The sequence below is a fragment of the Heterodontus francisci genome, unplaced genomic scaffold (assembly GCF_036365525.1).
Source record: "Heterodontus francisci isolate sHetFra1 unplaced genomic scaffold, sHetFra1.hap1 HAP1_SCAFFOLD_319, whole genome shotgun sequence".
Lineage (NCBI taxonomy): Eukaryota > Metazoa > Chordata > Chondrichthyes > Heterodontiformes > Heterodontidae > Heterodontus > Heterodontus francisci.
In genome coordinates, this window is record NW_027142010.1 from 388,269 (window position 1) to 460,357 (window position 72,089).

Genomic DNA, 72,089 nt, shown 5'->3' on the forward strand with positions numbered 1-72,089 from the left:
TTTATTCCTACTCTCTGTTTTCTGTCTGTTAACCAATTCTTAATCCATTCCATGACATTACCACTTATTCCATGTACTTTAATTTTGCTAACCAATGTCCTATGGGGGACCTTAACGAATCCCTTTATTAATTCTGTTAGCAGCATCCTCAAAAATCGTCAAACATGATTTCCCATTGATAAATCCATGTTGACTATGCTAAATCAGGTCGTTATTATTCAAGTATCCATTTATCATATCCTTCAGAATAGAGTCTAACATTTCCCTACTACTGATGTAAGGCTAACAGATCTATAGTTCGCCGTTTTCTCTCGCCCTCCTTTCTTTAATAGTAGGGTGACATTTGCAGCTTTCCAATCTACAGGAACCGCTCCAGAATCTATGGAAGTTTGGAAGATGATCACCAATGTTTCCTCTATTTCCATAGCTACCTTTTTCAACACTCTGGGATGTAGAATATCAGGTCCTGGGGACTTATCAACGTTCTGCCCACTTACTTTCTACAATGCAACCTTCTTACTAACGCTAAAGTACTTTAATTCCTCTTTCTCCCTCATCACTTGGATTTCTAAGTCTGGGAGATTCCTTGTTTCTTACTCGGTGAAGACAGACACAAAGTAATCATTTAGCTTCTCTGCATTTTCTCTATTCCCGATTGTAGATTCTCCTGACTCTACCTGCACTTGACCCACATTTGTCTTCGCCAAACGTTTCCTTTTTCTGTACCTATAGAAGGTTTTACAGTCCGTTTTTAAGTTTCTTGTGCTAGTTTACATTCATATTCTATTCCTCTTTTCTTTATCAGTTTCTTGGTCTTGCTTTTCTGTATTCTCAAATCCTCCCAATCCTGAGGTTTACTATTATTTCTGGCAACGTTATATTTTCTTTATTTGCAGACAATCCTTAACCTCCTTTGTTCTTCACGTTGACTGCCTTACTCTTGTGGTTCTTGTGCCTTGATGGAATGTATAGTTGCTTTCAGCAATGCAATACTTATTTGCAGATTATCCATTGCCTATGTACTGTCATCCATTTTAATCTATTTTCCCAATCCACCTCAGACAATTTGCTCCTCATACCTTCAAAATTTCCTTTGTTCAAATTTAACACCCTGGCTCGTGCTTGAACTACTTCATTTTCATACATAATGTAAAATTCTATCATATCATATTCACTCATCCCTAACGGTTCTTTTATGACAGGAATATTAATCAGCCATTTCTCATGAAATAATACTAGATCTAAAATAGCCTGCTCCCTAGTCCGTTTCTCAACATAATGCTCTAGAAAACCGTCCCTAGCACACTCCAGAGACTCGTGGTACATCATTAGTGCTTATTCGTGTTACCCAGTCCATGTGCAAATTGAAATCACCCATGCTTACTGTATTACCCAAGCTATATGTTTCCCTAATCTCCTGATTAATACCATACCCCACAGTACTACTACTTTTTGTTTTCCTATAAACAACTCCCACCAATGTTTGCTGCCCATTGCTGTTTCTTAGCTCAACCCAAACAGATTCCACAGATTTTGCTTACGATCTGAATTCCTCTCTTACGAATGTACTGACCCCATCTCTCACTATCAGTGCAAATCCACCTCCTTTTCTTTTTTTGGCTGTCCTTCCTAAATGTCAAGTATACTTGAATCTTCAGTTCCTAGTCTTGGTCAACCTGTAGCCACATTTCCGTAATGGCAATCACATCTTACTCATTTACCTCTATTTGTGCCTTTAAATCATCTACCTTGTTGCGAATGCTGCATACATTCATGTACTATGCCTTAAGCTTGCCTTCTTGCTATTATTCTGCATTCTAAACCTAGTTGTTGCGTGCTTTTGTCTTCCACTTGCTACTTTTCTACCATCGGCTACATGCTTTAATTCAATCCAGTTTGAGCGATGCTTCAGGTTCCCTTGCCTCTGAAAAGCTTGTTTGAACCCTCCCCCACAGGCTGGCCAATCTCTCTGCGAGGATATTAGTTCTGCTTCTGTTGAGCTGTCGCCCATACATGTTGCAGAGGTCCCACCTGCCGCAGAACCAGTCCGAATGCCGAAGAGATTTGAGGCCTTCCTCCTGCACCTATTCTACAGCCTCGGGCTTAATCGATCAATCCTCCTATTCCTGGGCTCTATATCACGTGGCACTGGGAGTAATCCTGAGATTACTTCTCTTGCGGCCATGCTTTTTAATTTCTTTCCTTACTTCATAGAATCTGCTTTCAGGACCTCATCCCTCTTCCTAGCTATGTTATTGCTATAAATGTGAACCACGACCTCTGGCTGTTCACCTTCCCCCAGAAGGATGTCATGCAGCCGCTCCATTACATTCTTGGCTTTGGCACCAGGGAGGCAAAGTACTAATTTGGAGTCAAATTAACTGCCGCAGAAACGCCTGTTTGATCCCCGACTATCGAATCCCCTATCACTATTGCTCTTCCACTCTTCTTTTCCCCCTCCTGTGCAGCTGAGTCATGGACGTTGCTCTCGCTGCATTCCCTGAGGAGACATCGCCCTCACCAATGTCCAAAAGGGAATACCGATTAGCAAGCAAGATAAATTCAGGGAACTCCTGGACTGCCTACGTGGTTCTCTTTGACTGCCTGGCGATCACTTATTCCTTCTCCGCCCGCCTGCGATGTGATCACCTCAGTAAACGTGCTATTGATGGAGTCCTCCACCTCGTGGATGGACAACAGTGATGCAAGCCACCGCTCGAGTTCCGAAAGCCAGAGCTCAATCTTCTGCAGCTTGCGACAACTCTTGCAGATGTGTTAGTTGAGGATACGTGCCTCATCCATGGCTTCCCACAAACCACACAATGTACATTCCCCTTGGATGAGCTGACGTGCCACAATAGATTGTGCAAACCAAATTTGCAATAATACTGTAGAGGAGAAATTCCTGCAGTGCGTACGTGATGTTTTTTTGGACCAATACATTGAGGAACCAACGAGAGGACAGGCCATCCTGGACTGGGTATTGTGTAATGAGAAAGGGTTAGTTAAGAAAGTAGTTGTGGGGGCACCCTTGGGGAAGAGCGACCATAACATGATAGAATTCTTCATTAAGATGGAGAGTGAGAGAGTTGATTCCGAGACTCGGGTCCTGAAACTAAATAAAGGAAACTATGAAGGCATGAGGCACGATTTGGCTATGTTAGACTGGGGAGCGTTACTTAAGGGGAAGACATTGGATAGTCTATGGCTAGCATTTAAAGGTTGCATGGATGAATTGCAACAATTGATCATTCATGTGGCTCAACCGTGGCTTAAAAAAGAAATTAGGGATAGTATTAGATCCAAGGAGGAGAAATATAAAATGGCCAGAGCAAGCAGCAATTCTGAGAATTGGGAGCAGTTTGGAATTCTGCAAATGAGGAAAAAATAATTGAATAAGAAGGGGGGGGTAAGTAGATTATGAAGGTAGACTTGCAGAGAACATAAAAACTGACGGTAAAAGCTTCTATAGATATGTAAATATAAAACGATTACGGCAAACAAATGTGGGTCCCTTACAGTCGGAAACGGGGGAATTTATAATGTGGAACAAAGACATGGCAGACCAATTAAATACATACTTTGGTTCTGTCTTCACAAAGGAGGACATAGATTAGCTCCCAGAAATGTTGGGGAACATAGGATCTAGTGAGAAGGAGGAACTGTATGAAAACAGTATTAGTAGGTAAATGGTGTTAGGCAACTTGATGGGATTGAAGGCTGATAAACCCCCGGGAATGATAATCTACATCCCAGAGTAGTTAAGGAAGTGGCCCTTGAAATGGTAGATGATTTGCTGGTCATTTTTTCGAAATCCTATGACCCTGAAACAGTTCCAACGGATTGGAGGAGAGCTAATGTAACCCCACTATTTCAAAAAGGAGGTATAGAGAAAACAGGGAATTATAGACAGGTTAGACTGACTCAGTAGTGGGGAAAATGCTAGAGTCCATTATAAAAGATGCAACAGCAGAGCACTTGGGAAACAGTGACAGGATCAGACAAAGTCAACATGGATTTACGAAAGGGAAATCATGCTTGACAAATCCACTGGATATTTTTGAGGATTGAACTAGTAGAATAGATCAGGGGGTGCTTTCAGAAGGCTATCGATAATGTCCACCATAAGAGATTAACGTGTACAATGAAAGCACATGGGACTGGCGGTAAGGTAATGACATGGATAGAGAACTGGTTGGCAGACAGGTAACAAAGAGTAGGAATAAACGGGCCTTTTTCCGAGTGGCAGGCAGTGACTGGTGGAGTAGTGCAGGGATCAGTGCTGGGACCCCAGCTATTCACAACATATATTAATGCTATAGATGAGGGAATTAAATGTAATATATCCAAGTTTGCAGACGACACAAAGCTGCGTGGGAGTGTGAGCTGTGAGGAGGATGCAATGAAGCTCCAGCATGATTTGGACAGGTTGAGTGAGTGGGCAAATACATGGCAGATGCGGTATAATGTGGATAAATGTAATGTTTTCCAATTTGGTGGCAATAACCGAAAGGCAGATTATTATATGAAAGGTGATACATTGGGAAAGGGGGAGGTGCAGCTAGACCTGGGTGTCCTTATGCACCAGTTGCTGAAAGTAAGCATGCAGGTGCAGCAGGCAATTAAGAAGGCAAATGGTGTGTCGGCCTTCAGAAGTACAGGATTCGAGTACAGGAGCAAGGATGTCTTGCTGCAATTATACAAGGTCTTGGTGAGACCACATCTGGAGCATTGCGTGCAGTTTTCGTCTCCTTGTCTGAGGAAGGATGTTCTTGCTATGGAGGGAGTGCAGCAAAGGTTCACCAGACTGATTCCTGGGATGGCAGGACTGGAGTATGAAGAGAAGTTTGGTTGATTAGGCTTCTATTCTCCAGAGTTTAGAAGAATGAGAGGGGATCTCATAGACACTTACAAGATTCCAACTGGATTGGACAGACTAGATGCAGGAAGGATGTTCCCGATGGCGGGGGATCTCCAGGACAAGGGGGTCATAGTCTAAGGATAAGGGGTAAGCCATTTATGACCGAGATGAGGAGACATTTATTCACCCAGAGGGTGGTGAACCTGGGGAACTATCTACCACGGAAAGCAGTTGAGGCCAAATAAGTAAATATATTTAAGAAAGAATTAAATATCTTTCTTAGGGCTAAAGGGATCAAGGGATAGGGGGAGAAAGTGGGAACAAGGTATTGAGTTTTGATGATCAGCCATGATCGTATTGAATGGTGGTGCTGGCTCGAAGGTCCGAATGGCCTACTCCTGCTCCAATTTTTCTATGTTTCTAATGGAACTTTAAAAACTTGTTATTACAATGAGAAGTAAAATAACTTACCAGTTCCTCACCGATCAACTACTTCCCCGGTACCGAAGAGAGAGGCAGCTGATGGAAGCTGCAATAAGGTAGAAACAGAAAGAAAAGAGCACGTCACTCACTCACCTCCCTCATGCACCAAACGCCCACGTCATAATCTGCTCACTCAAATTAGATCTCTATGCAGGCAAATTTATAATGTCTCAACATCCTTGCTGGGAGGTTTTCTGGTGCTGTTGGGTCGTGGGGGGACGGGGGTTAAAATAATTTGGCAGAGGGAATGGATACAAAGTGCAGGTACTGTTGGGGATAATGCACAGACAAATTAGAAGAGAAACTGTGTCAGTCTGGAAGGCAGAGCAAATATAGACTTGTTAAGGTACAAGTAAAAGATGCAAGGTTGAATTGCATTTATTTTAGTGCAAGAAGTCTAACTAGTAAGGCAGATGAATTGATGGCGTTGATTAGCACATGAGAATATATAATTGCCAGCACAGAGACATGGTTGAGGGAAGGGCAGGACTGGCAGCTTAACATCCCAAACTATAGAATCTTCAGACGTGATAGGGGAGGGGGTAAAAGAGGAGGTGGCATTGATCTGTCGATAAAGGAGTCAATTACTGCAGTCAGGAGGGATGATATCCTAGAAGGTTCCTCGAATGAGGCCATATGGGTAGATCTTAAAAAAAAAGGGGTCAATCACTTAGCTGGGGGTGTACTACAGGCCTGCAATCTGTCAGGCAGTAGTAGATGAGCAGATATGTAAACAAATCTCTGAGAGGTGCAAAAATATTAGGATAATAATAGGGGATTTAAACTTCCCCAATATTGGAGGGGACAGCATTAACGCAAAAAGCTTAAAGGGGCGGAATTCTTCGAGTGCTTTCAAGAGAGCTTTTTGAGCCAGTATGTGGTGAGTCCTACAAGAGTAGGGGCAGTACTGGACCTAATTCTAGGCAATGCGGCCGGAGAACTGGCAGAAGTAGCAGTGAGGGAGCATTTCTGGGATAATGACCATAACTCTGTAAGATTTAAGGTTGTTATGGGCAAGGACGTAGAGGGACCGGAAATAAGGGTACTGAATTGGGGGAAGGCAGATTTCAACATGATAAAACAGGATCTGGCCAACGTGAACTGGGAGCAGCTTCTTAAATGAAAGTCTACATCAGACCAGTTGGAGTCATTTAGAAAGGGAATTGTGAGGATTCAGGTGCAGCATGTTCCCATAAAGATGAAGAGTCGGACCAACAGGTCAAGGGAACCCTGGATGTCAAGGGATATAGAGGATGGATCACGGGAAAAAAAGGAAGCATATGGCAGAATCAGAGTGCTGCAAAGGGCGGAGGCCCTAGAGGAGTATAGAAAGTGCAGAGGAGTACTTAAGAAAGTAATTAGGAGAGCGGAGAGAGGGCATGGAAAATCACTGGCAGACAAGACAAAGGAAAATCCCAAGGCGTTTTATAAGTATGTTAGGGCCGACAGGATAAAGAGGGAAAAGTTGGGGCCCGTTAGGGATCAGAGAGGCAATCTGTGTGTGGGGCCAGAGGACATCGGGGAGGTTTTGAATGAATACTTTTCATCTGTGTTCACTATGGAGAGGGACGATGTAGATGTAGTAATTAGGGAGGGGGATTGTGATAGACTTGATCAAAGTAGCATTGTAAAAGAGGAAGTATTGACTATATTAGCGGGATTAAAGGTTGATAAATCCCCGGGCCCAGATGAGCCCTATCCCAGGCTGTTGTGTGAGGCAAGGGAGGAGATAGCGGGGGCTCTGACACAAATTTTCAGATCCTCTCTGGCCTCAGGAGAGGTACCAGAGGATTGGAGGACAGCGAATGTGATGCCATTATTGAAGAGGGCAGTAGGGATAAATCAGGTAATTACAGGCCGGTGAGTCAGACATCAGTGATAAGGAAAGTATTGGAAAAAATTCTGAGAGACAGGATTTCTATCCACTTGGAGAGGGAAGGATTAATCAGGGATAGTTAGCATGGCTTTGTCAGGGGGAGATCGTGTCTAACAAATTTGATTGAATTTTTCGAGGTGGTAACTAGATGTGTAGATGAGGGTAAAGCAGTTGATGTAGTCTACATGGACTTCAGTGAGTCTTTTGATAAGGTCCCTCATGGGAGATTGGTTAAAAAAAGTAAAAGCCCATGGGATCCAGGGCAATTTGGCAAATTGGATTCAAAATTGGCTCAGTGGAAGGAGGCAGAGTGCGATGGTGGAGGGTTGTTTTTGTGAATGGAAGCCTGTGACCAGTGGGGTACCACAGGGATCGTTACTGGAATCCTTAATGTTTGTTGTGTACATTAAGGATTTACTCGTGAATACAGGAGGTATGATCAGTATATTCGTAGGTGACACGAAAATTGGTGATGTTGTAAATAGTGAGGAGGAAAGCCTTAGACTACAGGGCGATATAGATGGGCTGGTAAGATGGGCAGAGCAGTGGCAAATGGAGGTTAATCCTGAGAAGTATGAGTTGATGCACTTTGTGAGGTCTAACATTGCAAGGGAATATATAATGGATGGTCGGACCCTCGGGAGTACAAAGGGTCAGAGGGACCTTGGGTGCTTGTCCATAGATCACTGAAGGCAGCAGCACAAGCAAATACGGTTGTTAGGAAGGCATACGGGATACTTGCTTTTATTAGTCCAGGCACAAAATATAAGAGCAGGGAGGTTATGTTGGAGCTGTATAAAATGCTGGTTATGCCACCGTCGGAGTACTGTGTGCAGTTCTGGTCAATGGAGAGGGTGCAGAGGAGATTCAGCACGATGTTGCCTGGGCTGTAGAATTTCAGTTATTAAGGCAGACTGGATAGGCTTGGGTTGTTTTTCTTGGAGCGGAGAAGGCTGAGGGGGGACCTGTTTGAAGTATACAAATTTATGAGGGGCATTGATCGGATGGATAGGAAGAAACTTTTTCCCTTCGTGGAGAGCTCAATAACTAGGGGGCATAGACTTAAGGTAAGGTGCACAAGGTTTAGAGGGGAGTTGTGGAGACTTTGTTTTCACCCAGAGGGTGGTTGGAATCTGGAACACGCTGCCTGAAGGGGTGATAGAGGCAGGAACCCTCATAACATTTAAGAAGTATTCAGATGAGCACTTGAAACGCCATAGCATATAAGGCCATGGGCCACGTGCGGGAAAATGGGATTTGTTAGGACGGGTGCTCGATGGTTGGCGCAGACGGGTCGAAGGGCCTGTTTCTGTACTGTAAAACTCTATGACTCTATGACAACACGTGATGGAATCTCCTGGACATTGGGAGAGGAGCAAACGCAGATTGGGTGATTGCATTGAAGGACTCCTCCGTTCAGTCTGAAAGCGTGACCCTGAGCTTCCAGTCAATTATCACTTTAGATCTACATCACACTCCCACTCTGACCTCGCTATCCTCAGCCTCCTACACTATTCCACTGAAGCTCAATGACCAACAGTGCTGAATTTATCGATTAGGTGTTTTAAAGCCTATTGGGTTCTCCACAGAGATTACAATATTCAGATAATAAACACTGCACCCACTTTCTCGGCCAGCCTGTGCTGTTACTGATGGATGGCTAAAAAACAAGGATGTCTGCGATTTTATTCTTCACCATGTCCAGAGTCACTCAGAGTGGAGGTACTGTGGGCTGTTGTTTGGGGTGGGAATTCCCTATGGGTAGTCGGTAGGCTGATCCACATCCATGGGGTCTCCCCACCATTCTCTGTCACTTTTCCAGGCCACTGAATCTTTCTCGTCTTTGCCAAATTTTCCACGTTCCCCTCTTCCTCTGTTACTCTGCTGGAACCATTTGTATCCCCACTGAAACCATCCGTTCTTTTTTCTTTGACCCATTCACAATAATTCCATTTGTCATTGTATCACTCCCGCGCCCCCACCTGATCACAGATCTTCCCCTTTGTTCGTTCCTCCCCCATACCCCAATTTTCACTGACTTTGTCATTGTTTTAAAAGTGTAAATCTCTAACATCGCCCAGTATTTGCGAACGCCTATCAGACAGAAACGGTAACTCCCTTTCTGTGACAATATATGTTGCCCGACCGACAGATAGTTTTATTTTATTTCATTCTTCCACGGGATGTGTGTGTCGCTGGTAAAGCCAGTATTTGTTGCCCATTCCTAATTGCTCTCGACAGCTGAACATCTTTCAAGACCATTTCAGAGGGCAGTTCAGAGTCAACCACATTGCTCTTCGTCAGGAGTCACATGTAAGCCAGACCAGGTAAGGAAGGCAGATTTTCTTCCTGAAAGGACACTTGTGAAGCTAATGTTTTCACAATTGATGATAGTTTCATTGCACCATTACTGAGACTAGCTTAAAATTCCAGATTTTTTATTAATCAGCTGGTTTTATTACTTAATTGAATTTAATTTCTGCCAGCTGCCGTGGTGGGATTTAAACCTGTGTCCCCAGGGCATTAGCATGAACTCTTGAATATTGGTTCCGTGACAATAGCACGACAACACATTTTCCTTCTTCGAAATTGTCTTTTTTATCATATTAACAGCAGTGTCAGTATTTTGTATTTACTCCAATACTTCGACCTGAATATTCACAGACTTGTGGCCTAGGTGATGCTTGGAGTTTCAGAGTTTTATCTCTACACTGACTGTTTTACCCTCGACAGGCTCCCCGTCCTGATGTCAGACTGAAAGACAGGATTTGCTTCCAATCGTACAGGAAGGAGTCTGGAGCAAACCTTCGGACCAGGGCAGTCCGAATGCTGACCGCGGGGTGTGGGAGGCGCTGAATGTGATCGGGGTGTCTAATTGTACACTCTAGAAGGGGAGAGAGTGATGAAACGTCCGATAACTGGGCTGCCAATCCCCAACATCGGGGTGCGATTTCACCTCCTGAAATGTGATCTCAGTCCAGGGAGGAATGGGACCTGGGGAATGTGTGATCCAGGAGACGATGTATGGTCTGATACTGGGAGAGAGATTCCCTCCTGGAGGAAATTCTGATCCTGGAAGGGCGGACCCCAGGGTGTGGGGTCCAATCTCACGGTTGGGGTCCATTTCTTGTGGGGAGGACGGATCTAATAGCCAATATCGTGTTTTATTCTATCTGTTGTGAGTTATAGTTTGTGATAAACCCTGCCGTTACTGTCTGGAGAATGTTTACCAGTAATTTCCTGTCATTATTCTCTTCTCTCTCTTATAGTTAATTTACTGACGATTGTGATCCTTTATCGGGGAAAGTGCGGCCTCTCCACCTGCACCACTCGCTACCTGTTGGCCATGGGCACGGCAGATCTGTTCGTTATTGTCACTGAGGTCATACTGTTGCGGATCAGTGCTCATTATTTCCCGGGTACTTTCCTGAAAATCACCACTGTGTGTAGTGTTAACATCGTACTGTTTTGTGCAGCCACAGACTGTTCTGTCTGGTTCACCATCACTTTCACCTTTGATCGATTTGTGGCTATTTGTTGCCAGAATCTGAAAACAAAATATTGCACTGAGAAAACAGCGGCTGTGGTTCTAGCAACAACCTGCATACTCCTCTGTTTTGAAAACATCCCTTACTTCTTTACTTTTGAACCTGCTTGGATAATAGACAATGTACCGTGGTTCTGTGTTATGAAGTCAAGCTATTATACTGAGCTTGGATGGATGGGATTAGACTGGTTTGACACTGTTTTAACCCCATTTCTCCCATTTGTTTTAATTCTGTTGCTCAATACTCTGACAGTCAGACACATTTTTGTGACTAGTCAAGTCCGTAAGGGACTGAAGGGGCAGAACAAGGGAGAGAATCGCAGTGACTCCGAAATGGAGAGCAGAAGGAAGTCTGTGATTTTACTCTTCACCATATCCGGAAGCTTCATACTTTTGTGGTTTGTGGATGTTGTGCATTTCTTATATTATAACATCACAGTATCTGATCCCAGGGACTACGACTATTCTGAATCTATATTTCAACAAGTCGGATGGATGCTGCGGATTTTAAATAGCTGCACAAACACATTTATCTATGGGGTGACTCAGTCCAAATTCAGAGAGCAGCTCAAGAGTCTGGTGAAATATCCCGTTGCATCAGTTATTCAACTAATGAATAAACAAAACAACTGAGAGCAGCCCAGAGGCGAATCCCAGTGCTTCCAGTCCATGAATATAATATTTATCCCCAACGGGCATGAGAGCACTGACAGCTGGATGACCCAAAATAAATTGATGGGTCGGGGTGGGGCAGACACATATGCCGAAGAGCAGTAGAGCAGGAGAGAAGAGGTGACCGACAGCTGGATGACTGGAATGCCACTGGTGTGCCAGCTGTCACACATACCAAAGCGTAGCTGGGTGGCGTGCAAGAGGTGACCAACAGTTGAATGACTGTAAAAACACTGTATGGGTTTGGTGAGGTGGCTTGTTGCACAATGCAAAGAACAATGTGTCGGTGGGCAAGAGTTAACCTTTTTAATCGCAAGAATAAAGGGGGCAGATGAGATTCATAGTGTCACCTGCAGGATAGGAGGGGAAGCAGCAATCACAATCTCCCCTCAAACTCCACTGTTTCATTCTTAGTTCATCAGTCCACTTTAGCAAAGAAAACATGTTCAAAGACAAGCAAAATTTTGCAGATTGTGCAAATCTACTCATGTCAGTTGATTAATATTATTTGTGTCATTTCTGGAGACACTTTATTGAGTGGGTCTCCCTTCCATTCCCCAACCTGTTCATTGCTGTCTCTCTCTCTCTCTTTCTTTCTGGGTGAGACTGTGGTGTTGTTGGGGGCGTTATTGGGTATGCTCTCGATGACAAAGAGGAGAGCAAAGGTCTCGGAGCGTTGCAGGGGATGGAAGAGCTGGCATAGAGAGGTAGTCTTGCAGTAGATCGTGTCGTAAATAGAGATTGTGACAGTTGTAGGGTCTGTGAATGTTAAATAGACAGGGAAGGCTGTATCGGCCTGCGGTGATTACAGAGATAGGGCGGATTGTAGGTCTGGAGGAGGGTGCAGAGATAGGACGGGTTGGTGGCCTAGAGCAGGTTTCAGCGATAGAGATGGAAGTAGGGGCTGCAGGGAGTGACAGAGATGGGGAGTCTTGTGACTTGAGGAGGTTACAGATAGAGGAAGGGTTGTTGGGGCTGAAGAGGTTACTGAGATGGGAATGAGGTCATGGAAAGGATGAGTTTTTATTTTAAAATGACGTTGTTGGACCACGGTTTAAGTTGGTTAGCGAACACAGGCAGATGGGTGAATGGGACATTATGCGAGTTAAGACATGGGACAGAAGAACGTTGGATGAGTTGAAGTTGATGAAGAGTGGAAAATAGGAGATCTTCTTCAACTCTGAAGATAACAAAGGCATGGCTGAGGATTTCCATTGCAGATGAAGTGAGACTGGGGTGGAGACAGACATTATTCATCTAACCGTTCATATTCAGTGGCACTGTGAGATTGAGATCGCACATGAACTAATTCATAAACCACACGTACTTACTCACAGACCATGAATACATACTGCAGGGTCACCACCCCCACCTACGCCCCCTCCCCTGCCTCCCTCCCCCACTCACCAATGTCTGTGACAGTGCAAATATCTGTCATATCTTTCCAAAATATTTTCGCTGTATAGATTGATTCACAGGATGTGCTTGCCATTGTCAACAGTGACATTAATTTCCCAGCCTTAGCTGCCACTTGAGAAGGTGGTTTCCGGCCTTCTATTGAATAATAAAATCTTAGAAAGTTTAAAGAACATCAGTAGACTACCTGGCACATCGTGTCCATGCCGGCCAAAAAGAGATAACCTAATCTAATCCCACTTTATATGCTGAACTAGCTCCTATCCCTTCTGGCGATGGAGTTCCCACAGTGGCTGCTATGGAGAGAGTTCCAGGATCTGGTTCAGTTGCGCAGACTGCCATGGCCGACAAACAATCCCTGTCTGTTTTTGCAGGTGAAGACTGGACCACTTGAATGAGGCAAGCTAATGAATTGCCAGAAAGAAAAGGAACATATTTTCTTTGATATCTATTTTAAACAAAAATGTAATCTGCTTGCTGCAGCTACATACCACAAGTGTCTTCTGGCGCTATTGGAGGAAACAGATAAGCTTGGTTCAGTCTTGTCTCCACCCGGATCCTCTTCGGCAACAATGATGACTATGGCCTGTCCCGTTGCCCCTCAGTGGCCAGCATCTTTGTGAGAGGAAAAGACAAAAAAGAATCAACAAAGAATGTTCCAAAAGGGCTTGGTGAAGAGACGGAGGATTCCCAATGAAATAAAGACAATTGATAGTTTGAAATGCAGGGAAGTTTTTAGGGGCCAGACACATTAATACTTTAACCCCAACCCCGCTCAACGTAATTTTCGACCATGGGGGCGGGGTGCAGTGTGAGGGAAACACAATTATGGAGTTTGCTTCCTCTTCTCCTTCTTGGAAATGATGGCCCACCGTGTGGTTGCATCTCCCCCTCTCCACGTGTTATCCGCTCGGTGGATGTGGTTCCCCCTCACGAGACGTTACTCGCTGTGTAAATGTGGCTTCCCTTCAACACGTGTTAACCACTGTACACATGCAGCTCCCCTATCCTCTTGCAACAGGTGATATGTGCCCCAAACAGTATCAGGTGGACCTCTCGCTTAGAGAAATTCATCGAATCACGATCCACTGAACGGGAAATCAGCCTGGTGTAGAAATTCACTATTCTCTGGGAAAAGAACCATCTCATTACATCCAAACTAGACGAGGCATGGACTACTTAAAATTCTGAGCGAGGGTCCTCGTGAACTTATTTTCTTGGAACAAGCTCAACGGGAACACAACCTATTTCCATCATCATCTTGTGAATGTGGGTCAGATCACCCCTTAATGTACCCATCTCTGAAATTGAGAATCCCAATCCTTCAGCATAACTTGATAACAAAGATGCATTAAAGTGGAAATCAGTCTCTTGTCAATATTTATTACACTGCCTGCTTTAATCACCATTGGCCTATTTTAAAATTTCCAACATTGGCAGCCAAGCCTTCACACATCTCCGTCTCTCTCCATCTCTTTCTCTCTCGCTCTCTCTCTCTTTCGCTTCATTTAAGACTTGTAAGCCTCCACTGCACCTTCTCCCAGGTCTTGACATTTTTCCTAAAGTTTTGTAACGAGAATCGTACACTTTGTTCCAGTTGAAACAAAACTAACGATTTGAATGAGGCATTTCATTTTAATTCCTTAATTTTTTTCCAGAAATCATCATTCGCTGTTCCAGACAGGCTGATGATTTTTGCTCTATGATCATATCATTCGTAATTTTTGTGCACTACTGGAACAAATCCGTCAGTTTTGTGGTCTCATAGTTGGTTGTTATGAACTCCTACTGGCAAAGGAAAAGAATAGGATGTAGTAAAATAATGGAGCTCCATTAGTGAGTACTTTGAGGCGGGTAACGCTCCAGAGTCCTCTTACTTTATCTGTGCTGAGACGGATGATTACAGAGAGACCAGAGGGATGCAACTAAACACACAATTACACACATACGCACACACAGACTCACATTGACACACACACACACACACACACACACTCACACACAAGAATACGACACACTCACACATGCATGCTTACACACAGACACACACACAACCCACACACACAGACACTCACTTAAATACAAGCACAAGAACACGACACAAAAATAGGAGCAGGAGTAGGCAATTCATCCCCTTTGAACCTGCTCCAATATTCGATAACATCATAGCTGAGCTGATTGTGGACCCAACTCATGTGCCCTGCCTGTCTCCCATAACATTTGACTTGCGTGTCGATCAAAAACCTATCTAACTTGGCCTTGACTATACCCAATGACTCAGCCTGCACTGCTCTCTGGGGAAGAAAATTCCAGAGACTAACGACCCTCTGAGAGAAAAGAAAAAGCTCTTCATCTCCATCTTTCACGATGGAATGATAGACACCCAGCTTGTCAACTGTTCCTCCTAGTTGTAGAACGGGGAAACATCTTCTTTGTATCCACGTTGTCCAGCCAGCGCCCCCACCTGCCCCCTACCCCGCCCCCTACTGCACCCAGGATTTTATATTTCAATTAGATCTGCTCTCATTTGTCTGAACACCAATACGTGCTGGCCCAATCTGCACAACCATTGCTCATAGCATAACACTTTCATCCCAGGAATCAGTCGACTGAAGCTTCCCCGAACTGCTTCTAATGCAATGATACATTTCTTAAGTAAGGAGACCAAAACTGACCTCCATATGAGGTCTAAGGTCCTTTACAGCTGTAGCAGAACTTCTGTCCGTTTATACTCGATTCCCCTTGCATTAAAGCCTAAACTTCCATTGCCTTCCGGATCACTTGCTGTACCTGCATAGTGACGTCTTGTGATTAATGTACCGGGACATCTAGGTCCATCTGCATGGTAGAGTTCTTCAGTCTCTCCTCTCAAATGAGATACAGTTTGTTCTTTTCTTCCCGCTAACGTGGTAAATTCGCATTTTCCCACATTATAATCCATGAGCTAAATTTTTTCTCACTCACTTAACCTATCCAAATTCCTCGTTCCGTCCATTGACACCATACCTTCCTACCGTTAGGAACCAAACATTCGGTCCTTGTAAATCATTGATATTTTTTTCTATTCATTCATGGGATATGGGCGTCACTGGCTATGTCAGCATTTATTGCCCATCACTAATTGCCCTTGAGAAGGTGGTGGTGAGCTGCCTTCTTGAACCACTGTAGTCCATTTGGGGTAGGTAGACCCACAATGCTGTTTGAAATGGAGATGTTTGATTTTGAACCAGCGACAGTGAAGGAACGGTGAGATAGTTCCAAGTCAGGATGGTGTGTGACATGAAGGGGAACTTGCAGGTGGTGGCGTTCCCATGCATTTGCTGCCCTTGCCCTTCTAGTTGGTAGAGGTAACGGATTTGGAAGGTGCTGTCTAAGGAGCCTTGGTGCGTTGCTGCAGTGCATCTTGTAGATGGTACACACTTCTGCCACTGTGCGTCGGTGGTGAAGGCAGTGAATGTTTGTGGATAGTGTGCCAATCAAGTGGGCTGCTTTGCCCTGGATGAAGTCGAGCTTCTTGAGCGTTGTTGGAGCTGCACCCATCCAGGCAAGTGGAGAGTATTGCATCACATTCCTGACTTGTTCCTTGTAGTTGGTTGACAGGCTTTGGGGAGTCAGGAGGTGAGTTACTCGCCTCAGGATTCCTAGCCTCTGCCATGCCCTTGTAGCCACGGTATTTATATGGCTACTCCAGTTTAGTTTCTGGTCAATGGTAGCCCCTAGGATGTTGATAGTGGGGGATTCAGCGATGGTAATGCCATTGAATGTCAAGGGGAGATGGGTAGATTCTCTCTTGTTGGAGATGGTCATTGCCTGGCACTTGTGTGGCGCGAATGTTACTTGCCACTTGTCAGCCCAAGCCTGGATATTGTCCAGGTCTTGCTGCATTTATACACAGATTGCTTCAGTGAATGGTGCTGAACATTGTGCAATCATCACCGAACATCCCACTTCTGACCTTATGATTGAAGGAAGGTCATTGATGAAGCAGCTGGAGATGGTTGGGCCTAGGACACTACCCTGAGGTACTCCTGCAGTGATGTCCTGGAGCCCAGATGATTGACCTCCAACAACCACAGCCATCTTCCTTTGCGCTAGGTAAGACTCCAGCCAGTGGAGGGTTTTGCACCTGATTCCCATTGACCTCAGTTTTGCTGGGGCTCCTTGCTGCCATACTCGGTCAAATGCTGCCTTGATGTCGAGGGCAGTCACTCTCACCTCACCCCTTGAGTTCAGCTCTTTTGTCCATCTTTGAATCAAGTCTGTAATGAGGTCCGGAGCTGAGTGGCCCTGGCGGAACCTAAACTGAGCGTCACTGAGCAGGCTATTGCTAAGCAAGTGCTGCTTGATAGCACTGTTGATGACACCTTCCATCACTTTACTGATGATTGAGAGTAGGCTGATGGGGCAGTAATTGGCCGGGTTGGACTTGCCCTGCTTTTTGTGTACAGGACATACCTGGGCAATTTTCCACATTGCAGGGTAGATGCCACTGTTGTAGCTGTACTGGGACAGCTTGGCTAGGGGCGCGGCAAGTTCTGGAGCACAGGTCTTCAGTACTATTGCCGGAATATTGTCAGGGCCCATAGCCTTTGCAGTATCCTGTGCCTTCAGTCATTTCTTGATATCACGTGGAGTTAATCGAATTGGCTGAAGTCTGGCATCTGTGATGCTGGGGATTTCAGGAGGAGGCCGAGATGGATCATCAACTCGGCACTTCTGGCAGAAGATTGTTGCAAATGCTTCACCCTTATCTTTCGCACTGATCTGCTTGGCTCCCCCATCATTGAGGATTGGGATATTAGTCGAGCCACCTCCTCCAGTTAGTTTTTTAATTGTCCACCACCATTCATGGCTAGATGTGGCAGGACTGCAGAGCTTAGATCTGATCCGTTGGTTATGGGATTGCTTTGCTCTGTCTATCGCATGCTGCTTACGCAGTTTGGCATGCAAGTAGTCCTGGGAATAGCTTCACCAGGTTGACACCTCATTTTGACGTATGCTTGGTGCTGCTCCTGGCATGCCCTCCTGCACTCTTCATTGGACCAGGGTTGATCTCCTGGCTTGATGGTAATGGTAGAGTGGGGGATATGCCGGGCCATGAGGTTACAGATTGTGGTTGAGTACAATTCTGCTGCTGCTGATGGCCCACAGCGCCTCATGCATGCCCAGTTTTGCATTGCTAGATCTGTTCGAAATCTAACCCATTTAGCACAGTGACAGTGCCACACATCACGATGGACGATATCCTTAATGTGAAGGCGGTACTTCGTCTCCACAAGTACTGTGCGGTGGTCAGTCCTACCAATACTGTCATGGACAGATGCATCTGCGGCAGGCAGATTGGTGAGGACGAGGTCAAGAATGTTCTTCCCTCGTGTGGGCGGCACAGTGACGCAATGGTTAGCACCGCAGCCTCACAGCTCCAGCGACCCGGGTTCAATTCTGGGTACTGCCTGTGTGGAGTTTGAAAGTTCTCCCTGTGTCTGCGTGGGTTTTCTCCGGGTGCTCCGGTTTCATCCCACAAGTCAATAGACTTGCATGTTGGTAGGTAAATTGGCCATGATAAATTGCCCCTAGTATAGGTAGGTGGTAGGGAAATATAGGGACAGGTGGGGATGTGGTAGGAATATGGGATTAGTGTAGGATTAGTATAAATGGGTGGTTGATGGTCGGCACAGACTCGGTGGGCCGAAGGGCCTGTTTCAGTGCTATATCTCTTAAAAAAATAGACACCTGCCGCAGAACCAGTCTAGCAGCCATGTCCTTTAGTACTCGGCCAGCTCGGTCAGTTGTGGTGCTACCGAGCCACTCTTGGTGATGGACATTGAAGTCCCCCACTCAGAGTACATTTTGTGCCCTTGCCACCCCAGTGCTTCCTCCAAGTGGTTTGAAACGTGGAGGAGTACTGAGTCATCAGCTAACGGAGGGCGGTAGATGGTAATCAGTAGTAGGTTACCTTGCCCATGTTTGACCTGATGCCATGAGACCTCATGGGGTCCGGAGTCAATGTTGAGGACCCCCAGGGCGACTCCCTCCCTACTGTATACCACTGTGCCACCACCTCTGGTGGGTGTGTCCTGCCGGTGGGACAAGACATACCCGGGGATGGTGTTGGCATTGTCTGGGACATTGTCTGTTCGGTATGATTCCGTGAGTATGACTATGTCAGGTTGTTGCTTGACTAGTCTGTGGGACAGCTCTCCCAACTTTGGCATAAGGCCCCAGATGTTAGTAAGGAGGACTTTGCAGGGTCGACAGGGCTGGGTTTGCCTTTGTCATTTCCGGTGCCTAGGTCGCTGTCGGGTGTTCGGTCCGGTTTCATTCCTTTTTATAGACTTTGTGGTGGTTTGATACAACTGAGTGTCTTGCTAGGTCATTTCAGAGGGCATGTAAGAGTTAACCACATCGCTGTGGATCTGGAGTCAAATGCAGGCCAGACCAGGTCAGGAGGGCAGATTTCATTCCCTAAAGGACATTAGTGAACCAGATCGGTTTTTACAAAAATCGACAATGGTTTCATTGCCATCATTAGATAAGCTTTTAATTCCAGATTTATTAATTGAATTCAAATTGCACCTTCTCATGTGGTGGGATTCGGACCCATGTCCCCAGAGGAATACCCTGGGTCTCTGGGTTACTAGTCCAGTGATACTACCACTACGCCACCGCCTACCACACTGTCGAAGGTTCGGTACTGAGGGAGCACAGCAGTGTCATAAGGTCAGTACTGAAGGAGCACAGCACTGTCGGAGGGTCAGTACTGAGGGAGCACAGCAATGTCAAAGGGTCAGTACTGAAGGAACACTGCACTGTCGGAGGGTCAGCACTGACAGAGTGCCGTACTGTCGGCGGGTCAGTACTGGGGGAGCTCTGCACTGTCGGAGGGTCAGTACTGAGGGAGCACAGCAGTGTCGTGGGGTCAGTGCAGAGGGAGTGCTGCACTGACAGAGGGTCAGTAATGATGGAGCACTGCACTGTCCGAGAGTCAGTACTGAGGGAGCACTGCACTGTCCGAGAGTCAGTACTGAGGGTGTGCTGCACTGTCAGAGGGTGAGTACTGAGGGGATGCCGCACTCTCAGCGGGTCAGTAATGAGGGAGTGGTGCATTGTCGGTGGGTCAGTACTGAGGGCGTGCCACACTATCAGAGGGTCACGACTGAGAGAGTGCCGCCCTGTCAGCGGATCAGTACTGAGGGAGTGCCGCACTGTCGGAGGGTCAGTACTGAGGGAGGGCCGCACTGTTGGAGGGTCAGTACTGAGGGAGTGCTGCACTGTCACTGGATCAGTACTGAGGGAGTGCCGCACTGTCGGATGGTGAGTACTGAGGGAGGGCCGCACAATCAGACTTGTGTTGTATAGAATATAAAAAACAAATATTGAACCAAATTTTCAGACGTTTCGGCTACACATTCAGAGAAATCTCCCTCTGCCCATCAGCTCAATGGAGGACAAACATGTTGTTTAGTTTCATCATTAATAGGACAGCTGGACATTTGGCCAATGATTCTGAATAGATTGACAATTAGAAAGAGGAACAGTGAATCCAGGAAAGGTGTAGCTTACAATGGTCTCTATAAATTCGTGAACAAAACAACTGAGAGCAGACCAGAGGTGGGTACCAGTGTTTCCAGTGTATGAAAAGCTCTCTGTGTTTATAAACACTTCAGTATATTTCACTGTGTCCCACACTGTGAGGCCTCCCCTGGTCTGTGAGCTCTCTGTGTTTATAAACTCTGCAGTGTATTTCACTGTGACTACCACTGTGAGACCTCCCCTGGTCTGTCAGGTCTCTGTGTTTACAAACGCTTCAGTGTATTTCACTGTGACTAACACTGTGAGGCCTCCCCTGGTCCGCCAGCTCTCTGTGTTTCTAAACTCTGCAGTGTATTTCACTGTGACTAACACTGTGAGGCCACCCCGGTCTGTCAGCTGTCTGTGTTTATAAACTCTGCAGTGTATTTCACTATGACTAACACTGTGAGGCCTCCCCTGGTCTGTTAGCTGTCTGTGTTTATAAACACTGCAGTGTATTTCAGTAACTAACACTATGAGGCCTATCCTGGTCTGTCAGCTCAATTTGTTTATAAACTCTGCAGTATATTTCATTGTGACGAACACTGCGAGGCCTCTCCTGGTCTGTCAGCTCTCTGTGTTTATAAACTCTGCAGTGTATTTCACTGTGACTAACACTGTGAGGCCACCCCTGGTCTGTCAGCTGTCTGTGTGTATAAACTCTGCAGTATATCTCACTGTGACTAACACTGTGAGGCCTCTCCTGGGATGTCAGCTCTGTGTTTATAAACTCTTCAGTGTATTTTACTGTGACGAACACTGTGAGGCCTCTCCTGGTCTGTCAGCTCTGTGTTTATAAACTCTGCAGTGTATTTCACTGTGACTAACACTGTGAGGCCTCCCCTGGTCTGTCAGCTCTCTGTGTGTATAAACTCTGCAGTATATCTCACTGTGACGAACACTGCGAGTCCTCTCCTGGTCTGTCAGCTCTGTGTTTATAAACTCTACAGTGTATTTCACTGTGACTAACACTGTGAGGCCTCTCCTGGTCTGTCAGCTCTGTGTTTATAAACTCTTCAGTGTATTTTACTGTGACGAACACTGTGAGGCTTATTGAACATAGAACCTATGTGAGGCCTATAACAGTACAGGCCCTTCGGCCCTCGATGTTGTGCCGAACCTATTAACCTACTCTAAGATTAAACTAACTACCTACCCTTCATTCTATATTCATCCATGTACCTATCCAAGAGTCGCTTAAACGTCCCTAATGTATCTGCTTCTACTACCACCGCTGGCAGCGCATTCCACGCACCCACCACTCACTGTGTAAAGAACCCACCTATGACATCTCCCCGAAACCTTCCTCCAATCACCTTAAAATTATGCCCCCTGGTGATAGCCCTTTCCGCCCTGGGAAAAAGTCTCTGGCTATCCACTCTATCTATGCCTCTCATCATCTTATACCCCTCTATCAAGGCACCTCTCATCCTTCTTCGCTCCAATGGGAAAAGCCCAAGCTCCCTCAATCTTTCTTCGTAGGACATGCCCTCCAGTCCAGGCAGCATTCTGGTAAATCTCCTCTGCACCCTCTCTAAAGCTTCCACATCCTTCCGAATGAGGAGACCAGAACTGAACACAATCTTCCAAGTGTGGTCTAAAAGGGGTTTATAAAGCTGCAGCATAACCTCGCGGCTCTTAAACTCAATCCCCCTGTTAATGAAAGCGAACACACTATACGCCTTCTTAGCAACCCTATTAAATTGGGTGGCAACCTTGAGCGATCTATGGACATGGACCCCAAGATCCCTCTGTTCTTCAACACGACCAAGAATCCTGTGTTTAAGCCTGTATTGCACATTCAAATTCGACCTTCCAAAATGAATCACTGCACACTTTTCCAGGTTGAACTCCATCTTCCACTTCTCAGCCCAGCTCTGCATCCTGTCAATGTCTCGTTGCAACCTACAACAGCCTTCCACACCATCCACAACTCCAGCAACCTTCGTGTCATCGGTAAACTTGCTCACCCAGCCTTCCACTTCCTCATCCAAGTCATTTATAAAAATCACAAAGAGCAGAAGTCCCAGAACAGATGCTTGTGGAACACCACTGGTCACCGAGCTCCAGGCTGAATACTTTCCATCCACTACCACCGTCTGTCTTCTATGGGCCAGCCAATTCTGGATCCAGACAGCCAACTTTCCCTGAATCCCATGCCTCCTTACTTTCTGAAGGAGCTTACCATGGGAACCTTATCAAACGCCTTGCTAAAATCCATATACACCACATCCACTGCTCTTCCTTCTTCAATGTGTTTTGTCACATCTTCAAAGAATTCAATAAGGCTTGTGAGGCATGACCTGCCCCTCACAATGCCATGCTGACTGTCTCTAATCAAACCATGCTTTTCCAAATAATCATAAGTCCTGTCTCTCAGAATCCTCTCCAATAATTTGCCCACTACCGACAAAAGACTGACTGGTCTGTAATTCCCAGGGTTATCCCTATTCCCTTTCTTGAACAAGGGAAAAACATTTGCCACCCTCCAATCATCCTGTACTACTCCAGTGGACAGTGGGACGCAAAGATCGTCGCCAAAGGCGACAGGTTGGGTATATCCCGTCTGGCCCCGGGGACGTATCTGTCCTCATATCATTCAAAATTTCCAGCACATCCTGCCTCTTAACCTCAACCTGTTCGAGCATATCAGCCTGTTCCACGCTGCCCTCACAAATGACCAGGTCCCTCTCACTAGTGAATACTGAACCAAAGTGTTCATTTCGGACTTCCCCTCCATCCTCCGACTCCAGTCACAAGTTCGCTCCACTATCTCTGATCGGCCCTACCCTCACTCTGACCATCCTCCTGTTCATCACACAAGTGTAGAACGCCTTGGGACTTTCCTTCATCCTCCTCGTCAAGACTTTTTCATGTCCCCTTCGCGCTCTCCGAAGTCCATTCTTCATTTCTTTCCTGGCTACCCTGTAACCCTCCAGAGCCCTGTCTGATTCTTGCTTCCTCAACCTTAAGTAAGCTTCCTTCTTCCTCTTGACTAGCTGTTCCACATCTCGTCATCCAAGGTTCCTTCACCCTACCATCCCTTCCCTGCCTCATCGGGACAGACCTATCCAGCAGTCGCAGCAAGTGCTCCCTAAACAACCTTCACATTTCTGTCGTGCATTTCCCTGAGAACATCTGTTCCCAATTTATGCTCCCCAGTTCCTGCCTAATAGCATTGTAATTTCCCCTCCCCCAATTAAATATTTCCCATCCCGTCTTCTCCTGTCCCTCTCCATGACCACAGTAAAGGTCAGGGAGTTGTGATCACTATAACCAAAATGCTCTCCCACCGAGAGATCTACCACCTGGCCTGGTTCGTTGCCAAGCACCAAGTCCAACATAGTCTCCCCTCGAGTCGGCCGATCTACATATTGAGTCAGGAAACCTTCCTGGACACACCTGACAAAAACTCCATCGAAACTATTTGCACTAAGGAGGTTCCAACTAATATTAGGGAAGTTGAAGTCACCCATGAAAACAACCCTGTTACTTCTGCACTTTTCCAAAATCTGCCTCCCAATCTGTTCCTCCATGTCTCTGTTGCTATTGGGGGGTCTACAGAAAACTCCCAATAAAGTGACTGCTCCTTTCCTGTTTCTGACTTCCACCCATAGTGACTCAGTAGACAATCCCTCCTCGACGACCTCCCTTTCTGCAGCTGTGATACTATCCCTGATTAGCAATGCCACTCCTCCACCTCTTTTCCCTCCCTCCCTATTCCGTTTGCAACATCTAAACCCCGGAACATCCAACATCCATTCCTGCCCCTGTGATATCCACGTCTCCGTTATGGCCACAACACCGTAGCTCCAAGTACTGATCCATGCTCTAAGTTCATCACCCTTATTCCTGACACTTCTTGCGTTACAATAGACACACTTCAACCCATCACACCGGCTGCAAATTTGTCGTGTCGATTGTCTAACCTTCCTCACAGACTCTCTGCACTCTGTATCTGCCTGTTCAACAGCTACCCCATCCACTGATACGGAGCTCCGGTTCCCGTCCCCCTGCCAAACTAGTTTAAATCCTACCGAAGAGCTCTAGCAAACCTCCCGCCCAGGATATTGGTGCCCCTCCAGCTCAGATGCAACCCGTCCATCTTGTACAGGTCCCACCTTCCCCAGAAGGTATCCCCATGATCCACATATCAGAAACCCTCCCTCCTACACCAGTTCGGCAGCCACGTGTTCAGCTGCACTCGCTCCCTGTTTCTATCCTCGCTGGCACGTGGCACCGGTATCAATCCTGAGGTTGCTACTCTGCTCGTCCTGCCTTTTAGCTTCCAACCTAACTCCCTATAATTGTTTTTCAGGTCCTCATCTCTTTTCGTAGCTATGTAATTGGTACCGATGTGTACCACAACCTCTGGCTGCTCTCCCACCCCTTTCAGAATCCTGTCGACTCGATTCGAGACATCCCTGACCCTGGCATCCGGAAGGCAACATCCCATCTGGCAGTCTCGGTCGCGACCACAGAATCTCCTGTCTGTTCCTCTTACCATTGGATCTCCTGTCACTATCGCTCTCCTATTCTCCCCCCATCCCTTCTGAACCACTGAGCCAGGCTCAGTGCCAGAGACCTGGCCGCTGTGGCTTTCCCCTGGTAGGTCGTTCCCCCCGACCGTATCCAAAACGGTATACTTATTATTGAGGGGAACGGCCACAGGCGATCCCTGCACTGTGCACCTATTCCCTTCCCCTCCCCTGACGGTCACCCAGCTACCTTTATCCTGTAACTTAGGTGTCACTACTTCCCTATAACTGCTCTCTATCACCCCCTCAGCCTCCTGAATGATCCAAAGTTCATCCAGGTCCAGCTCCAGTTCCCGAACACGGTCTGTGAGGAGCTGGAGTTGGGTGTACTTCTCACCGGTGAAGTCAGCAGGGACACAAGTGACCCTTACCTCCCACATCCTGCAAGAGGAGCATGCAACTGCCCTTGCATCCATCCCCTCTGCACTCAATTCCTATGGGAGTTTGACAGTCTTTCTGCAAATTATGATCAATTCTTTTCGATTATCGGATCTATCTTACACTGAAGATCATTGAACACATTTAGTATCCCATCCTTGCTATTATCGGTGTCCCTGGTAAGTCTCTCTATCCAGGTATTAATGTTTTCAACCAAGTTTAACAACATTACTGTTCTTGTAATTTACTATGCCCTCCTTTTTGTTTTTTTCTTATCCCTGGCAAAACTCTATCTCCAGCTATGAGCTCTGTAAACCATTGCTACTTGTATTAGAGTTCATGTAATTTACTCTACCAACTTTTCTGCTGTTGCTGCCCCAGTTGAGTCCCTATTTCCCGCTATGTGAACTATAAATCCTGTTTGACTGAAATAATGTTCTTGCAATTTTAATTTTGGGAAGAGTGCTGCTCGTGTCACCGGTCTCCATAGGAAATTCTGTCCCCTATCCATGAACCACGTACCCCTCACTGGCTAATGTCTGAGGTTGAACCAGTTTGCATCCTCTGCGTTCTAGTTAACCCTGAGCTGAGTTCTTACTCCTTATTCATCCATCACCAAACCTGCCTAATGCCAGCTCTGTAATATCACCCGTCAGCCTCAGCTCATCTGCGGCATAAACCCTCATCTGTGCCTTTGTTGACATAGGAAGATAGAAAATAGGAGCAGGAGTCAGCCATTCGGCCCCTCGAGCCTGCTCCACCATTCATTATGATCATGGCTGATCATCCAATTCAATAACCTTTCCTGCTTTCCCCATATCCTTTGATCTATTTCACCCCAAGAGGTATATCTAACTCCTTCTTGAAAACATACAATGTTTTGACCTCAACTGCTTTCTGTGGCAGCGAATTCCACAGGCTCATCACTCTCTGGGTGAAGAAATTGCTCCTCATCTCAGTCCTGAATGGTGTAACCCGTATCCTTGGACTATGACTCCTGGTTCTGGACTCCTTCACCATCGGAGACATCCGTCCTTCTTCTGCCCTGTCAAGTCCTGTTAGAATTTTATTGCTCCCCCTCATTCTTCTGAACTCCAGCGAATATAATCCTAACCGACTCAACATCTCCTCATATGTCAGTCCCGCCATCTCAGCAATCAGTCTGGTAAACCTTCGCTGCAGTCCCTCCATAGCAATATCATCCTTCCTCAGATAAGGAGACCAAAACTGCACAGAATATTCCAGATGTGACTTCAACAAGGCCCTGTATAATTGCAACAAGTCATCGCTACTCCTGCACTCGAATCGTCTCGCTATGAAGGCCAACATACCATTTGCCTTCTTTACTCCCTGTTGTACCTGCATGCTTACCTTCAGTGACTGGTGTACGAGAACACCGAGGTCTCGTTGCATATTTCCCTCTCTCAGTTTATAGCCATTCAGATAATAATCTGCCTTCATGTTTTTGCTGCCAAAGTGGATAACCTCACATTTATCCACAATATACTGCATATGCCAAGCATTAGCCCACTCACTCAACTTGTCCAAATCACCCTGAAGCCTCTCTGCATCCTCCTCAAAACCCACTCTCCCACACAGTTTTGAGTCATCTGCAAATTTGGAAATATTACATTTAGCTCCCTCATCTAAATCATTAAAGTATATTGTGAATAGCTGGGGTCCGAACAGCGATCTCGGCGGTACCCCGCTACTCACAGCCTGCCATTTGGAAAGAAAGACCCATTTATTCCTACGCATTGTTTCCTGTCTGCCAACCAGTTTTCTATCCATTGCAATACACTACTCCCCAATCCCATGCTTTAATTGTATACGCTAAGCGCTTATGTGGGACTTTGTCGAAAGCCTTCTGAAAGTCCATATAAACCACATCCACTAGTTCCCCCTCAACAACTCTACTAGTTACATCCTCGGAGAATTCTCGTAGATTTTTCAAGAATGATTTCCCTTTCGTAAATCCATGTTGACTCTGCTCGATTCTACCACTGTTCTCCAAGTGCTCTGCGATAAAATCTTTGCTAATGGACGCTAGAAATTTCCCTGCTCCTGACGTCAGGCTGACTGGTCTATAATTCCCTGCTTTCTCTCTATCTCCCTCTTTGAATGATGGAATTTGATTTGCTACCCTAACCAGTCTGTAGGAACTGTTCCAGACTCTATAGAACCTTGAAAGATGGCCACCAGTGCATCCATTATTTCTTGGGCCACTTCCTTATGTACTCTGCGATGTCGATTATCATGCCCTGGGAATGTATCGGCCTTCAATCCCATCAATTTCCCCAACAGCATTTCTCTACGAATGCCGATTTCTTTCAGTTCCTCTCTCTCTCACTAAGCCCTGTGTTCCCCAACATTTCTAGTATGATACCTGTATCCTCCTTTGTGAAGACAGAACCGAAGTATGCAATTAGTTGGTCAGCCATTTCTTTGTTCGCCAGTATAAGTTCCCCTGTTTCTGACTATAAGGGACCTACATTTGTCTTCACCAATCTTTAAAATTTAAATCTACGCTTGACTCTTCCAATTCTATCCTGGTCACCCTACCAGTTATAAACCTCCATCAACCACAGCCCATCCAGAACTCTGCTGCCTGTATTCTAACTCACACCAAATCCCGATCACCTATCACCCCTGTGCTCAATGATCTACATTGGCTCCCGGTCTGGCAGCACATTAATGTTAATATTTTCATTCTTGTGTTTAAATCTCTCCATGGCATCACCCTTCCAATTAGTCCCATTCCCCTGCCCATTTCCATATTCCTGCAAATCTTTTGCCTTCAAGTCTTTTCTTCAATTCCCATTTAAAGAAGATTTCTTTCCCTCTGTATCTGTGTTGGCCACTATTTTCAGCTCGACAGTGTCACTGGGCCCAACGTCATTGAAGCGTGGATCCAAAAATTGTTTGAGCTGAGCTGCCGGTCACTTCCAGTGCTCCATGCTGAAGAGGGCTCTCGTCCTGGTTCACCAAGTATGTGATGGTAGTGTACAGAGCGATCTGAACTGACATCAGTCAGCCATTCCGGCATCTTTGATATACGTCTTTGAAACTGAGTGATGAGGGAGTGGTACATTGAGCAGTGTGGTGTTGGGTGTAGGAGATGACATGTGGAGATGAATTCACTGACATTGACCACCCGTGTCAGCTCATTATACTTCTTCTGGCACTGCTGCCAGATCCACGTGGACAGACGTCTTGCATTGACCTCTCTGGCCACCTGCTCCCCTTCCCTTTGTAGGACGTTCCTTGAGGGTCTCCACCCCATCCCAAAGAAACATGGCCTCTCTCCTCCTGTCACCCTCCATGACTAAGGCCTCTAGCACCATATCCGTGAACTGCAGAGCCCGTTCTCTGTCCTTGTATTCCATTTACCTTGTCTCCAATTGCAGCATTCACAGTCAGTAGCAGGCTTCTTTGGTTCAGTGCAGCTTCCCTTTAAGAGGGACAGACTGCCTTTGAAAGCTGAATGCTGACTGAAAGTTGAACCAGCCTCACACACAGTTCGGCCCTGTTAAGCGTGCAGACAGACAGCAGCGCGGGTCACCCTGGGCAGCGCGTAGAATTCATGGAAATGAGGAGGCAGCAGGAAGCTTGTGTGCCACCTGCCTCAACAGGAATGGGCACAGGCAGATCATGAATCGCAATCCCTACCCCTGAAAACTGGTACAAACTTCTCTTTCACTCTTGTCTCTATTTTCCTTCTTCTCTTTCACCCTTTCTCCCTCTCTCTCTGTGTCTCTTGTTCATATAATCAGAGATTGATGCAGCACAGAAGGAGGCTATTCGGTCCATTGTGTCAGTGCTGTCTCTTTGAAAGAGCTATTTAATTGTTCCACTTCCCTCCTCTTTCCCCAGACTCCTGTTTATTTTTCCTATTTAAGTATTTGTTAAATTCCCTTTTGAAAGATAATATTGTATCTGCTTCCACCATGTTTTCAGGCTGTAAATTCCAGATTCCAAGCACAGAACGGTAGGACCAACGATCCTTGGAAAGGTTGTGGCAGAGAAGGAGGCCATTCAGCCCATCGTGTCTGTGCTGGCTGAAAAACTCTAGCCGCCCAATCTGATCCCACCTTCCAGCCGCTGGTCGATAGCCTTGCAACTTACAGCAATTCAGGTACATGTCCAGGTGCCTCTTAAAAGAATTGAGGGTTTCTGCCTCCACCACTGTTCCTGGCAGTGAATTCCAGACATCCACCATCCTCTGGATGAAAAGGCTTTTCCTCATTTCCCCTCTAATCCACCTCCCAAGCACCTTAAAGCTGTGCCCATTGGTAATTGACCACTCGGCTAGGGGAAACAGGTTCTTCCTGTCTACTCTATCTGGGCCCCTCATAATTTTGTGCATCTCAATTAAGTCACCCCTCTACCTCCTCTGTTCTGCAGAAAGCAATCTTAGCCTATGCAATCTTTCATCATGGGTGCAATTTTACATCACTGGCATCATTCTTGTAAATCTTCTCTGTACTCTCTCCACAGCAATTATGTCCTTCCTGCAATGTGGTGACCAGAACTGTACACAATACTCCAGCTGTGGCCTAACCAGTGTTTTATACAGTTCCAGCATTGCATCCCTGCTTTTGTATTCTATACCTCGGCCAGTAAAGGAAAGCATTCCATATGCCTTCTTCACCACTCTTTTTACCTGTCCTGCCACCTTCCCGGACCTGTGGACATACACTCCAAGGTCTCTCACTTCTTCTACCCCTCTCAATATCCTCCTGTGTATTCCTTTGCTTTATTTGCTCTCCCCAAATGCATGACCTGACAGTTCTCCAGATTGACTTCCTTTTGCCACTTTTACGCCCACTCAACCAAACCATTGATATCATTCTAGAGTCTACAGCTATCCTCTACATTATTAACTCCATGACCAATTTTTGTGTCATCAGCAAATTTTCCAATCATGCCTCCCACATTTAAGTCCAAAACATTAATATGTATCACAAATTGCTATGGACCCAACACTGAGACCTGTGAAATGCCACAGGAGACCACTTCCCATTCACAAAAACATCTGTCCACCATCAACCTTTGTTTCCTGACATTGAGCCAGTTTTGGATCCAACTTGACACATTCCCCTGTATCTCATGAGCTTTTACTTTTCTGACCAGTCTCTCATGTGGGTCCTTGTCAAATGCTTTACTAAAATCAATGTAGATCACGTTCATTATCAATCGTTCTTGCTACTCCCTCAAAAAACTCAATTAAATTTGTTAGACAAGACCCACCCTAAACAAATCTATGCTGACTATCCCTGATTAATTTTTGCCTTTCTAAGTGATAATTTATCGCAGCTCTCAAAATTGGTTCTAATTATTTGCCCACTGAGGTCAGACTAAAGGCCTGCTCGGGTCTGGAAATAAAACCCGACAGAACCACATCGGACTCGAGCCCAAGCCTGGACCGAGCCTGACCCGACCATAGTGCACTCACTGCACTTAGCACTTTTAGATGGAATGGAAGGAAGCTGCAGCATAAGCGCGGTGACATCATAGAGCCACTCACTTTCTCACTGAGCAGACTCAGAGTCTGTGGAGTTCGGATGCACGTTTCCCTCCTTGACGTCCCGGACTCCCAGCTCAGGCAGTGTTTTCAAATTCTGATTCTTACTTACTCAACTTCCCTTTTCCTACCAGCTGAGCAAAAGGTAGTACTGTGTGTGTCTGACCCGGACCCAGCCAACCCAAACCAAGCCCAAAAGCCGGATCCGGAAGAGCGACCCGACCGACCCGACCTGAACCCGGCATGAATCGTCGGGTCTTGTCCGGTTTGGGTCGGGTAGCAGGCCTTGAGCTAAGACTGACCAGCCTATAATTACTGGGCCTATCCTTCGCACCATTTTTAAACATTTGTACTATGTTCATGCAGGTCCAATCATCCAGTACCTCGCCTGTATCTAGGGAGAATCTGAAGATGATCCTCAGAGCATCTGCTATTTCCTCCCTGGCTTCGTTTAACATCCTGGGCGACGATACATCCGGCCCTGGCGATTTGTCCACTTCCAAGAATTTCAGACCCTCTCGTACTTCCTCTCTCATTATGCTTATCGTATGCAATATTTCACATTCCTCCTCTTTAACGACAATTTCAGCATCATCCCTCTCCTTTGTGAAGACAGAGACATACTACTCATTAAGGACCCTGCCCACATCTTCTGTGTCCATGCATAAACTACCTTGTATATCTCTGATAGGCCCCACCCTTTCCTTAGTTATCCTCCTGCTCTTACTGTACTGAACAAAGATCTTTGGGTTTTCCTTGATTTTACCTGCCAGTAGTTTTTTACATGTCCTCTCTTTGTTTTCCAAATTTCCTTTTGTACTTCACCCTTGCGCTTTCTAAAAAGTATCATTTATCACTGTCATAAGCTTCCTTTTTTCTGATTTATCTTACCCTGTATGTTTCTCGATAACTGGGGGCTCTAGATTTGACAACTCGCTGTGCAAGAAAACTCTATTCATTTTGCCTCTGGTTCTTTGCCAACTACCTTAAAACTGCATCTTTTTGATAAGGCTGTGAGCACAGTCCTGGGAAATACAGACCAGTTAGTTTAACATCAGGGGTGGGTAATGTTTTGCAAACAATAATTAGAGAAGAAATCAACAGAAACTTGGAGAGGTTTGAGTTAATGCAGGATAGCAAGCACGTGTTTGTAGGAACATAGGAGCAGGAGTAGGCCATTCAGCCCATCGACCCCGCTCCGTCATTCAATTAGATCATGGCTGATCATCTACCTCGACGCCACTTTCCTGTGCTATCCCTGTATCCCTTGATGTCACTTGTCTCCTGAAATCTTCTGATTTGTGTCTTGAACATGCTCAGTGTTGATCTTCCACACCCTCTGTGGTAGCGAATTGCAAAAATTTACCACCCACTGAGTGAAGATATTCTTCTTCATCTCAGTCTGAAATTGCATGCCCCTTATTCTGGGATTATTAGTTTTTTAGTTTAGAGATAAAGCACTGAAACAGGCCCTTCGGCCCACCGAGTCTGTGATGAATGGATGCTTTTCGGGCTTGAGAAAGGTTTGTCGTGGACTCAAAACAAAATACTGCAGAAGCTGGAAATCTGAAATAAAAACAGAGAGTGCTGGAATACTCAGTAGGTCAGGCTACATCTGTGGAGAGAGAAACAGAGTTAACAAGAACAGAGAGTGCTGGAAATACTCAGCAGGTCAGGCAGCATCTGTGGAGAGAGAAACAGAGTTAATAAAAAACAGCGAGTACTGGAAATACTCAGCCGGTCGGGCAGCATCTGTGGAGAGAGAAACAGAGTTAATGTTTCATGTCTGTGACCTTTCATCAGAAATTGCAAAGGGCAGAAATGTAATGGGTTCGAAGCAAATAAGGTGGGGGTAGTGGGGGAAACATAAGGACAGAAAGTTGGGAATGGGAGCAGGGGTGTTGAAATGACAAGTGAGAAGAAGCTCGGTGTCATGCTTTTGGACTGAGTGGAGGAGTTACACAAAGCGCATACCCAATCTGCGTTTGACCTGCTGCGGTATTCCAGTGAACATCAATGCCAACTCGAGCAACATCAGCTCATTGTACGATTAGGCACTCAACAGACTTCCAGACTGAACATTGAGTTCAATAATTTCGGAACATCATCGGCTCTTTTAATTAGTATTTTGTTTTATTTTGTTTATCTTTTTGCGCCATGTGCTGGACTTAAACTGGGATTTTTATGTTGGTGCTTTTGAACATAGAACACAGAACATTACAGTGCAGTACAGGCCCTTCAGCCCTCGATGTTGCGCCGACCTGTGAAACCATCTGACCTACACTAATCCATTTTCATCCATATGTCTATCCAATGACCACTTAAATGCCCCTAAAGTTGGCGAGTCTACTACTGTTGCAGGCAGGGCGTTCCACTCCCCTACTAAGCTCTGCATAAAGGAACTACCTCTGACATCTGTCCTATATCTATCACCCCTCAACTTAAAGCTATGTCCCCTCGTGTTTACCATCACCAACCGAGGAAAAAGGCTCTCACTATCCACCCTGTCCAACCCTCTGGTTATCTTATATGTCTCCATTAAGTCACCTCTTCTCCTCCTTCTCTCTAACGAAAACAACCTCAAGTCCCTCAGCCTTTCCTCGTAAGACCTTCCCTCCATACCAGGCAACATCCTAGTAAATCTCCTCTTCACCTTTTCCAAAGCTTCCACATCCTTCCTATAATGCGGTGACCAGAACTGCACGCAATACTCCAGGTGCGGCCGCACCAGATTTCTGTACACCTGCAGCATGACCTCGTGGCTCCGAAACTCGATCCCCCTACTAATAAAAGCTAACACAACATATGCCTTCTTAACAGCCCTATTAACCTCGGTGGCAACTTTCAGGGATTTATGTACCTGGACACCAATATCTCTCTGCTCATCTACACTACCAAGAATCTTCCCATTAGCCCAGTATTCTGCAATCCTGTTACTCCTTCCGATGTTAATCACCTCACACTTTTCCGCATTAAACTCCATTTGCCATCTCTCAGCCCAGCTCTGCAGCCTATCTATGTCCCTCTGTACCCTACAACATCCTTCGGCACTATCCACAACTCCACCGACCTTCGTGTCATCCGCAAATTTACTAACCCACCCTTCTACACCCTCATCCAGGTCATTTATAAAAATGACAAACAGCAGTGGCCCCAAAACAGATCCTTGCGGTACACCACTAGAAACTAAACTCCAGGATGAACATTTGCCATCAACCACCACCCTCTGTCTTCTTTCAGCTAGCCAATTTCTGATCCAAAGCACTAATTCACCTTCAATCCCATACTTCTGCATTTTCTGCAATAGCCTACCGTGGGGAACCTTATCAAACGCCTTACTGAAATCCATATAGACCACATCCACGGCTTTACCCTCATCTACCTGTTTGGTCACCTTGTCAAAAAACTCAATAAGGTTTGTGAGGCACGACCTTCCCTTCACAAAACCGTGCTGACTATCTCTAATGAACTTATTCTTTTCAAGATGATTATAAATCCTATCTCTTATAACATTTCCAACATTTTACCCACAACCGAAGTAAGGCTCACAGGTCTATAATTACCCCGGCTGTCTCTACTCTCCTTCTTGAACAAGGGGACAACATTTGCTATCCTCCAGTCTTTCGGCACTATTCCTGTCGACAATGACGACATAAAGATCAAGGACAAAGGCTCTGCAATCTCCTCCCTGGCTTCCCAGAGAATCCTTGGATAAATCCCATCTGGCTATTTTGACTAGGACTGTTCATTATTCTGTCATTTAATACCCTCTCTGCGCTAACGCTTTGTCTTTAACCACACCATTAGGATACTCTCTTTGACTTTTTCACCTGAATTCCTTGTCAGTTAATCGCTCCGACCCTTTGTTCTATCAACACCTTCCCTTTTGTTCTCTTCCGCCACCACACACACCCACCCCACTACTCCACACCCGCTTTATTTGCCTAAAACCTATTACATTTCTAACCTTTGCCATTTCTTATGAAAGGTCACTGACCTGAGACGTTATGTCTGTTTCTCTCTCTCCACAGATGCTACCAGACCTGTCGAGTATTTCCAGCATTTCCTGCTTTTATTTAAGGTTTGTAGTGGAGTTCCCCAGGGATCAGTGTTGGGACCTTTAATTTCCTGATATATACAAATGAACTAATCCTTGGTGCACAGGGCACAATTTCAAAGTTTGTAGATTATACAAAACTTGGAAGCATTGTGAACTGTGGTGAGAATTGTGCAGAACTTCAAAAGGACATAGACAAATTGGCGGAATGTGCAGACAGGTGGCATATGAAGTTCAATGTGGAAACACGTGCAGTGATTCATTTTATCAGGAAGAACATGGAGAGACAACATAGAATAAAGGGTACAATTCTAAAGGGGTGCAGGAGCAGAGAAACCTGGCAGGCACAGTAGGGCAGTGATTAGTACTGCAGCCTCACAGGTCCAGCGACAAAGGTTCGATTCTCGGTACTGCCTGTGTGGAGTTTGCAAGTTCTCCTTGCGACCGAGAGGGGTTTCGCTGGGAGCTCCGGTTTCCTCCCATAGCCAAAGACCTGCAGGTTGATAGGTAAATTGGCCACTATAAATTGCCCCTAGTGTAGGTAGGCGGTAGGAAATATGGGATTATTGCAGGGTTAGTATAAATGGGTGGTTGTTGGTTGGCACAGACTTGGTGGGCTGAAGGGCCTGTTTCAGTGCTGTATCTCTAAAATAAAATGTGCATATGTCATTGAAGTTGGCAGGGCAGATTAATAAAACATGCAGTAGCCTGGGATTTATTAACAGTGGCATAGAATACAAGAGCAAGGAAGTTATTTTGAAATTGTATAAGGTGCTAGTTCAGCCTCAGCTGCAATATTACGTCTAGTTCTGGACAGCACACTTTGGGTAACGTGAAGACATTGGAGAGTGTACAAAAACATTCACAAGAATGGTTCCAGGTATGAAGAATATCAGTGATGAAGATAGGCTGGAAAAGTTGGAACATTTTCCTTCGAGAAGAGAAGGCTAGGAGGAGATTTGAAAAAGCTGTTCAAAATTATGAGGTGTCTGGACAGAGTGGATAAGAAAAAACCGGTTCCCACTCTTGAAAGGATTGAAAACGAGAGGGCAAAGAATTAAAGTAATTGGTAAAAGAAACAGAAGTGTCATGAGGAAAATGTTTTCACACAGCGAGTGGTTAAGGTCTGGAATGCACAGCCTGAGAGTGTGGTGGAGGCAGATTCAATCGAGGCATTCAGGAGGAAATTGGATGGCTATCTGAAAAGGAAGATAGTACAGAATCACAGGGACAAGGCAGGGGAGTGGCTCCAGATGAATTGCTCTTTTGGAGAGCCAGTGCAGACACGATGGACTGAATGACCGCCTTCTGTGCTCTAACAATTCTGTGATTCTGTGACATTTGACCACAAAATGAGGTTCCAACCTTATATTCATGCCATCACTATGACCACCTATTTCCACCTTAATAACATCGCCCAACTTCACCCCTGTCTCAACTCATCTGCTGCTGAGGCTCTCACTCATTGTTTCATTACCTGTAGACTAGACTATTCCAACTCATTCTCCCACATTATACTATCTGTAAACTTGTAGTCATCTAAAACTATTCTTCCTGTGTCTTATCTCGCAGTCGGTCCCATTCCCCGATCACTGACCTACAGCTTACAGTAAAGCAATGTTTTGATTTTAAAATTCTCAACAAATGTTTTCAAATCTCTCCATGGTCTCACCCCTCCCTATCTCTGTACTCTCCTCCAGCCCCACAACCCTCCGAGATGTCTCTGTTCCTCTAATTCTGACATATTGTGCATCACTGAATTTTATTTACTCCACCACTGGTGGCCACACCTTCAGTTGCCTCGGTCCCGAGCTTTGGAATATCCTCCCTGCACAGCTCCATCTCCCCATCTCGCTTTTATCCTTTAAGATACTCCTTTAAAACCTGCCTCATTGACCAAGCATTTGGTTACCTAACCTAATATCTCGCTTTGTCGTTCGGTGTTATACTTTGTTTTATAATGCTGCTGTGAAGTACCTTGGGATAATTCTTTGTTGACGTTTACCAGACATGATTTGTCATTAGCATATCGTCCTGCTTGAAATTTATTGTGCGATGCTTTTCCAAACAACAAATATTTCTGACCTAGGTTGTGAAATTTCCCCACCACTGACGTCAGATTTACTGGACAGTACAGGATTTGAACAACCTCTCCTTTTAGTAAACAAGGTGTAAAATTTACAACCTTCCAGTCCTCTATCATCACTCCCATATCAAAGGAGGATTGGAATATACTGTCTAGTGCATCTTAGACTTGCATTATTCCTTCTCTCTCCAATGCTCATGCATCCCATCTAGACTAGGTACATGTTCTAGGTTACTGTCGTACAAAAAGTGTTGGATTGAAAGAGGTTAACTGAACCTGTTTGTTCAATGACTGTAATTAATGTCAGTCTCCTTGGACCCTAATTGTGTCACTGGAGGATTTCCATCTTCTATTAATAAGAGCGTCCTTTCAATGTGTTATTCCATAGTGTCAGTGGGAGCATCAGCCCTGACATTATAGGGTTCAACGGCTCTGGAGAGAAAGAGAAAAGATAGAGCCGAATCAGAGAGCAATAGATTGGAATGTTACAACAATGGGTCAGAATCTGCGAAAAATAGATTGGAATGTTGCAACAATGGGCAGGAGTTTCATCTGGGAGTTGAACTTTCTTTCTGCAAATTATGATCTGTTCCCATTAGAGTATCGGCTCTATCTCGCACTGAGGATTGTTCAATACATTTACTACCCCATCCTGGCTATTATTGGCGTCCCTGGTAAGTTTCTGTATCTTGCTATTAATTCTATACACCTTGTTTAACTGCATTACCATTCTTGTCATTTCCTCTGCCCTCCTTGCTGCTGTTGTTATTCCTGGAAAATCTCGGTCTTCAGATATTAGCTCGATAAACCATTGCTATGTGTATTAGAGTGCTTGTAATTTACTCTCCCATCTTTGCTGCTGTTTCTGTCCCTGGTAAGTCTCTATTTCACGCGATGAGATCTGTAAAATTTGTTTCACTGAAATAATGCTCTTGCTATTTAAATTTTTGTAAGAGTGGAGTTGTTGTCATTGGTCTTCAGAAGAAATTCCATCCACGATCCATGAACCACGTCTTCCTCACTGCCAAATATCTGAGACTGAACCAGACAGTTTGCAACCTCTGCATTATATTTAAACCTGGGCTGAGTTCATCTCCAAATGCTCTCCATCACCAACCCTGCCTACCTTCACTCTGTAATGTTACCCGTCTCCACCTCTGCCTCAGCCCATCTGCTGCACAAGCCTCATCTGTGTCTTTGTTAAGTCCACACTTGACTGTTCCAGTTCTATCCTGGTCACCCTCCCAGTTATAAACCTGCATAAACCACAGTCCATCCAGAAATCTGCTGCCCGTATCCTAACTCACACCAAATCCTGATCACCCATCACCCCTGTGCTCACTGATCTACATTGACTCCCGGTCTGGCAGCACCTTAATTTTAATATTCTTATTCTGGTGGTTGAACTCCCTCTATGGTATCACCCCTCCGATTAGTCCCATTCCCCTGCACATTCCCATATTCCAGAAAATATTTTGATTGAAAGTATTTTCTTCAATTCCCCTTTAAAAGTAACTGTTTGAAAAGGCACTGTTTGAAAATTAGGGATCGGCCTTTTCGGACAGAGGTGAGGAGATTTTTATTTTTCTCTCAGAGTGTTGTGTGATTTTGGAACTGCCTGATCAGAAGTTGGTGGAGGGGGGTCATTGTATATTTTTAAGGCGGGGATAGATAGATTCTTGTTAGGCAAGAAAATCCAAGTTTATCGGGGGCAGGTGGGGATGTGGAATTCGGAACACAAACAGATCAGCCATGACCTTATTAAATGGTGGAGCAGGCTTAACGGGCTGAATGGCCTACTTCTGCTCTTTATTCATATGGTCGTATTGCCTTTCCCTCTGTATCTACTCATGGCAATGATTGTCAGCTCTACAGCGCCACTGGGCCCAACAACATGGAAGCTTGGATCCATAAAATGGTCCGAGCTGAGCTTCCGGTCACTTGAAGTGTTCCATGATGGACAGGGCTCCAGCCCCGGTTCACCAAGCATGTGCTGTTAGTGTCAGGAGAGGTCTGAATATAATGTCTATCCGCCATTCTGGCTGCTTTGACACACATCTTAGAAACTTGGTCTGTGCATGTCCACTGAACGCCTGTGTTAGTCACTCTCAGCTGGACATACATTCAGCAGTACTCTTTTGTTATTTAAAAGGTCCAGGCATCCAACTTGCAGGTGAGGGGCTTTTGACTCACATCCTGCTATGGTAAATTTATTCGAGGCGCTGTGGATGGTTTTCTGAAAGTTGTGTTGTGAGCTGCTACAGACATTCAGGGAGGACAGAGGATTTGGTGACCCAAGTCTGGACGAGGTATGGGGACTGTAGTTACAGTGTCTGTGGGTCTGTAACATGACTAACAAATGGAGCAGAGGCTTCAGAGAGGGGAAGCCCTGTAAGGAGGGAGGAGGAGGGGGCTCTGCCCGACCCACCCAGGGATTTCCAAGAGCACTTTTCCTACCTACGCCTAATCCAGGAGCAGTGTGTGAGGTGACTCTGATTCAATAAGGAGATGGTCAAAGAGCTGTGTCACCTCCTGTAACACGACCTGGGGCCTCATGCCAGGGTGAGGACGGAGCTTTCAGTGGCTGTTTAAGTCATAATTTCATTGAACTTCTATGTATCTGGATCTTTCCAGGCAGGAGCAGGGGACATATCCAACATAGAGTAACAGAAAGTGATAGAATCATTTACAGCACAGAAGGAGGCCATTTATCCCATCAAGTCCATGCTGGCTCTTCATGGAGCAATACAGTCAGTCCCACTTCCCCACTCAATCTCTGCAGCAAATCCATTTCCTTCAAGTGCCCATCTGCTTTCTTTTGAAATCACTGATTGTCTCAGCTTCCACCACACTTGAGGGCAGTGAGTTCCAGATCATTAACACCCACAGCATAAAAAAAGTTCTTCCTCATATTCCACCTGCATCTCTTATCCAAAACATTCAATCTGAGTCCCCTAGTCCTTCTTCCATCAGTTAATGGGAACAGTTTTTCATTGTCCAAATTATCTAATCTTAACATATCCTTGTAACTAAAATCCTCCATCCCTGGAACCATTCTGTTAAATCTCCTCTGCACCATTTCAAGGACCTTCACAATCTTTCTGAAGTGTGGTGGCCAGAATTGGACACAAATTTCAGCTGAGACATAAGCAGAGATTTTTAAACGCTCGTCATAACTTCTCTGCTTTTGTACTCAATACCTCTATTTATGAAATCCAAAATTATATTTATTTGACTAACCACTGTCTCAATATGTCCTGTCACCTTTAAAGATGGATACACATGCACCCACAGGTCTGAATATTCCTGTGCACTTTAGAACTGTGTTATTAAGTCGATATTACTTTCCATCCTTTCTTTCAAAATGCATCACCTCACCCTTGTCTCAGACTTCCATCTGCCACTTGTCTGCCCATTCTACTCACTATCTATGTCCAGTCGCAGGTGGTTCTGAACATCCTCACTGTTTGCCACACCTCCATGTTCGTTATCAGGGACAGATTTTCAAATTCTACTCTGTATTCCAAGATGCAAGTAATTTATACACATCAAAATAAAACAGTGCCCGAAGCACTGACCCTAGGGGAACACCCACTGTCTAACATCCTCCAGTCTGAAAAACAGCCATTTATATGATACACTGTGTTCTGTACCTAAGCCATTATTTTTTTATCCGATTGGACACTGACCCTCCCATTCCATGACACTCAATGTTGGTAATTAACATTTTATGCGGTACTTTATCAAACACATTGTTCAAACCAATATAGACAGCATCCATCACATTCCCTTGATCAACCTTCTCTGTTACATCATCAAAATATTCAATTCGATTAGTCAAGCATAACCTTTCTCTTGTAAGGGGAGGCGGTAGCGTCCAGTTATTGTCACTGGATTAATAACTCAGTAACCCAAATATTGCTCTGGGGACAGGGGTTCAAATCTCAACACGGCAGAAGGTGGAATTGAATTTAATTAATAAATCTGGAATTTAAAGCTAGTCTAATGATGGCCATGAATCGTTTGTTGTAAAAACCCATCTGGTTCACTAATGTCCTTTCGGGAAATAAATCTGCTGTCCTTACTGGTCTGGCCGACATGTGATGCCAGATCCACAGCACCGTAGTTGACTCTTATATGCCCTCGAAATGGCCTAGCAAACCATTCAGTTCAAGGGCTATTAAGGATGGGCAATAAATGCTGGCCTGGCCTGCAACGGCCACATCCCATGAAAGAACAAAAGCAAAATCCATGCTGACAATCCTTAATTAAATCAAACCTCTCCAAGTGTGTTGATTTTTTTCCTGATTATTGTTTCTAAAACCTTACTCACCACTGATGTTCAACTAACTGACCAGTAGTTACAAGCCTGTGTGTTGTCCATTGATAATTCTGGGAGGTGAGGGTGACCATCTATGTCATCACTTTCTCCCTTAGCAGGGAGAAGCAGGATGAGAGATCCCGTGGATTTGTCAGGATAGCGGGATTCCTGATGGTGTAGGTGTCTCTGCGGTGTCCCCATTTCAACGGAGCGAGGTACAGGAACTGAAAGAACACTCACTCCATTGATATACAGTTGGTGTGTGAGCGTGCCCAGTACATCATGTTGGTGAACGTCATTCTGAAGCAGTCAGCCGGTCCCAACGTCTTTGGGCCTCGGTGGAGAACCAGAATGTTGCTCCCCGGAAACAAAGAAACCCCTCCTCTAGACAGAGCTCATGTTTCTACACCCCTAACACCACCTCCCACCACCAACCAACCTCACGAAATTAACAAGTGTCTAATGTGAGCAATGGAGTCACCAGGAACATGGTGGAACAGACTATCGGTGTGATGAAGCAATGTTTCTGATGTCTGAACCGCGCGGGGGGAGCCTTCCAGAACACACTGGAGCAGGTGTCCAAGTTCATGGTGTTCTGCTGCACCCTTCATATCGTCACCATCATCAGGACACAGGCATTGGCACCAAGAATTCAGGAGGAGGAGGAGGAGGCAGGGAGAATATTTTCTGGATGCCTTCCACCCGGACAGACTGTCAGAGAGTCTCTGCTGAGATTCAGGTTCCCAAAGGACAACTTCCCTTTCCCACCATGGATCCCCCATTATCCACCATTACACCCATCAGAGACACCCCATCACAGCGTCCCCTTGGCCACCATCCTGCAATAAAAACCACCAACAAAACACACACACACAGCCCAGGCCATGAGCCACATACACAGAGACGCACACATTCACTCTTTACATGTCAGTTACTGAGTCAGATGCAAGCAGACACACACAGACACACACACACATATACACACTCACTCTTTACAGGCCAGTCACTGAGCCAGATACAAACAGACAGATACTCACACACATACTATTTACACGCCAGTCACTGAGTGAGGTACAAGCAGGCGCGCGCACACACACACACACACACAGGCACTGAGTCAGAAATACAGACGCACACAGGAAGACACAAAGCACTGATCAGCCCCTCACACACGCACATACACACACATACACACACGGAAACACACTCACACAGGCAAGCACACACAGCACAACACCCAGGGCCTGAGACACACACACAAAGGCATATGCACACACACATACACACAGAGCATAGGACGAGTGCCAAATACACACAGACATACACACAGACACAATCGGACCAACATACACAAACACACACAGATACGCACGCACGCACGCACGCACACTCACACACACACACACACACACACACACACACACACACACACACACACACACATACACGCACAGGTCACACCCATGACCCTGAGCCAGACACACCCACCATGCACACACAGACTGACACACTCGGACACACATACAGATCACAGCCCAGGGACTGAGCCATTCACACACCCACACAAACACACACTTAGATCACACCTCAGGCACAGAGTTAGACACACAAACATATACACACATGCACATGCACACATACACACGCACACACACAGAGCACACAGCACAACCCAGGACCTGATATACACACGCACACACTCTCTGATTAACACACAAACATACACACGCACACACACACATATACACAGGGACACACATACACTAACTCACACAGATATACGCTCACAAACAAAGACACAGGACCCTGAGCCAGCCACACGCACAGTCGGACACATACAGACAGACACACTTGGAAACACACGCAGATCACAACCCAGGCACTGAGCTGGACACACACACACACAAATCGCAACTCAGGCACTGAGCTAGACGCACACACACACACACACATACACACACACGCAGACACATGCACGCAGACACACACATACTGCAGTACAAGCATTCTGGCACTCAGTCACACACTCGCACTCTCACTAACCCACACACTCTACAGTCCAAGCATTCAGATGAACACGCACTAACAGACACACGGACACACACACTACAAATCAGGCCTGAGGCACATAATCTCTCTCTCTTTCAATCTGTCTCTCTCTCTCCGTCTCTCTCTCTCCCTCTCTCTCTCTCTCTCCATCCAGACACACGCACACAAACACGCACACGGATCACACCCCAGGCAGTGACACAGACATACAAACAAACACACACACGCGATGGCACGAAGCACAAACCAGGCCTTGAGACATACATACACCTTTGCACACACACCACAGCCCTGGCCCTGAAATATACACACACACAAACTGCACAACACAATGACTGAGACACACACACAGACACAGACACAGACACAGACACACACACAGACACACAGCACAACCCAGGCAATGAGACAAACCCACACACAGACTCGCACACGCCTGTGCACGCAAGCACACACACATACACACGCAAACAACACAAACCAGCAGTGAAACACACACACAAAAACACACACACTTGCGCACATGCAAACGCACACACGCAGAGCACACATCACACCCCAGTCACTGAGCCAGAGACACATAAACAGACACGCACACACCCGGAGATCATACTCTAGGCCCTAAACCAGACACACACGTTCACACAGAGCCCAGGACGAGTGCCATATACACACAAAGACACCCAGACACTCGCACACACACAGACAGATCGTACCCATGACCCTGAGCCAGACACATCCACACTCGGGCACAAACAGACACACTCGAACACACATGCAGATCACAACCCAGGCACTGAGCCAGTCTCACACACACACACACACACACACACACACACACACACACACACACACACACACACACACACACACGTCACACCTCAGACACTGAACTCGATATACACACACACACACACACATGAACACAGATCACACCACAGGCACTGAACCAGTCAAATTCACATACACGCATATACACGGATACTTGCATGCACACTCTCACACACACTGTAATACAGGCATTCAGGCACTCACGCACACTCTTGCACTCTCACTCGCGCACACACACACTCACACTCACACACAAGCCCAGGCCCTGAGATATACATTCACACATGCACACACACACATACCATAGCCCAGGCCCTGGGATATACACACACACGCACATCACAATAAAATAACACAGACAAACACATAGATGCAACACACAAACACACACACGCGCGGTCTCTCACGCACGCACTCACATGCTCTCTCTGTATCACACATACTCCCTTTCAGAGTCACACACACCTACAGTCTATCTCACACACACTTACACACACATGCTCTCTGTCAGAAGCATACACACACACAGGCTCTTTCTCTCAGACAAATACACACACAACGACTCTCTTTAGCACACACATGCTCTCTCTCACAAACACACGCACACACAGTCTTTCTCACACCCACACACACTCTCTTTCACACAAACACACACACAACACACTCGCTGTCGGACACACACACTAACACACCCACTCTCTCTCGGACAGACACTCGCACAAAGAGACACTTGCTCTCGTTCTATCTCTCTAACTCTCTCTCTCTCACAGACACACACACATGCACACTCACACACACACACTCTGCCTCACACGCACATGCGCTCTCTCTCTCACACATACACACATTCACTCTCTCAGACGCACACTTGCTCTCGCTCTCACTCTCACTCTCAAACACACACGCACTCTCTCACACACACACATGTACACAAGCTCTCTCTCTCACACACGCTCTCTCTCTCTGAAGCACAAACACATACGCTTGCTCGCTCTCTCTCAAACACACTGTCTTTCTTACATGCACACAATCTCTCAGACATGCACATACACTCACACACACAAACAGACTCGCGCACGCTTTCTCGCTGTCAATCACACACACACCCTTTCTTTCACACATACACGCTCTCTCTCTCGCAGACACACAAACCCTCGCTCACACACACTCTCTCTCTCACACACACACGTATGTTCTCCCACAGATGCACACGTACACTTGCTCACTCTCTGTCTCCCTCACACACACACATGCTCTCTCAGACAAACACACACACTCTCTCTCTCTCAAACACACAAACATACACACACACTCTCACAGACATATATACACACACACACTCTCTCATGAACACACGCACACACACTGTCTCTCGCACGCACACACACACTCTTTCAGACACACACACTGTCTCTCTCACACACACATATACACTCTCTCTCTCACATCCACACACACACGCTCTTTCTCTGACACACACAGACACACACACACACGCTCTCACTCTCAGACAAATACATCCACGCACAAACACTCTATCGCACACAGACGCTCTCTCTCTCTCACACACACACGCTGTCTGAGACACACGCACACGCACCCTCTCTATCACACACACACACTCTCTCACTCTCTCACAGACACACAAACACACGCTGTATCTCTCTCTCTCACACACACACGCTCTCTCAGACACACGCACACGCACCCTCTCCATCACACACACACACGCTCTCTCTCTCTCATAGACACACAAACACACGCTGTATCTCTCTCTCTCTCACACACACACACACACACTCTCTCTCCGACACACACTGTCTCTCTTACAAAACAACAAAGAATAAAGAACAGCACAGCACAGGAACAGGCCATTCGGCCCTCCAAGCCTGCATTAACTTGATGCCTGCCTAAACTAAAACCTTCTGCACGACAGGGGCCCATATCCCTCTGTTCTCTTCCGATTCATATATTTGTCAAGATGTCTCTTAAACGGCACTATCGTATCTGCTTCCACCACCTCCCCTGGCAGCAAGTTCCAGGCACTCACCACTCTCTGTGTAAAAAGCCTGCCTCGCACAACCCCCAGTAATTGACTCTTCCACCCTGGGAAAAAGCTTCTGACTATCCACTCTGTCCATGCTGCTCATAACTTTGTAAACCTCTATCATGTCGCCCCTCCGCCTCCGTCGTTCCAGTGAAAACAATTCGAGTTTTTCCAACCTCTTCTCATAGCTAATGCCCTCCAGACCAGGTAACATCCTGGTAAACCTCCTCTGTACCCTCTCCAAAGCCTCCACGTCCTTCTGGTAGTGTGGTGACCAGAAGTGCACCCAATATTCTAAGTGTGGCCGAAATAAGGTTCTGTACAGCTGCAACATGACTTGCCAATTTTTATACTCTATGCCCCGACCGATGAAGGCAAACATGCCGCATGCCTTCTTGACTACCTTATCCACCTGCGTTGCCACTTTCAGTGTCCTGTGGACCTGTACGCCCAGATCTCTCTGCCTGTCAATATTCCTACGGGTTCTGCCATTTACTGTATACCTCCCACCTGCATTTGACCTTCCGAAATGCATTACCTCACATTTGTCCAGATTAAGCTCCATCTGCCATTTCTCCGCCCAAGTCTCCAACCGATCTATATCCTGCTGTATCCTCTGACAATCCTCATCATTATCCGCAACTCCACCAACCTTTGTGTCGTCCGCAAACTTACTAATCAGACCAGCTCCATTTTCCTCCAAATCATTTATATATACTACAAACAGCAAAGGTCCCAGCACTGATCCCAGTGGAACACTACTAGTCACATCCCTCCATTCAGAAAAACACCCATCCACTGTTACCCTCTGTCTTCTGTGACTGAGCTAGTTCTCTATCCATCTTGCCAGCTCACCTCTGATCCCGTGTGACTTCACCTTTTGCACCAGTCTGCCGTGCGGGACCTTGTCAAAGGCTCTACTAAAGTCCACATAGACAACATCCACCGCCCTTCCCTCATCAATCATCTTCGTCACTTCCTCTAAAAACTCAATCAAATTCGTAAGACACGACCTCCCCTTCACAAAACCATGCTCTCGCTAATAAGTTCGTTTGTTTCCAAATTGGAGTAAATTCTGTCCCGAAGAATCCTCTCTAATAATTTCCCTACCACTGACGTAAGGCTCACCGGCCTATAATTTCCTGGATTATCCTTGCTACCCTTCTTAAACAAAGGAACAACATTGGCTATTTTCCAGTCCTCTGGGACCTCACCTGTAGCCAATGAGGATGCAAAGATTTCTGTCAAGGCCCCAGCAATTTCTTCCCTTGCCTCCCTCAGTATTCTAGGGTAGATCCCATCAGGCCCTGGGGACTTATCTAGCTTAATGCTTTGCAAGATACCCAACACCTCCTCCTTTTTGATAATGAGATGACTGAGACTATCTGCACTCCCTTTCCTCGGCTCATCATCCGCCAAGTCCTTCTCCTTGATGAATACGGATGAAAAATACTCATTTAGCACCTCACTCATTTCCTCCGGCTCCACGCATAGATTCCCATCTCTGTCCTTGAGTGGTCCAACCCTTTCCCTGGTTACCCTCTTGCTCTTTATATATGTATAAAAAGCCTTGGGATTTTCCTTAATCCTGTTTGCCAATGACTTTTCATGACACCTTTTAGCCCTCCTAACTCCTTGCTTAAGTTCCTTCCTACTGTCTTTGTATTCCTCAAGTGCTTCATCTGTTCCTAGCCTTCTAGCCCTTAAAAATGCTTCCTTTTTCTTTTTGACCAGGCTCACAATATCCCGTGTTATCCAAGCTTTCCGAAACTTGCCAAACTTGTCTTTCTTCCTCTCAGGAACATGCTGGTCCTGGATTCTAATCAGCTGACGTTTGAAAGACTCCCACATGTCAGATGTTGATTTACCCTCAAACAGCCGAGCCCAATCTAATTTCTTCAGTTGCTGCCTAATATTTTTATAATTAGCCTTCCCCCAATTTGGCACCTTCACCCGAGGACTGCTCTTACCATTATCCACAAGTACCTTAAAACATATGGAATTATGGTCACTGCTCCCGAAATGCTCCACCACTGAAACTTCGACCACCTGGCCGGGATCATTCCCCAATACCAGGTCCAGAATGGCCCCATCCCTAGTTGGACTATCTACATACTGTTTCAAGAAGCCCTCCTGGATGCTCCTCACAAATCCTGCCCCATCCAAGCCCTTAGCACTAAGTGAGTCCCAGTCAATATTGTGGAAGTTAAAATCACCCACCACTACAACCCTGTTACCTTTACATCTTTCCAAAATCTGTCTACATATCTGCTCCTCTACCTCCAGCTGGCGGTTGGAAGGCCTGTAGTAAACCCCTAACATCGTGACTGCACCCTTCCTATTTCTGAGCTCCACCCATATTGCCTCGCTGCATGACCTCTCTGAGGTGTCCTCCCGCAGTACAGCTGTGCTATTCTCCTTAACCAGTAATGCAACTCCTCCACCCCTTTTACATCCTCCTCTATCCCGCCTGAAGCTTCTAAAGCCTGGAACATTTAGGTGCCAATCCTGCCCTTCCCTCAAACAAGTCTGTGGAATAGCAACGACATCATATTTCCAAGTACTAATCCAAGCTCTAAGTTCATCTGCTATACCTGTTATACTTCTCGCATGTACTTTTCTCACACACACATGCTGCCTCTCAGACATGCACACTCTTGCTCACGCACCCACTCTCTGTTAAACACATGCACATAAACACGCTCCCTCTCTCACACACAAATGCTCTCTCTTTCTTTCTCTCTCTATCTCACAAGCACACCCACCCTCTCTCTCTCTCACACACACACAGAAACACACACATCGTCTATCTCAAACACATGCACACGCGCTCTCTCTCTCACACACACACACGCTCGTTCTCTCTCTCACAAAGACACACGCAGGCGCTCCCTCTCAGCCACACACACTCTCTCTCAGCCACACATACAGACACACACACACACACACACTCGCTCTCACACATGCACACACATGCACAAACGCTCTTTCTCAAACACACACATACACACGCTCTCAGCCACACACACACAGACACACACACTCTCTCATACACACACATACACACACTTTCTCTCTCAGCCACACACAGACACACGCACATGCTCTCTCTCTCTCACACACACGCACGCTCTCTCTCAAACAGACGCAGTCTCAAACACACACACACGCACACACAGTCTCTCTCAGACACACACATGCTCTCTCTCTCTGACACACACACAGGTCACACCCCAGCCCTGAGCCAGAGCTATACACACACAGACACACACAGACACACACACACACACACACACACACACACACGCACACACACACACACGCACACACACACACACACACACACACGGATCCCGCCACAGACATTGAGACAGAGTTTCTCAGTCAGTTCAACATTTAACTCTCTAGACAAGACCACAGTGCTGCAAATGCTGGAAGTCTGAAATAAAAACAAAATGCTGGAAATACTCAGCAGGTCTGGCAGGATTTGTTGAGAGAGAAACAGAGTTTAATGTTTCATGTCAGTGACTCTTCATCAGAAATGGGAGAGATTAGAGATGGGACCCTTTTAAACCAGATGGGGACAGGACGGAGGAGGTGGATAATGATCAACATTCAGTTTAACAATTTCAATATCATCCTTTTATTATTTAATCTCTCCTGTCTTCCACTGTATCACAGACCTTCCCATTTGTTCATTCAGGTTCAATCATTTTAATACATCATTGGATACAGGAACACATTTATAAATCTCAATAAGTCCTCAATCAAACTGTTAACTTTGCTCCAGCCTGATGTATAATTTCTCTGTTTATTTCCCTTCCTCACAGTTAACTTGCTGACGATTGGGATCCTGTCTCGGGGAAAGTGTGGTCTCTCCAAATGTGTCACTCGCTACCTGGTGGCCATGTCAGTGGCGGATCTACTGGTCATTATCCTGGACCTGATACTGAGACACATTCCCATTGTTTATAAGGAACAGTTTCAGTTCCTGCGGTCCATCCCCGTGTGTAATATCCACGCCGTCCTGCTTTACACAGCCACAGACTGTTCTGTCTGGTTCACCGTCACTTTCACCTTTGATCGATTTGTGGCCATTTGTTGCCAGAAGCTGAAAAGTAAATATTGCAGTGAGAAAACTTCGGCTGTGGTTTTAGGAACAGTGACTGTGCTGAGCTGTTTAAAGAACATCTTTTGGTATTTTATGTTCACAGGTCGGTATTGGCTGAGTAACAATCCCTGGTTTTGTGTTGTAACAAAGGATGTTCAGAAATCTCATGTTTGGGGAACAATCGAGTTCCTCCACAACATTCTGACCCCGGGGATCCCATTTGTGCTGATTTTGCTGCTCAACGCTCTCATCGTCAGACACATTTTAGTGAGCAGCAGAGGACGCAGGAGACTTCGAGCTCACAGCAGTGGGGAGAGTCGCAGAGACCCCGAGATGGAGAGTCGAAGGAAATCCATAATTTTACTGTTAGTTATCTCTGGAAATTTCATCCTGTTGTGGGCCGTGTCAATGGTGTTTTCGATATGGTGGCGGATGGTGTATTTGGTGTCTGTGTCTGTTTCTCTACCTCTGTTTCTGCAGAAAACGGGCTTCATGCTGCAGCTCCTGAGTTGCTGCACAAACACTGTGATTTACGCCGTGACCCAGACTCAGTTCAGAGAGCAGGTGAAGAATGTGCTGAAATATCCCTTTACGACAATTGTTACATTAATTCAATGATCAGAGGAAGGGGCGGGTCCTGCCACCATGGAGACAGAGCGTGTGCGGGGCCTGTCACCATGGAGCCAGAACGGGGGCGCGGCCTGTTCCCACGGTGACGGAGGAGTGCGGGCAGGGCGTGACACCATGGAGCGTGTGCAGGGTCGGGGTCTGTCTGTCAGGAGACGGGGGAATGGAGGCGGGGTCTGCTGCCCCAGTAAAGAAGACTTGGGGCGGGGTCTGTTCTCCCGGTGATGGGTGATCGGGGCGGGGTCTATTTCCACAGTAACGGAGCGTGGGTCGGGGTTTCTTACCCCAATGACGGAGGAGTGGGGCGTGGTCTGTTCCCAGGGTGACGCATAAAGTGGGGGCGGGGTCTTCTTCTCATGTGACGGAGGAATGGGGGCGGGGTCTGTTTCCAGAGAGATGGAGGATTGGGGGCAAGGTTTCTTTCCCCGGTGACGGAGTTGGGGGGCGGTGTCTGTTTGTCAGGTGAAGGGGGAATAGTGGCAGGGTCTGTTTCCCCCGTGACGGAGGATTGGTGCGAAGTCTGTTTCCATAGTGACGTTGAGTGGGGGCGGGTTCTGTTCCCAGGATGATGGCGGAGTGGGGACGTGGTCTGTTTCCAGGGTGACGTAGGATGTTGGCCAGGGTCTTTTTCAGAGTGAAGGCGAAGTGGGAGCGGTGTTTTTTTTCCAGAGTGACGGCGGCGTGCTTGCGGGGTCTGTTTCCAGAATGGGGTGGGGGCGGGGTGTGCTGGCTTTCATTCACAGGGGACTTGAGTTTCAGAGTCGCGAGGTTATGCTGCAGCTCTATAAAGCCCTGGTTCGACCACACTTGGATTATTGTGTTCAGTTCTGGTCACCTCATTATAGGAAGGATGTGGAAGCTTCAGAGAGGGTGCAGAGGAGATTTATCAGGATGCTGCCTGGACTGGAGGGCATGTCTTATGAAGAAAGATTGAGGGAGCGAGGGCTTTTCTCATTAGAGCGAAGAAGGATGAGAGGTGACTTTATAGAGGGGTACAAGATGATAAGAGGCATAGATAGAGTGGATAGTCAGAGACCTTTTCCCAGGGTGGAAAGGGCTATCACCAGGGGGCATAATTCTAAGGTGATTGGAGGAAGGTTTCGGGGAGATGTCAGAGGTAGGTTCTTTACACAGAGAGTGGTGGGTGCGTGGAATGCGCTGCCAGCGGTGGTAGTAGAAGCAGATACATTAAGGATATTTAAGCGACTCGTGGATAGGTACATGGATGATAGTAGAATGAAGGGTAGGTAGTTAGTTCGATCTTAGAGTAGGTTAAAGTTTCGGCACAACATCGTGGGCCGAAGGGCCTGTACTGTGCTGCACTGTTCTATGTTCTATGTTCTTTTTTCTATGTTCTATGGGTCTGTTCCCAGGATGATGGCGGAGTGGGGGCGGGGTCTGTTTCCAGGGTGACGTGGAGTGGGGGCGGTGTCTGTTTCCATGGTGATGGAGGAGTGGGGGTGGGGTCTGTTTCCAGAGTACTGGATGAGTGGGGGAGGGGCCTGTTTCCGGAGTGTCGGAGGAGTGGGGACGGGGTCTGTTTCCAGGGTGTCGGGTAGAGGGGGTTGGGCCTGTTTCCATGGTGACGGATTGCGAGCGGGGTCACTTTCTAGGGTGACGGGGAGTCGGGGCGAGATCTGTTTCCAGGGTGAAGGAGGAGTGGGGCCGGGGTCTAATACCAGGATGTCGGAGGAGTGGGCGCGGGGTCTGTTTCCAGTCTGACGGAGGAGTGGGGGCGCGGTCTGTTTCCCGGGTGACGGCGGAGTGGAGGTGGGGTCTGTTTCCCATGTGACGGAGGAGTGGGGGCGGGGTCTGTTTCCAGGGTGAACAAGGAGTGGGGACGGAATCTGTTTCCAGGGTGAAGGAATGGAGCAGGGTCTCTTGCGAGGGTGACGGGGTCTGGGGGCATGGTCTGTTTCCAGATTGAAGGAGGAGTCTGTGCGGGGTCTGTCTCCAAGGTGAAAGGGATTTGGGACGGGGTCTGCTTCCAGAGTGACGGGAATTGGAGGCGGTGTCTGTTTCCAGGGTGACGGGGTGTGCAGGGCGGGGTCTGTTTCCAGGCAGACGGGCAGTGGAGGCCGATTCTGATTGTTTCTGAATCTTTTATATTCTATTAATCCCTTTATGATAAAAAAATCCTTCTATTTATTGACATCCTTTATAATCATTTAAAACATTTACTGAACTTTATAACCTTTATAAACTGATTATAATTCTTCCCAACACTTTGTGAATATTTATATTTCTTTATGATTGTCTATGATGTATTATACTTTATGAGTCTTTATTCAAATTTATAACCAGTCATGTTCATTGCCGTGGGAAGAAAACATTGAAAATGATCGCTGTGGATTGCTGTCATTTCAAACAGACCACAGTGCATATCATTTAAAATGGCCGCAGCACATGTCGCTCAAAATGGAAACATTGCAAGAGACATCAAACAGACCACAGTGCATATGATTTAAAATGGCCACAGCACATATTGCTTAAAATGGCCGTAGTGCAGGTGACATCAAAAAGCCCACAGTGCATATCATTTAAAATAGCTCAGCACATGTCGCTTAAAGTGGCTGCAGTGCAGGTGACATCAAACAAACACAAGGAATTTCATTTAAAATTGCCGCAGCAAAAGTCACTTAAAATGGCCGCACTGCAGGTGACATCAAACTGCCACACACAAGGTATAGTTCGAAGGCGCCCTTTGTTAATAACAGATGGACTGATACAGAGTCCCACTCACACACCAGGAAAGAATCAATTCAATCCAGGCCTATATTAATACCAGCTGGACTGGTACCGAGCCCCACTCAGATCCCGAGAAAGTGCCAATTCAATACAGCCTACAAAAATACCAGCAGGACTGGTACTGAGCCCCACTCACCCAGCAGGAAAGAGCCAATTCAATCCAGGCCTCTATTAATACCAGCTGGATAGGTACCAAGCCCCACTCACACACCAGGAAAGAGCCAATTCAATCCAGGCGTCTATTAATACCAGCTGGATTGTCACTGTGTCCCACTCACACACCAGGAAAGAGCCAATTCAATCCAGACCTATATTAATACCAGCAAGTCTGGTACTGAGCCCCAATCACACTCCAGCAAAGAACAGCTGGAGTGGTACTGAGTCCCAATCACAAAGCAGGAAAGAGCCAATTCATTCCAGGCCTATATTAATAATAGCTGGCGTGGTACTGAACGCCATCCATACACCAGAAAAGAGCCAATTTAATCCAAGCCACTATTCATCTAGCTGGAGTGGTACTGAACCCCACTCACTCCAGGGTAGAGCCAATTCTATCCAGACCTCTATGAATCCCAAATGGAATGGTAGTGAATCCCACTCTCACAGCAGGAAATAATCAATTTGATCCAGGCATCTGTTAATACCAGCTGGACTGTTACTGAGTCCGACTGAAAGACTAGAAATGAGCCAATTCAATCCAGGCCCATCTTAATACAGGCGAGAGTTGTGCAGAGTCCCACACAGACCCCAGGAAAGAGCCAATTGAATCCATGCCTCTATTAATACCAGCTGGATTGGCACTCTGTCCCACTCACACACCAGGAAAGGGCCAATTCAATACAGGCCTCTATTAATGCCAGCTGGAGTGGCACTGAAACCACACACACACACCAGGAAAGAGCTAATTCAATCCAGGCCTCTAGTAACTGCAGCTGAGTGGCACTGAGACTCACTCACACACCAGGAAAGAGCTAATTCAATCCAGGCTTCTGTTAATACCAGCTGGATTGGCACGGAGTCCCACTCACACACCAGGTAAGAGCCAATCAATCCAGGCCTCGATAATGCCAGCTGGAGTGGCACTGTGTCCTTATCACACACCAGTGAAGACAGAAAGCTATCCAGGCCTCTATTAATACCAGCTGGAGTGGCACTGAGTCCCACTCAAACACCAGGGAAGAGCCAATTCATTCCAGGCGCCTCTTAATACCAGCTAGAGTCGTACTGAGTCCCACACACACACCAGGAAAACGCCAATTCTATCCAGGCCTCTATTAATACCAGCTGGAGTGGCACTGAGTCCCACTCACACACCAGGAAAGAGCCACTCAATCCAGGCCTCTATTAATACCAGCTGGAGTTGTATTGAACACCACTCTCACACCAGGAAATAACCAATTAAATCCAGGCCTCTGTTCATACTAGCTGGACAGCTACTGAGTCCCAGTCACACACCAGGAAAGAGCCAATTCAATACAGGCCTCCAGTAATACCAGCTGGAGTGGCACTGAGTCCCTCTCATACACCAGAAAAGAGCCAATTCAATACAGGCCCCTCTTAATACCAGCTGGAGTGGCACTGAGTCCCACTCATACACCAGGAAAGAGCCAATTCAATACAGGCCCCTCTTACTACCAGCTGGAGTGACACTGAGTCCCTCTCCACCTTCATTCCACCTCGCCCTCCACATTCCCCTCCTCATCCCGCACTCCCCTCACATACTCCTCCCCCCATCCTCCCACTCTCCCACTCCCCTCACTACTTTCCTTCCCCATCACGCCTCTCCCCTCTGCATCCTTCACCCCTATTCCCTGCCCACGCCCCTCATCACACCTCTACCCCACTGTCCTCAACCCCTTCCCTTCCTCGCATTCTCTTCCCCATTCCCCTCCCCCTCTCCTCCTTCACTGTCCTACCCCATTCCCCTCCTCCACTCCACTCCCTCCCTTCCTCCTCCCCACTACCCTCCCCATACCCCGTCTCCACCACCTCACCCTGTCCCCTCCACACACACCCCACCGCCACTCCCCTCACTCCCGTCCCCCACCCCCACACCCCTCTCCACTCGTCTAACACCCCACCCCTCCCCACTCCATCCCTCTACTCCCTACTTCCTTCCCCCTCCACCGCACCGCCCTTCGTCTCCCCTCCCCCCTCCCCCACTTCACACCCCTACTCCCCTCCCCCTATCCACCGCCCTGGACATCCACCACTCCCTCCACCTCTCCCCTAGACACTCCCCTCCCCACTCCCCTTCTCCACTTCCCTCCCTCTTGCCCTTTCCCAACTCCGTTCCCTCTGCCCCTGTCCCCTTCCCCCTCCCCAATCCCCTCCCCTTCCCAAATTCTCTTCGGCCTCCCGCCGTCCCATCCCCCACTCCCGTCCCGCACCAACCCTAACCCACTCCTCTCACCCTCCACCCTCAGTCCACCGCACCCCACCCCACTCCCCTCCCAAACACCCCTCCTCTACTCCCCTCCCGCACTCCCCTCCAAAACAGCCCTCCCCGCGCCAATCCCCCACTCCCGTCTCTCATGCCGCTCCTCCAGTTCCCAGTCCCAGGCCCATTCCCTCTCCCCACACTCTCCACCCACACCCGCCTACTGCCTCCCATACACTCCACCACCATGCCCACACTCCCTTCCCCCACTCCCCTGTTCCACTTCCCAGCCCCTCCCCAACTCCCTCCACCAATCCCTCCCCCAGTCTACTTTGGTCTCCCTAATCCCCTCCCCCACTCCCATCCTCCACTACCATCCAAAATCCCTTCCCGCTTCCCCTTACCCGACTCCCCCTAATCCCTTCCCCACTCCCGTCCCGCACTAGTCCTAACCCTCTCCTCTCCCCTCTACATCAGTCCAACTCTCCCTCCCCCACACACCTCCCCCTCCCCCACTCCCCAACCCCTCCACCATTCCCGCCTCTACTCCTCCCCCGTCCCCTCCCCTCCCACACTCCCTCTCTCCCACTCACCCCAACTCCCTTCCCCCATTCTTCCACGCCCCTCCACTTCTACACGCCCATTCCCTTCCCCACGCCCCTCCCCCACACCCCTCCCCCACTGTCTTCACCCTCTCCCCTCCCCATTCCCCTCCCCCACACGCCTGACCCACTCCCCTCCTCCACTCCACTCTCCTCCGCCACTACCCACCCCACACCCATTCTCCACTACCCTCCCCCACTCCTGTCCCATCCCTCCCCCCCACTCTCCTCCCCACTTCCCTCCCCCACTCCCCAGCCCATTCCTCTAACTCCTCTCCCCCACCCCCACTCCAACCCTCCACTCCCCTACCACCCCTCCCCTTCACCACTCTCATCCCGTACTCCTCTCCCCCACACCCTCACCAATCCCCTCCCCAATCCCCTCCCCCTCCAACTCCCCCTCCCCTGCACCACTCCCATACAACCCTCTCCCAGGCCCTCTCCCTCTCCTCTCTCTTCTGCCCGCTCCAGCACACCCCTCCCCTATTCCCCTCCCCACTTCACTCCAACCCCTCCCCCACTCCCATCCCTCCCTATCTCCTCGCCCACTCTCCACCCCCATTCTCTTCCCCCACTCCCCTTTCTCCCGCCCCCTCTCCTACTCCACTGCCCCAATCCGCTCCCTTCCCCACTCCCGACCCCGACTCCCCTCCCAGCCCACCCCTACTACACTCCCCACCGCTACCACACTGCTCATCCTCCCCACTCCCTTGCTCACTCCCCTCCCTAAGCCACCCCCACACAACCATTCTTCCCCTCCCCTCATCACTCCCCCACCCCAACCGCCACTACACAACCCCATCCCAAGACCCTTCCCCCAATCACTTACCCCACTCCCGTCCCCTCCCCCTCTCCCCTTTCCCCTCACCCGCCCCAATCCCCTCCCCTACTGCTCTTCGGCCTCCCATCCCGCACTTACCTTCGTCCTCCCCCACTCCCTTCCCCCACTTGCTCCCCCACTCTCTTCCGTCCCCTCACCCACTCCCCTTCCCCTCCCCAGTGCCCCCACGACCCTCCCTCCCCACACACGCCCGACCCCGTCTCCCCTCCCCAAACGCCTTCCCCTCTGCCCTTTCCCAAACTGCCCTTCCGCACTCCCCTCCCACACACCCCTCCTACACTCTGCGACACCCACGCCCATCTCCCACACCCCTCACACTCCTCTACGCCACTGCCCTCCCCCTCCCTTCCCCCATTCCCTTTCACCACTCCCCTCCCCCACTCCCCTCTTCCACTCCTCTCCCCCACTCCCCTCATCCCCTCGCTACTGCATTCCCCTTCTCCCCTCCCACCCCCAACACCTCCCCTCACGCGTCACCCCCGCTCCCCTCCCCCACACCACTCCCTCACTCCTTCCCAACACCCCTGCCTCAACCCCTCACCCACTCCACTCCCTCAACCCCACCTCTACTCCACTCACCCCCACTCGTTCCCCACACCCCTCCCCAATCCCTTCCCCACTCGCCTCCCCCACACCTCCCCGTCTGTCCTCGCCCCACTCCACTCCCCACCCTCCCTCACTCCCTCTCTCCCACTCCCATACCCCGCCTCCCTACCCCCTCCATAACTTCCCTTTCTTTTCCCGGACTCCCTTCCCCCATTCACACACTCACCTCCCGCACCCTGACTCCCTTTCCCTCCCCCACTCCTATAACCTCCCCACTCCCCAATCACCTGCCCCTCTCTCCTCACCCTGCCACCACATTTCCCCACTCCCCTCCTCTCCCCTCTCCCCTCCCTTTCCCACTCCCCTCCCCCACACCCCTCCCCCACTCCCCTCCCCCACTCCCCTCCCCCTCTCCCGTACCCCGCTCCACACACTCACTCTCATCTCCCACTAACAACTCCACTCTCACCTCCCCTCCCTCCCCCACTCTCCTCTCCCACCTCCTCCTCCACTCTCCTCCCCCACACTCCTCCACTCCCATCCCTTGCACACATCCCTCGCAACTCCTCTCCCCCACTGCCCTCCACTCCCAACTCCCCTCCTTTCACTACTCAACTCTCCACACCCCCCTCCACTCCCCTCTCACTCCCCCTACCCCACTTCACACACTCACTCCCCTTCCCCCACTCCACTTCCCTACTCCCTCCCCCTCTCCCACTCCTCTCTCCCAGTCCCCACTCCCATTACCCACTCCTCTCCCCATTCCCCACTCCTGTCCCGCACTCCCTCCCTGACATCCTTCACCCTCACCCCTACTCCTCCCACACTACATTGCCCCAATCCCACTCACCCTCCCCCAATCCTACTCTGCCTCCCCCACTCCCCACTCCCTTCCCCCATTTTCTCCCTACTCCCCCTCCGCTACCCTCTCCCACTCCCTTCCCCCACTCCTCACTCACCTGTCCCAATCCCCTCCCCTGTCCCCTCCCAGACTCACCTCCCACACTCCCCTTCCCACTTCCAACCGCCGCTCCCCTCCCCACCTCCCTGCTCCATTGCCCTGCCAACCCCACTCCCCTCCCCCACAGCCATCCCTCACTCCCTTCCACACTCCGCTACCCCTCAAGACCCTCCCCCTCTCCCGCCCCCTTCCCCCTCCCCTGTCCCCTTCACCCTCCCCAATCCCACTCCCCTTCACCCTCCTCATCGTCCTCCCCTCACTCACGTTCTCCGCTACCCTGTCCCCTGCAATCCCCTCACACAACATCTTACCGAATCCCCTACCCCTCCATCCTCAGTCCACCTCTCACTCCTGCACAACCCTCCCCCTCCCCCACTCACCTTCCCCACTCATACCCCCTACCCTGGCTTCCCTGACCCCCTCTCCTCCACTCCCCTCCCCCACATCCCTTCCCCCTCCCACACTCCCATTCCCTCCCCCACTCCCATACCCTCGCGCACTCCCCATCACCACTCCCCACCACAACTCCCCACACCCACTCCACTCCCCCACTCTCGTCCAGCAGTCTCTTCCCCTCTCCCCAACCCTCCACCCTCAGTGCACCTCTCTTACCCCACACTGCTCCCCCTCTCCATGCCCCTCCGCCACTCCCCACTACCATACCCTCCCCACACTAACCCCTCCCCTCCCCACTCCCCTCCCCACTCCTTTCCTCACATCCCTCCCCCACTGCCCTCCCGAACACCCCTCCCCTCTCCCCTGCCCCACTCCCCTCCCGAGCTCCCCACTTGCCGCCCCACTCCTGCACGCCGCTCCCGCACTCCGCTCCCCAAATCCCCTCCTCCACTCCCCGGTGCACTACCCTCCCCACCCTCCCTCCCATCTCCCCACTCCCCTCCACCACTCCCCACTCCCCTCCCCAAATCCGCACTCCGCCCCCGCACTCCCCGTACCCACTGCCATCCTCTACTCCCCGTCCGCACTACCCTAACCGCTCACCCTCCCAACTCGCCTCCCACACTCCACTCCCCCACTCCCCGGACCCATCCCTTAACCCTCCCCTCCCCTCCCCCACTAACTTCCCCCTCCCCTCCCCAAGTCCATAACCCCCACTCCCCTCCCCCACTCCCTTGCCCAATCCCCTCACTTCTCCTCTCCTTTCCACACTCCCCTCTCCACTCCACGCTACACTCCCCTCCCCTCTCCTCCACCCCACTTCACACACTCACTCCCCTTCCCCCACTCTACTTCTCTACTGCCTCCCACTCTCCCACTGCTCTCTCCCAGTTCCCTATCCCATTCTCCTCCCCATTCCTCTCCCCCTTTTTCCCTCCACCTTTCCCCCTTAATCTTTCCCTGTCCCCTCCCCTACCCCACTCCCCCACTCCACCTAGCCCTCCCCCACTCCGTTTCCCCTCTCCCATTTTCCTTCCCCCACCCCCCTCCCCTTCCCTCTCCCCTTCTCCACTCCCCTAACTCCGCACCCACTCCCCACTCCATTCCCCCACTCCGCTCCCACTCGAAAACCTCCCGTCACTCCTCTCTACTCCATTCCCCCACTCCCCTCCCTCCCCCAACCCCACCCCACCAACCCGTCCTCCAATCCTCTCCCCCACTCCACTCCCCCACTCCCCTACCCACTCGCCTCCCCCACTCCCGTCCCTCACTCCCCTCTCCCACTCACCTGCCCAGACCCCTCACAATTCCCATCCCCTACCCCCTCCCAACTCCCCTCCTTTCCCCACTCCCCTCTCCCCTCTTCCCTCCACTATCCACACCTATCTCCATTCCCCTCCCCTCTCCCCTCCCCTCTCCCCTACTCCACTTCACACACACTCACTCCCCTTCGCGCACTTCACCTCACTACTCCCTCCCTCTCTCCTACTCCTCTCTCCCAGTCCCCTCTCCCATTCCCCTCACCATTTCCCCTCCCCCTTTCTCCCTCTCCCTTTCCCACCCTCCCCTACTCCCCTTCCCCACACACCTCCGCTTCTCCCTCCCCCCACTTCCCTCCCCTCCCCCTCTCCCTCTCTACTCCCGCACCCCCCTGAGCCCTCACCCCCACTCCCCTAACTCCGCACCCTAGTCCGCTAACGTCGCACTCCCTCCCGACTCTATTACTCCGCTCCCCGCTCTCCCCTAACCCCTCCCCTCACTCCACTCCAATCCATTCCCCCACTCCTCTCCCTCCCCGACCCCTCCCCCAACCCGTCCACCCAAACCTCCCCCACACTCCCCTCCGACACACCTCTCACCCACTCCCTCAGCCCACTCCCCTCCCCCACTCCTCTCATGCATTCCCCTCCTCCACTCCACACCCCAACCCATCCCCTTCCCCACACCCCCCCTCCCCTACTCCCCTCCCCACTCCCCTCCACACTCCTCTCCCCCACTCTTCCCTCCCATGCACCTCCCCAACACATCCCCTCCCCACTCCACTTCCCCGCACTCCTCCCACTAACTCTCACATCCCCCATTCCCCTCCCACCACCACTCCCGTCCCCAACTCGCGTCCCCCTCTCCTCTCCCCACAACCCCTCCCGTCTCCCATCCCCTTCACCACTCCCCTTCTCCTCTCCAATCCCCTGCCTCACCAGCACACTCCTTCCCCTCCCTCAACCACTCCCCCATCCCACCCGCCTCCCCTACTCACTCTACCGTCCCCACTCCCCTGCCCCACTGCCTTTTCCCACACCCCTCCCCCACCCGCTCCCCCAAACCGTCCTCCATTCCTCTCCTCCACTCCCATGCCCCTCTGCCCTCTCCAACGTCCCTCCCCAACTGCTACCACACTCCCCTCCCCCACTCGTCTCCCCCTCCTCTCTCCCATCCCCTCTTCAACCACTCCCCTCCCCTTAACCCTCCCCCACTTCTCTCTCCCACTCCTCTCCCGCACTCCCCTCCCCCTCTCCCCTCACTCACACACCTCCCCCAAACCCTCCCCCTCACCATCCCCTACTCCTCCCCCAATCTCCTCCTCCACGCCTCTCCCCCACTCCCTGCTACCAGTCCCTCCCCCTCTACACTCCCCCACTCTCCATTCCCTCCCCTCTCCCCTCCCCTCTCCCCTACCCCACTTAACACACAGTCACTCCCCTTCCCCCACTCCCCTTCCCTACTCCCTCCCTCTCTCCTACTCCTCACTCCCAGTCCCCTCTCCCATTCCCCTCACCATTTCCCCTTCCCCTTTCTCCCTCTCCCTTTCCCCACACTTCCCTACTCCCCTTCCCCACGCACCTCCACTTCTCCCTCTCCCCCACTCCCCTCCCCTTCCCCTCCCGCTCCCCTCCCGCACTCCCCTAACTCCATACCCCAACTCCCCTAACTCCGCACCCCAGTCCCCTAACGTCGCACTCCCTCCCGACGCCATTACTTCGCTCCCCGCACTCCCCTAACCCCTCCCCTCACTCCACTCCAATCCATTCCCCCACTCCTCTCCCTCCCTGATCTCTCCCCCGAACCCGTCCACCCACTCCTCCCCCACACTCCCCTCCTCCACACCTCTCCCCCAGTCCATCCGCCCTCCCACCACCCCTCTGCCGCACTCCCCTCCTCCACTCCCTCCCCAACCCATCCCCTTCCCCCCACCCCCACTCCCCTCCCAACTCCCCTCCACACACCTCTCCCCACTCTCCCCTCCCACTCACCTCCCCAACACCTCAACCTCCCCCACTCCCCTCCCCTGCAACCCTCCGTCAAACTCTCCCATCCCCCACTCCCCTCCCATCACCACTCCCGTCCCCAACTCGCGTTCCCCACTCGCCTCCCCACACCCCTCCTGTCTCCCCTCCGCTTCCCCACTCCCCTTCTCCTCCCCAATCCACTGCCTCACCAGCGCTCTCCTTCCCCTCCCACAACCCCCTCCCCCACCCCATTCGCTTTCCCTACCCCCTCGCCCGACCCCCACTCCCGGCCCCAATGCCCTTTCCCACACCCCTCCCCCACCCGCTCCCCAACCCGTCCTCCATTCCTCTCCTCCACTCCCATGCCCCTCTGTACTCTCCAACTCCCCTCCCATACTCCTACCTCACTTCCCTCCCCATTCGTCTCCCTCCTCTCTCCCACTCCGTTCCCCAACCCCTACCCTCCCCTTAACCCTCCCCCACTTCTCTCTCCCATTCCTCTCCCGCACTCACCTCCTCCACTCCCCTCCCGCTTTCACCTCCCCCAAACCGTCCCCCTCCCCATCCCCTACTCCTCCACCACTCCCCTCCACGCGTCTCCCCCACTCCCTCCTACCACTCCCCTCCTACCACTCCCCTCCCCAAACAACCCAACCTCCCACTCCCCTCCCCCCACTCTCCTCCCAACACCACCCTCCCCCACTCCCCTCCCCAGTCTCCTCTCCCAAACACCCCTCTACCACTCTCCTACCCTCCCCAATCCCCTCCCCAACTCACCTCCCCACCCCCTCCACCTCCCCCATCCCCCTCCCCACTCCCTTCCACACACACCTCTCCCCCACCCCCACTCCTGCTCCCCTCCACAACCCATCCCCTCTCCCACTCCCCTGCGCACTCTCCTCCCCACTCCACTCCAGACTCCCCTCCAGATTCTGGTCCAGAAACCCCCTCCAGAAATTCCCTCCCCACTCCCCACCACATTCCCCTCCCCACTCCCCACCAGACACCCCTCCCCATTCCCCTTCCTGGTCCTCTCCCCCACTCCATTCCCTCTCCCCTCCCTTACTCCGTTCCCAGTCCCCTCCTCACCCCCTCCCCAACTCGCCTCCCCTCCCCACTCCCCTCCCCTCCTCACTCCCCTACCCGCTCACCACTCCCCTCCCCTACCCTGCCCAACTCCCCTTCCCCTACCCTCCACTACACCCCTACCCAGACCCCTTCCCTCTTCCCTCTCCCTTTTGTCCCTCACTTCCCTGCCGACTCGCCTCCCCGCCCCATTCACCACCCCCACTCCCCCACACACCTTGCCCCTCACCCCTCCCCCAAAACTCTCTCCCATTCCCCTTGCCCACTTCCCTCCCCCAATCCCCTCACCCCACTTCCCTCACCCACTACCCTCACCCACTACCCCCCACTTCCCTGCCCCACCCCCTCCCCCTCTACCCTCTCCCACTTCCCTCCCCCTCTCCCCTCCCCCTCTTCCCTCCCTAATCCCCGAACTACTCCCTCACAACTCACTCTCCACTCTCCCACTCCTGTCCCCACTAACTCCCCGGAACTGCCCCTCTCCCATTACCTTCTCCCTTTCCTCTCCCAATCGTCTACCCTACCCCACTCCCCCATGGCCACTTTCCCCTCCCCACTTCGCTCCCCCACTCCCCTCCCCTCTTCCCTCCCCAAACTCCCTCTCCCCCAGTCCCCTCTCCCCACCCCCCTCACCCACTCCCCTTCCACACTCCCCTCCCCGCACTCTTCTCGCCCACTCCCCTCTCCCGCAGTGCATTCCACGCACCCACCACTCTCTGTGCAAAGAACCTACCTCTGACATCTCCCCGAAACCTTCCTCCAATCATCTTAAAATTATGCCCCCTGGTGATAGCCCATTCCACCCTGGCAAAAAGTCTCTGGATACCCACCCTATCTATGCCTCTCATCATCTTGTACCCCTCTATCAAGTCACCTCTCATCCTTCTTCGCTCCAATGAGAAAAGCCCTTGCTCCCTCAACCTTTCAGCATAAGACATGCCCTCCAGTCCAGGCAGCATCCAGGTAAATCTCCTCTGCAGCCTCTCTAAGGCTTCCACATCCTTCCTGTAATGAGGCGACCAGAACTGAACACAATATTCCAAGTGTGGTCTAACCAGGGCTTTATAGAGCTGCAGCATAACCTCGCGGCTCTTAAACTCAATCCCCCTGTTAATGAAAGCCAACACTCCATACGCCTTCTTAACAACCCTATCAACTTGGGTGGCAACCTTGAGGCATCTAAGGACGTGGACCCAAAGATCCCTCTGTTCCTCTACACTGTCAAGAATCCTGTCTTTAAGCCTGTATTCCGCATTCAAATTCGACCTTCCAAAATGAATCACTTCACACTTTTCCAGTTTGAAATTCATCTGCAACTTCTCAGACCAGCTCTGCATCCTGTCAATGTCCCGTTGCAGCCTACAACAGCCTTCCCACTATTCACAACTCCAGCAACCTTTGTGTCATCGGCAAACTTACCAACCCAGCCTTCCACTTCCTCATCCAAGTCATTTATAAAAATCACAAAGGGAAGAAGTCCCACAACAGATCCCTGCGGAACACCACTGGTCACCGAGCTCCAGGCTGAATGCTTTCCATCTTCTACCACCCTCTGTCTTCTATGGGCCATCCAATTCTGTATCCAGACAGCCAAATTTCCCTGTATCCCATGCCTCCTTACTTTCTCAATGTGCCTACCATGGGGAACCTAATCAAACGCCTTGCTAATATCCACATACACCACATCCACTGCTCTTCCTTCATCAACGTGTTTTGTCACAACCTCAAAGAATTCAATAAGGCTTGTGAGGCATGACCTGTCCCTCACAAAGCTTTGCTGACTATTTCTAATCAAACTATGCTTTTCCATATAATCATAAATCCTGTCTCTCAGAATCCTCTCCAATAATTGGCCCACTACCGACGTAAGACTGACTCGTCTATAATTCCCAGGGTTATCCCTATTCCCTTTCTTGAACAAGGGAATAACATGTGCCACCCTCCAATCATCTGGTATTACTCCAGTGGAAAGTGAGGATGCAAATATCATCGCCAAAGGTGCGGAAATCTCTTCCTTCGCTTCCCATAATAAACTTGGGTATATCCCTTCTGGCACCGGGGACTGATCTGTCCTCATATCATTCAAAATTTGCAGCACATCCTCCTTCTTAACATCAATCTGATCGAGCATATCAGCCTGTTTCACGCAGTCCTCACAAACAACAAGGTCCCTCTCACCAGTGAATACTGTGGCAAAGTACTCATTTAGGACCTCCCCTACCTCCTCCAACTCCAGACACAAGTTCCCTCCACTATCCCTGATCGGCCCTACACTCACTCTGGCCATCCTCTTGTTCCTCACATAAGTGTAGAACGCCTTGGGATTTTCCTTAATGCTAACCGCCAAGAATTTATCCTGTCCCCTTCCAGCTCTCCGAAGTCCATTCTTCAGTTCCTTCCTGGATACCTTGTAACCCTCTGGAGCCCTGTCTGATCCTTGCTTCGTCAACCTTAAGTTATCTTCCTTCTTCCTCTTTACTAGCTGTTCCACATCTGTTGTCATCCAAGGTTCCTTCACCCTACCATACCTTCCTTGCCTCATCGGGACAAACCTATCCAGCAGTCGCAGCAAGTTTTCCCTCAACTACCTCCACATTTCTGTCGTGCATTTCCCTGAGAAGATCTGTTCCCAATTTAAGCTCCCCACTTCCTGCCTAATAGCATTGTAATTCCCCCTCCCCAATTAAATATTTTCCCATCCCGTCTGCTCCTCTACCTCTCCATGACTATAGTAAAGGTCAGGGAGTTGTGATCACTTTCACCGAAATGCTCTCCCACCGAGAGATCTGCCACCTGGCCTGGTTCGTTGTCAAGCACCAAATCCAACATAGCCTCCCCTCCAGTCAGCCGATCTACATATTGAGTCAGGAAACCTTCCTGGTCACACCTGACAAAATCTGCTCCATCCAAACTATTTGCACTAAGGAGGTTCCAATCAATATTAGGGACGTTGAAGTCACCCATGTCAACAACCCTGTTACTTCTGCATCTTTCCAAAATCTGCCTCCCAATCTGTTCCTCCGTGTCTCTGTTGCTATTGGGGAGTCTATAGAAAACACCCAATAAAGTGACAGCTCATTTCCTGTTTAAGAATTCCACCAATTCTGACTCAGTAGACAAACCTTCCTCGACGACCTCCCTTTCTGCCGCTGTGATATTATCCCTGATTAGCAATGCCACTCACCAACCTCTTTTACATCCCTCCCTATTCCTTTAAAACATCTCAACCCCGGAACATCCAACATCCATTCCTGCCCCTGTGATATCCACGTCTCCGTAATGGCCACAACATCATAGCTCCAAGTACTGATCCATGCTCTAAGTTCATCACCCTTATTCCTGACACTTCTTGCGTTAAAATAGACACACTTCAACCTATCATATTGGTTGCAACTTTGCCCTCTCAACTGTCTAACCTTCCTTACTGACTCTCTGCACACTGTATCTGTCTGTTCTGCAGCTACCCCATCCATTGATCCGTAGCTCCGGTTCCCATCCCCCTGCTAACCTAGTTTAAACCCTCCCGAAGAGGTCGAGCAAATTTCCCGCCCAGGATATTTGTGCCCCTCCGGTTCAGATGCAACCCATCCTTCTTGTACAGGTCCCACCTTCCCCAGAGGAAATTGGCTCCTTCCTTATTTTTGGAGGGACTCAGTATAACTCCAGCTGCTATCAGTAGACGGTTGGATTGAATTGTCTCTTTCCTGCTATGTGAATGGGACTCAGTACCACTCCAGCTGTTATAAATAGAGGCCTGGATTGAATTGGCACTTTCCTGGTGTGTGAGTGTGGTCAATGACACTCCAGTTGGAATTGGTGAGAGTCTGGATTGAATTGGCTCTTTCCTGGTGTGTGAGTGGGGTTCAGTGCCACACCAGCTGGTATTAAAAGAGCCCTGGATTGAATTGTCTCTTTTCTGGTGCTCAGTGAAACTCCAGCTGGTATTGATATGAGCCTGGATTGATCTGGTTCTATGCTGGTGTTTGACGGGGTACACTACCAATCCTGCCGGTATTAACAGAGGCCCGGATTGAGTTGGTTCTTTCCTATTGTGAGAATGGAGTTCATTAACACTCCAGCTGGTATTATTAGAGGCCTGCATTGAATTGGCTCTTTCCTGGAGTGTGGGTGGGGTTCAGTACCACGCCAGCTCGTATTGATACAGGGCTGTATTGAATTGGCTCTTTCCCGGTGTGTGTGGGACTCAGTTCCAATCCAGCTGGTATTGATACAGGCCTGTTTAGAATTGGCTCTTTCCTGGTGTGTGAGTGGAACTCAGTACCTCTTCCGCTGTTATTAATAGGGTCCTGAATTGGAATGTTCCCGTTTTTTTCAGTAGGAATCAGTACCACTACAGCTAGTATTCGTCGAGGACTCGATTGAATTGTCACTTTGCTGCTGCGTGAGTGGGGTTCAGTGCCACTCCAGCTGATACTAATGGAGGCATGGATTAAATTGAGTCTTTGCTGGGGTGTGAGTGGGAGAGAGTGCCACTCTAGCTGGTATTAATAGAGGCCTGCATTGATTTGTCTCCTTCCAGTTGTGTGAGTAGTGCTCTGTCCCACTCCAACTGGTATTAATCGGGGGCTGGATAGAGTTGGCTGTGCACTGGAGTTTGAATGGTGCTCAGTAGCAATCTAGCTGTTATTCAGAGAGGCCTGTATTGACTTTGCTCTTTCCTGGTGAGTGAGTGGTGCACAGTCCCACTCCAGCTGTTATTAATAGAGGCCTGGATTGAATAATTTCTTTCCTGGTGTGTAACTGGGGCTCAATACCTCTCCGGCCGGTATTAAAAGTGTCATGGATTGAAATGTCTCTTTCCTGGTGTTTGAGTGTTTTTCAGTAACACACCAGCTGGTATTAATAGAGACCTCCATTGAATTGGCTCCTTCATTGTGTTTGAGTGGGGTTCAGTAACACTCCAGCTGGTATTAGTAGGGGGCTGGATTGAATTGTCTCTTTCCTGGTGTGTGAGTGGAACTCAGTACCTCTCCAGCTGGTATTAATAGGGTCCTGGATTGAATTAGATATTTCCTGCTGTTTGAGTGGGGTTCAGTAACTCTCTAGCTGGTATTAACAGACTCATAAATGGAATTGGATTTTTCCTGCTTTTTTAATGGGACTCAGTACCAATCCAGCTGGTATTCGTCGAGGGCTCGATTGAATTGTCACATTCGTGCTGCGTGAGTGGGCTTCAGTACCACTCCAACTGGTATTAATGGAGGCATGGATTAAATAGGCCCTTTGCTGGAGTGCGAGTGGGAGAGAGTGCGACTTCAGCAGGTATTAATAGAGGCCTGCATTGATTTGTCTCTTTCCTGGTGTGTGGGTGGTGCTCTGTACCACTACAAATGGTATCAATAGGGGGCTGGATAGAGTTGGCTCTTTCCTGGTGTGTGAGTGGAAGTCAACACCTATCCAGCTGGTATTAATAGACCCCTGGATTGATTTGGATAATTTCAGGTGTTTGAAGGAGTTTCAGTAATACTCCAGCTGATATTAATTGAGTCCTGGGATTGAGGTGGCTCCATCCTTGTGTTTGACTGGGACTCAGAACCACTCCAGCTGGTAGTAATGGAGGCCTGGTTTGAATTAGCTCTTTCCTGGTGTGTGACGGGATTAACAGAGGCCTGGATTGAGTTGGCTCTTTGCTGGTGTGAGTGGAGAACAGTACCACTCCAACTGGCATCAACAGAGGACTGGAATGAATTGGCTCTTTGCTGGTGAATGAGCGGGGTTCAGTTGCACTCAAGCTAGAATTGATACAGGCCTGCATTGAATTGCCTCTTTCCTGGTGTGTGAGTGGAACTCAGTCCCTCTCCAGCTGGTATTAATAGACCCCTGGATTGAATTGAAAATTTTCTGGTGTTTGAGGGAGTTTCAGTAACACTCCAGCTGATATTAATAGCGTCCTGGATTGAACTGTCTCTTTCCTGGTGTGTGATCGGGCCTCAGTACCACTTCAGCTCGCATTAATAGAGGCCTGGACAGAATTGTCTTCTTCCTGCTTTTTTAGTGGGACTCAGTACCACTGCAGTTGCTATTAGTAGAGGGCTGGATTGAATTGTCTCTTTCGTGCTGTATGAAGGGGACTCAGTACGACTGCAGCTGGTATTAATAGAGGCCTGGATTGAATTGGCTCTTTCCTGGTGTGTGTGTCAATGTCACTCCAGCTGGTGTTAATGTGGGTCTGGATTAAATTGGATCTTTCCTGGTGTGTGACGGGGTTCACTATCATTCCAGCCAGAATTAACAGAGGCCTGGATTGAGTTGGCTCTTTGCTGGTGTGATTGGGACTCAGTTACAATCCAGCTGGTATTGAAACAGGCCTGCATTGAATTGGCTGCTTCCTGGTGTGTGGGTGGAACTCAGTACCACTCCAGCTGGTGTTAATAGAGTCCTGGAGAGAATTGTCTCTATCGTGGTGTTTGAGTGGGGTTCAGTAACACTCAAGCTGGTATTAATAGAGGCCTGGATTGGATTGGCTCTTTCCTGGTACGTGAGTGGGGTCAGTGATACTCCAGCTGGTATTAATGTGAGCCTGCATTGAATTGGCTCCTTCCTGGTGTGTGATCCGGGTTCAGTACCTCTCCAGCTGGTATTAATAAAGTCCGGGATTAAAATGTCCCTTTTCTGGTCTTTAAGTTGGACTCAGTACCGCTTCGGCTGGTATTAATTAGGCCTGCATTGATTTGGCTCTTTCCTGCCGTGTGAGTGGGACACTGTACCACTCCAGCTGGTATGAATAGAGTCCTGTATAGAATTGGCTCTTTCGTGGTGTTTGAGTGGGGTTCAGTACCACTCCAGCTGCTATTCATAGAGGCTGGGATTGAATTATCTCTTTCCTGGCGAGTGAGTGGTGCTCAGTACCTCTCCAGCTGCTATTAATAGAGGCCGGGATTGAATTGTCTGTTTCCTGGTGTGCGACGTGGTACACTACCAATCCAGCCGGTATTGACAGAGGCCTGGATTGAATTGGCTCTTTCCTGGTGTGTGAGTGGAACTCAGTACTACTCCAGCTGGAGTCCTGGATAGAATTGGCTCATTCTTGGTGTGTGAGTGGGGTCAGTGATACTCAAGCTTGTATTAATATGGGCCTGAATTGAATTGGCTATTTCTTGGGGTGTGAAGGGGTTCAGTACCACTCAGCTGGTACATAATAAAGGCTGGGATTGAATTGTCCCTTTCTTGGTGTTTGAGTGGGACTCAGCTCCGCTACAGCTCGTATTAATAGAAACCTGCATTGATTTGGCTTTATCCTGGTGTGTTCGTGGTGCTCAGTACCACTCCAGCTGCTCTCAATCGAGGCCAGAATTGAATTGGCTCGTTCCTGCTCTGTGAGTAGGGTTTGGCACCACTCCAGCTGGTAGTGAAAGAAGCCTGGATTGACTCAGCTCTTCCGTGGTGTGTGAGTGGAGCTCAGTACCACGTCAGTTGTTATTAATAGAGGCCGGGATTGAATTGGCTATTTCTGGTGTGTGAGGTGTTTCACTCCCAATCCAGCCGGTATGAACAGAGGCCTGGATTGCATTGGCTCTTTCCTGGTGTGTGGGTAGGGTTCAGCACCACTCCAGCTGATAGTAATAGAAGGCTGGATTGATTTGGCTCTTCCCCGGTGTGTGAGTAGATTAGATTAGATTAGAGATACAGCACTGAAACAGGCCCTTCGGCCCACCGAGTCTGTGCCGGACATCAACCACCCATTTATACTAATCCTACACTAATCCCATATTCCTACCAAACATCCCCACCTGTCCCTATATTTCCCTACCACCTACCTATACTAGTGACAATTTATAATGGCCAATTTACCTATCAACCTGCAAGTCTTTTGGCTTGTGGGAGGAAACCGGAGCACCCGGAGAAAACCCACGCAGACACAGGGAGTACATGCAAACTCCACACAGGCAGTACCCAGAATCGAACCCGGGCCCCTGGAGCTGTGAGGCTGCGGTGCTAACCACTGTGCCACTGTGCCACCCTGGGGTCCGTGATACTCCAGCTTGTATTAATGTGGGCCTGGATTGAATTGGTTCTTTCCTGGTGTGCGTCTGACATTTTGTCCCACTCCAGCTTGCAGTAACAGAGGCCTGGATTGAATTGGCTCTTTCCTGGTGTGTGACATGGTTCACTACCAATCCAGCCGGTATTAACAGATGCCTGGATTGGGTTGGCTCTTTTCTGGTGTGAGTGGGGTCAGTGATACTCCAGCTGGTATTAATGTGGGCCTGGATTGAATTGGCTCTTTCCTGGTGTGTGAGTTGGGTCAGTGATACTCCAGCTGGTATTAATGTGGGCCTGGATTG

The 72,089-nt window shown here is 48.8% G+C and overlaps 1 protein-coding gene across 1 annotated transcript; it reads left to right on the forward strand.

Annotated features, from left to right (window-relative positions):
* Positions 1-27,534: 27,534 nt before the first annotated feature.
* Positions 27,535-50,987, forward strand: LOC137366186 (probable G-protein coupled receptor 139). The gene is made up of 6 exons (XM_068028175.1): positions 27,535-27,612; positions 28,214-28,331; positions 29,268-29,331; positions 29,442-29,478; positions 31,234-31,413; positions 50,097-50,987. Exons 1-6 carry the CDS (start codon positions 27,535-27,537, stop codon positions 50,985-50,987), a joined length of 1,368 nt encoding a protein of 455 aa, XP_067884276.1.
* Positions 50,988-72,089: the final 21,102 nt, after the last annotated feature.

What these genes read in the sequence shown, in the direction of transcription:
- LOC137366186 (XM_068028175.1), top strand. Translation starts at nt 27,535, where the DNA reads ATGGCCACCAGTGCATCCATTATTTCTTGGGCCACTTCCTTATGTACT. An exon ending in CAGATTCCAAGCACAGAACG is followed by an intron (nt 29,332 to 29,441) that starts GTAGGACCAACG and finishes CCCACCTTCCAG; the next exon opens with CCGCTGGTCGATAGCCTTGC. An exon ending in CCTCTCTCATTATGCTTATC is followed by an intron (nt 31,414 to 50,096) that starts GTATGCAATATT and finishes ACAGTTAACTTG; the next exon opens with CTGACGATTGGGATCCTGTC.